A 61,334-nucleotide genomic window follows, 5' to 3' on the forward strand; every position below is an offset into this window, starting at 1 on the left:
TATATTTTATTGATTTTTGACAGAGAGGAAGAGAGAGGGATAGAGAGTTAGAAACATCGATGAGAGAGAATCATCGATCAGCTGCCTCCTGCACACCCCCTACTGGGGATGTGCCCGCAACCAAGGTACATGCCCTTGACCAGAATCGAACCTGGGACCTTTCAGTCCGCAGGCCGACGCTCTATCCATTGAGCCAAACCGGTTTCAGCCTGTGTCATACTTAAAATCGACATTTCCTCTTTGTTTTATTTTGTCTGTTATCTTCTGTACTCTAAAGGTCAAAGTCACGGCTACCAATAGAGGCGGTAAAGCAGAGAGAGCGAGGCCCTGGGGCCCTGGAACTACATTAGTCAGTAGATCTGCGACTATTCTTGACCTCCCAAAAGGGTGATGTCTTAGAGTTCACCATGATATTATAATTATCATCGTTTGGTGACCAGTTATTGAGTGCTGATTATGAAACAACTTTAATGGGCCCTAAATGACCAAGCTGGGATGCCCGTGCCCCTGCTGAAAAGCTGGGTGCCATGTCGCCTCTCTCCTATTTTGATTGACCCCTCCTCATCATCTGGCCTCCAGGTAGTAAAGCTAAAGATAGAAACTTTCCCTACTTTTCAGACTTCATGGTGCCCACTCAGAATACGTGAGAAAATGCAGCCAGCATCTCCTGGAAGATTAGGAGGGCAGTAAGATTCCGTAGCCACCTTCCGGCTGACATCTGAGCCCTGCTTTCAGCACGGTCAAGCCTTTCGGAGGCAGCCAGCGTATGGCTTGTATCAAACTCTATATTTAGGAAGAACAACTGTGAGCTATGACAGGAATTCTCTTTAACACTTAGCCTTAAACCGAGTTCCCCTCCAGCCCGGAGCCGGGAGCAGCTCTCAATCCCGGGTGAGGCACCGAGCACTTGAGCTATTTCAGCCACATGCAAAGCGTCGGAATTGAGATCGCAGCTCAGAGGACACCAGGCATCCCTTTCGCCTTCTAAGGAGCCTTGTGTTCTTGCACCGGGCTGCCTGGGACTCTCCTCAGGCAGGCGACAGACACGTAAAGCAGGTAAGCAGAAGGATGAAGCTTGGGCAACCTTGCTTTCTGACGGAAATTGCTTTGCTATCTGACTTGGAGTGACTACTTTACTTATAACTTTGTAGGCTTGGAACCAGTGGGTGTGTAGCTTCTTTGTAAATTCACTGGTCAAGGGTGATAGTGCTGCTTCTGTTTTATAAAGTGTGTGTGTGTGTGTGTGTGTGTGTGTGTGTGTGTGTGAGAGAGAGAGAGAGAGAGAGAGGTTGATATAATATCGAACTAAAAGTAGTTTGTATTGATAGTGACGTTAAGAAACTTTCCAGGGTCCAGGCTTGATGCCTGTGACCCTGCATATTATGTCATTCTGATTCTTACGGCCGGGGCTACAGTCGGTCAGCTGCAGGCTGATTTGGGCTGTAAGCCTAGAAATGATCAGAATTCGGGGCAGAGGAAAGCCAGCTCCTTGGTTTACCTAAATGCAAATGATTGCCAGTTGTTACACAGTTCAAGTTGAAAATGCTTTTCTCATCTCCCTAAGCGCCAGGCTTGGCCTCAATGACGGAACTGTATCAACGTATAGATCGAAAAATACTCCGGACCCACCTTTTGAAAGTCCCACGTTAGTCACAGTGTTCTCTGTACCGGGCAGGGGAGAGGTCAACACTCCTGTGCCTTTGTGGGCACCGGGTTCTGAAATGTGGGAACACGGAGTGCCTCTTCCCTCTCAAGATATTTCAGGCCAAGGGACTAAGGAGCTAGTTCAGACAGCTGACCATCTTCCTACCCCCTTCCCCGAATTATTTTTAGCTGAGAGACAGAAGACAATTCCCTCTGGGATTTCGCTTTAGCCATCTAATTGACCAGTTAAAAGAACAAACAAAAATCCGTGCTTTGCAAATATTGATTTACTTGCCTCGGAATCCACTCTTATTAAATTAGTGATATGAATGTGGACAACATTTTAGGAAGCGAGAGCCTTGCTTAGAAGTCAGATATCAGATGCCGCCCAATGAAAATCCAGCAGGGGGGCTGTGCAGGACTCGGTACGCAGACCATTAAAGGTTCCTCAATGCTTTGCAGAACTGCCAGGAAAACTCCACCGTGCTAAGCTGGCAAGCGTTCCCATGATAGTACATAGGCTTTGCAAGAGACAATACACGCCTTGTCAAACTTTCCGTGTTTCCAAGTTGTAGCCAGAACCGGGAGATACGATATCAAGCGTGCTATAAAGAGTACCTCTTTGTAGGAAAAGCAGTGGCCCTCGTGTGAGTGGAGTTGTGCATCTAAGGGAGAGCTTTCGTGTTTTTTGTTTTTTGGTCCCGGACAAGGCACACAGCTAAAGAAGGAAGGTGCATTCTCCATTCTGCATCCCTGACGGAGGTGAGTGCAGGGCCAGGGAAGCAGCCGGGGAACGCTGTCTATTTTTATTCATCCGTGTGCTTTGCCCTGATTTCTCCGCGAATAATGAGGACAGCAAGAACGGCTGCAGAAGCGATTTACACAACTGTGATCTAGCCTGTTTGTGAGGAGCGAGAGCTGGGATCTGACCAACTTTTCAGAGCCGTCTCTATCGCAGGCATATATGTTAAGAAGAAATGTGCATGCAGATGAGATGATACCAAAGTTATGTAGGCACTAAGGTGCAAGGGATAGCCATCTGTTAAACATAGAGGTCCACAAAATCCAAATAAATACAGTTCAGTGAAAATAAAAACAAAACCAGCTTAATTTTTAAAAAACCCAATGCAGTATGAAATAGCATTCATTATCTGATTTTTTTTTTGTTTACATTTCAACCTGTTAGTGTAATCACATAAAGAAATTCCCAATTGCCACAGTTCAAATCAAGACATTTTTTTAAAGTTCCCGTGATATCGGTTAACATTTAGTTGTATATGCATAGAGTATACTATCTGCTGAGATACTAAAGTCCTGTGCAAATTATTGCTTTGCACGACTTCTAATGGCTTTTTGAAGAATAGAAACATTGAGAATGAAACTACCACGCTTTTCCTTTTGAAATTGAGCTGTGTGTCCTAAATCCAAAAAGTAAAAACCCTTCATTGAGTCTTTGATATTGCAGGAAAGCAGCCGGCAACCAATCTGAAGCATATAATAGAGCCAAATGCATTCCTGATTGTTCCGTTAGTTGCTGCTTTAGAATTTTTCAAGCAAATTGAAAACAATTCTACCTAGACCCTCATGCCTGCAGGCTATTTCTCTAAATGACCAAGACATTCAGGTGAAACTTTAAAAAATAAATCTCATTGTTTTCATGTGTGTGGCTCCAAAGACTATATAGTTGGATATACAAATTATAGATTGAAAAATTATGTGATTATGTCACTTCCTATAATAGAGACTAAGACTTTGAAGATCTTAAAACATGTAAGTGTTCCTAGAATTCTCGGATCTTTTATCTCTAAAGCAGGGGTGGGGAATGTCTGGCCCACAGGCCATATAAGGCTGGCAAAACCATTTGGTCTGGCCCTGACAAGGCAACCGCAGGTGGGACTCGAAATTCAATAAATCCAGGATTTTTTTCATAGCAACATGCATTTATATCAAATGAATTACATTAGGCAAAGGATGTTATACATATCCAAAATGGCCCGTGGCAGAAAGGTTCCTCACCCCTGCTCTCAAGCATTGAGGGGCATTAAGACATCCATTCTGACACTGTGCCTACAGCTGTAGATTAGTATACGGTAGTCCTAAAATGTCACGAGCTATAGGCAATGACAATAAAATAATAAATGTTGGAAGTCAGATATTAGATGCTGACTTTATAGTTCCCCAAGGCATTTTCAGGAACATCATGTCATTTTGTTTGTTGCCACAACCTGTGAAGCAGGTACAATGGAAGGAAGTGGCAATGGACCCAGAGATTTTTGAGGGACGTAGCCCAGCTTACCACAGGACATGTGGCCAATGGCACCACTGCTCTCTGGGTGCGTTTCCTCGCCAGTTAGCACACACACTTACACCAGTCAACAGAGGGAAGGCAGTCAACCCATTATATAATTTCCATTCTAAAAGCAGCATGCTTTGAATGCACTGAGTTTTTTGCTTTTTCACTCGGTTCTGTTGACATTGAATAGACCAAGTGACAACAACACCAGGTCAGGGCTGGGCTGTTCCCTGTCCCCTCTGTCCCCACCCCTCCACCCCCCCAAACCATAGTGACCACAGGACCTTAGTCAGGTCTCAGGAGCTGAAAGAAAACAAAAATCCTTTGGGAAGGAAGCACTACTACATCTTGGGGATCTGACACAGTCATGTAAGTTCTATTTGCTTTCTGGGCTGTTGTTAGAAGAGGTGACACCGAAACCGGTTTGGATAGAGCGTCGGCCTGCGGACTGAAGGGTCTTGGGTTTGATTCCGGTCAAGGACATGTACCTTGGTTGTGGGCACATCCCCAGTAGGGGGTGTGCAGGAGGCAGCTGATTGATGATTCTCTCTCATCGGTGTTTCTAGCTCTCTATGCCTCTCCCTTCCTCTCTGTAAAAAATCAATAAAATATGTTAAAAAAATAAAAATTAAAAAGAGAAGAGGTGAGGCTGGCTCTGTACACACAGGGGGGATGCGGCCTACTTTCTGGGCTCACTGGGCCGAACAGACACGTGCAGAGGGAGCATCGCAGTAGGAAGAAGAAGCACAGGCCATTTCTTTTTGGATGCTCCACAGAGAGGAGGCGCTCTCATCTGACTGACGGCATAGCCCGGGCAACCACTCATTCAGATCAAAAGTTCAGTTTCAAGCAGAAAGCTCCTGGGTCCCCAAACAAAGGTGTTTTATTCCCACAGCCTCTTTGCTTTGCTGCTCTGGGCAAGGGGGGAGGAGGGGTAGGAGGGCAGGGAAGGAGATGATAGCGCCTTTCAAGTTTCGATAGCCTATCATTAGCATCAGGGGCGAGGCTCTCAGGGTTTCTGCTCCTGAATGATTTATCCGGGGCTCTCGGGTTCCCTGAGGCTCTAGGAGGGAGAGTCACTGAGTAACTTGGGAACCCGAGCCTGAAAGAATATATGGCCAGGGAAAGGGGTGACTGCCCAGCTGAATAATGAGTTACGTTCTAATTTATCAAGCCCGAGGATCTGAATGCTGCCACCTCTAACAGTTTCATGCTTGTTTTTTTAGGGATAAGACTGCGTGAATATGTCGAAACAGCCAGTTTCCAATGTCAGAGCCATCCAGGTAAGTAGGCAGATTTGTGTGTTAGCAGCAGTTCTGTGACTTCTGTGTGCTTAATAAGCCAGACTTTTTGCAGTTGCTTGAACCTGAGGATTGCTTTCAAGAAGAAAAGAAAGACTCATTGAAGGTACACTTGAGAAAGGCTGTAAGGTACAATGAAAGAGGAAGAAGCTATTTTGTTTAATTGTGCTGAATGATAAGACAAAGTTTATGAGTGAGAATGAACTGTTCTACAAAAAATGTAATATATATATATAATGATATCACATAATTGTCCTCATCCCCCCATTCCCATCCCTAACCCCTCCCCACATACGCCCCCACCCCCCTGTTGTCCATGGCCACTGGCTAGGCCCATATGCATGCACACAAGTCCTTTGGCTGATCTCTTCCCCTTACCCCCACCTTCCCCTACTTTCCCTCTTAGGTTTGAAAGTCTGATCGCTGCTTCTCTGTCTCTGGGTCTGTTTTTGTTCATCAGTTTATGTTGTTCGTTATTTCCTCTAGATGTGTGAATGTAGTGTGTATATTTTTTGACGTGTCAGTTTTTGACAGGCTCATTGATAGAAATTAAGAAATCCAATTTCCATTTTAATATCCAATTGAGTTTGTTGAGCCATCCGTTAGAAATACATCTTCCTGTAAATAATACACCTTTCTTGTCAAGTGTTCTTCCCAAGGCTTGGGTGTTTATCTTTTAAAGTACATATGCTAGAATGTCTCAACAAGCCCTCCCAGCAAATGAATTCTTTGGTTGTTTCAACTGACGTGTCACGCTCACAAAAAGGGGAGAGGGAAGCAGGCATGTGGGAACACAGATACAATTATGGAGATAACGTTCAATATTAGTTTTTGCCAACTTGTTACTTCTCTTAAGGGCTCTGTGTTCAACTCTCAGATGGCTACCCCGTTAGGATGTTGGCCACACGCTTTATTGTAAAATCATATCTTTCCATCAGCATGGAAACATCTGTGCTTTCAGACTTTTTCCCTGGACTTTTAAAAAATCACATCTTTTTTATAAGTATATTTTGATTTCAGAGAGGAAGGGAGAGAGATATAAACATCAATGATGAGAGAGAATCAATGATCGGCTGCCTCCTGCATGGCCCCTACTGGGGATCGAGCCCGCAACCTGGGCATGGGCCCTTGACTGGAATCAAACCTGGGACCCTTCAGTCCTCAGACTGACGTTCTAGCCACTGAGCCAACCCAGTAAGAGCTTTTCTGAATACTGCAGAACATGTGGCACTTCCTGAATATTTTGGGTCTGACGCACCATCCCGGCATAAGCATACTCATAAGCGAGTGGTGGTATTTTGGAGGGGTGTGCGTGTGGCCAGGTTGTGGGGTAGAAAATCCTGGTGCACACTGGGGGTAGAGAAGGGACAAATATTTACCTGTGGTGATCAATGCACAGCCTTACATGGATGGACTTCTTAAGTGGCAACATCTACAACAACCTCTGGAAACGTGTCCTAGAACAAACCACCAAGGAAGAGCCTATTGGCCAGGAAGGAGCCAACTTCACATGGCCACACTTGGCCATCTGGTGTCTGCCTAATGAGTCTGGGGTATAGCCTGACATTGGCAGTGCAACTTATTTTACGTCCCAGATCTGTGGCCTCCTTGGGCCTTTGAGCCTTTGAGCCTATTTGTGTGGATTGAATTTACCAGTGTGCATGGCTGTGAATGGCATGGGCTCTGAAGCCAGATTACTGGGGTTTGAATCCTCAGTCCATTTCGTATGGGTGTGGGATCATGGGAAAACAACTTTACCTCGGTGCCTCTATTTCCTCATCTGTAAAATGGGAGTAATAACGGTACTCACCTCCGAGGGCTATTCATCCAAGATGCTCAAAACAGCAACATAAGCCCTCATTCAGTGTCAACCGTTATTACAATGATTATTATTTAGGAACGCTCTATGTGAAAGTGGTGAGAGTCATGCAATTTGATTGCTGCACTTGAAGCTCCCAAGGCACTAAACACAAATTTCCTTTTTATTTTGCAGGACACAAAAACATAGTCCTCTCAGGCTGCCTTTGCTTCTCTCCCTTTTAAAGCTGAAAGCGTGTTGATTTTTCTTCTTTAGTGCTTCCCTCAAATCGACACTGAAAATTCACCACTGTTTTATCTAATAATTTTGACCTTGATATATTTTTAGCTTTGTAACATTACAAAGTTGCTATTGACTGTTCTCAATAGCTGTTATTATTCCGCATTTAAAAAAATCCATCCACTCTACCCAGAGTGGTTCCTTACGGATGTGGTATGGCCTCTCTGGATATATTTGATGCCACACAAAAAAACCCCTAATTTAATGCACCTTCCAATGAACTATTATTTCTTGTGGTTAAAGAGGATCTGCACTATCTGATATTTTCCTATTATTTCTGCATTAACCTAAAGTAGGGTCCATTAAATAAAATGGGAAAATGGTTACGCTAGACAAATGGCTTATAGTAGGGATATTATCTAGGGTCTGGTGTTGTCTGGGACAAAGAGAAGCACCAGTGGACGAGGGAGTGTCCTGGTTGTATAAATACCATTTAAAGATCTTAAATGTTCTACACTCTCCTTTTTATTAAGAGCTTATCTCAAAGTCAGGACAACTGTCATTTCCTGGGTGCATGCTTTGTGCCAGGCACCATACTAGGTGGAGGCTATGCAAAGATGAATTGATAGCTGATCGCCGTGTTCAAGGAGCTTACAGTTTCCACAAGTTACTAGCTGTGTGCTTCTGGGAAAGTTGTTTCTTCTCTTTGTGCCTCGGCTTCATCATTCGTCAAGTGGGAGGAAAATACCAGTACTGATCTCATAGGTGTGCTGCGAGTGTGAAATGAATTAATACACATAGATGCTTAGGCAGTGCCTGGTTCCTTGTAACTGATCAATAACTATTACCCATTGTTATGAGTCATCTAGTTCAACAGTTCCAAACGTGTGTTTCTTGGAATTCTAGTTTTATGGGATGTTGTTACTTAGAGGGTTCCATGATAAAGTGTTTGGGAAACATTATGTTGAGCAGAGTTGAATGGGATCTTGACTGTGGAATTTTTCAGAGTGCACTACTTGCTAATGTTTTTGTAGGTTCCCAAGAAGATGGTAACATGTATAATGTTTTTTAAATATATGGAACCATTTTCATGAGTACTTTCAGATTAGTGTTTAGCAGGGCAAACTTCTGGAAATGATGACTTGGATCTTTCTTTTGTCTGGATTGAACGAATCTTAGCCACTGCCAACCATACTTTTAACAGTCAGGCATTTAGGTAGCTGAATGACTTACTGCAACTATGTGTATCAGACAACATGGAGCCCAACGGTTACAAATCTCTGCCTGGCCACTCCCTCACTCTGTGAACTTAGTTTACCCTTTGGTAAAATGGAACAATCACTATTTAATAAAATTATTGTAATAGATAAACAAAATAATGTATGGTTTATGGCACACAAATTCCTTAAGAGATGGGTTTTGTAACTATCCAAACAATGCAAGAATGGCCTTGCTTTCTCTTCAACTGGTTCCATCTGCCCCATGCTCTAGAATAAGAGGGAGGCCAGAACTAGACCCACACTGAGAGATGTTCAGTTGTCTTTCACCTACATACTGAAGAAGAGGTGGCCTTGGAATTGTAAGAGGATTCTATGGAAGCCTACATTTCTCCTCAGTTGTATTCATGAAATGTCATTTCTGCCAAGGATATCCCCAGTTGATCTTTTCATAGCCTAGAGAGGGCCTTTGTCTCCAAAGCGGCTGATAAAAACCTATTCCAGATGTGGGTGAATCTTTTCTCAAAAAGAAAAAAAAAATCCCCCCCAAAACAGAAAGTAAATATTTTGGGATTTGTAGATCATCGGGTCTCTGTTTCAACTACTCAACTCTGCCATTATAGCACAAAAGCAGCCATAGGGAACACATAAATGAATGAGTGTGGCTGTGTGCCAATGAAACTTTATTTACAAAAACAGGTGGCAGGCTGGATTTGGCCCATGGGCTGTAGTTTGCTGACCCTGGTTCTCTCCAGGGTGACTGTTAAACTCCATTGTTGATGGGGATGGATTTGCAACCAAGGTAACACCAGCACACTAGGCACCGTGGATCTGATCCCTGCAGATGAAAGAATTTGATGTGACAGGTGGTGGGGAAAGCTAGAGCTGCTGGGAAATCTAATGCCATCAGCGATCTGCTTGGTGAATTTTCCTAATGAGAACAAGTGACACTGGCCTGTCTTCCCCCTTCCTCTGGAACATACTTCATTTGAAAACCACCATGGGCCTTCCCAGGGCCTCAGGCCGCCCAGAGCCAATGTTCTCTTGGTCGTCACTTGTGCTTTCTCACCACCATTGATCAAAGCAAGCTGAGTATTATTTGTCCTCTCCCAGGAGTTCTGAGAGCTTCATGGTTAAAAGGAAAGGAGTCCTGTACCCTCGTCTTAGCTCTGCTCCGTAACTTCACTCCCTGGGTCCTCAGAGTCTGAAAAGGGAGGGCATTTAATTAAATGACCTCTAAGCCTCTGCCCAGCTTCTAATACTTGATGAACTTCTTGAGAATAACTTCCAAGGTTTATTATTAGAATGATAATAATAGTAACAGGTCCTTCAGGGTTTACTATGTACTTGGCACGGCGCAAATGGGATTTCTAAGGATTATAATGAAAGGTTTAGAGAAGTGCAAGAACTCACAGGATCAACAGCTTGTAAGTAGGACAGTCAGGACCCAAACTCAAATATTTTTCATCTTAAAAGGATCAACCCTGCAACACCGTTTAGCCTCATTACTTACCATCCCTGCCTTGGCATGGAGAGTGAGGATAGAGGAGCCGGTGCAGACCATCTAGGATCATCATGAGTACTAAGGCTATTTGAAAGACAATGACCTCTGAGGTTTGAGAGTCTGATCGCTGCTTCTCTTTCTCTGGGTCTGTTTTTGTTCATCAGTTTATGTTGTTCGTTATTTCCTCTAGATGTGCGAGATCATGTGATCCAAGAAATACCCCTGTAAGAACCTATACTGTGACAAGTGGGGGTAAGGGGAAGAGATCAACCAAAGGACTTGTGTGCATGCATATGGGCCTAGCCAGTGGCCATGGACAACAGGGGGGTGGGGCATATGTAGGGAGGGATTTGGGATGGGAATGGGGGGATGAGGACAATTATGTGATAACAAAATCAATAAAAAGAAAAAAAATACAAAAAAAAAAAAGAAAGACAATGACCATCTTATGGATGCTGGGTCCTCCCTTTAAAAGAGGTCAACCACCATTCAGAGAGTGTCAGCATTTCAGTGAAGAAGCTAATAGCCTACACTCATTAAAGTAATCTTAAACGTAAACCGGCTAGGAGTGACAAGTACAAAGTAAAGTGACAAAGTGACAACCGCAGTCTCAAAATAGAAACGACCCTGGCCACAAGATTCCCACCTCTCTGCTTAAGTGACTTAGTCAAGCTGCTTGTAAAACTAAATCTGACTCTTTTATCAGACCTTTTAAAGGAATGATTATTGAGTCCTGCGTCATTAGTGAGTGCGTAGCTTCTTACTATGGGAAATTTTCCATTGTTACTCAATCCACATGGAGAACAGAATATCTTGATGTCCCAACTGTTAGTACGCTTTCTCTTCTCCACCTGTTATCATTGTTCTTCTACTCTCCACTGCTCAGGCATAAAGATTTCGTGGAAAAATAAAACAGCCCTACCCACCAAAAAATTTACATATAGGGACTCTATAGTTTCTGGTCTAGGATTTCCAGTGTAAAAGGGTCTTAGGGTCGAAACCAGTTTGGCTCAGTGGATAGAGCGTCAGCCTGCGGACTGAAAGGTCCCAGGTTCGATTCTGGTCAAGGACATGTATACCTTGGTTGCGGGCACATCCCCAGTAGGGGGTGTGCAAGAGGCAGCTGATCGATGATTCTCTCTCATTGATATTTCTAACTCTCTATCTCTCTCCCTTCCTCTCTGTAAAAAAATCAATAAAACATATTTTTAAAAAAAGGGTCTTAGGGATATGACAATCCTTAGTACAAAGGAATAGACTACCACCACCCATGGTTGGTCAGTTAAACCAACACATTGATTAAACTAAAAAGGATAATAATACATACATACCTTCCTTTAATATTTTATTGAAATTTAAACATAAAAAAATAAACTTTCCTTTGCCACTTGTTTTAATGTAGAGGTAAGGCCCTTTCTTTGACTGTACCTACTGTTTTGTGTTTTTTTTCCCCCCCTTAGGCAAATTACTATAATGCATTGTTTATGATTTCTAATGCTGGACTCTAAGTGTAGCCAGAACTTGAATGTAGCAGTCTGATTCTAGGGGTTCAGTGCTACTTCCAGTCAGTAATCTTTGCTGCTCTAACCAGGGCACTATATTGGTGGCACGAGGCAAGCAGTCATATTCTGGTTAAGAGATGCCATTTTTGAGGTTGACATTCACACAAACTTCAGAATTATCACCTGCCTCCAACCAATAGTGCACATTATCTTAATAGCTATAGAGCACATTCTTGAAGTTTGCTTTTCCCTGGATGAGAAGACTACAGTTGAGTCATTCAGGAAATTGTTGATGAGAGCAAAAAGTGTTGAGAACAGAGAAAAAAAGAAAGAAAAGCTTTTAGTAAGAAACATCATGGGTGAAGAACAGTGTCTGAGTGGGAGTTTCTCAAGTTGAGTCAGAAAGTTTGGTATATTCGGAATCCATTCCACACGTCACGAATCCCTGAAGATGAAGGAGTTGTGCATTCTACTAATATAGACTTTTAGTTTAAAATAGGCTGCATTATATTTCAGTGGTATGTATGTATGTCTCTCTTAATGTAGGCTAATATACCAAATAGGAATCTCATTTTCTTATCAATTATTGAGGAAACACACCTTTTTTTTTTCTGAGTTTTCAGTGAAAGATGCTAGAAATCTCAAAAGGCCACTTCCTGCTCGATTCAAAGCACTGTGACTGTAAGACTAGGAAAGCACAGAAAGAAATACGAAATGCAAGCCTATAGTTTCCTCTGCCCACTCATCGGAGAATGACAGGGGGCGGGGTATAGATTCTGGCAGGAGCTGCTGGGGACCTTTGAAAACTAAAGATATAATCAGTTGGGGGTGGGGAGGGTCATCTGAAACAAGTGTTCGAAGGGAGGAAACTCCAAAACCCTCAGCACTAAAAGGATAGACAGAGTCAGGACCAAGAGGGAGGGGGAGATCAGAGAACAATGATCATGGCAAGAAAAGTGGGTTGGGATGGCCAGTGCCCAGTGGTTGGCGGCTATCAGAAGCCAGCCCACTGGGGAAAGATGTTCCATTGTAAGTCACACAGGAGTGGCTGTGGAGAGCATATTGTTTCCAGAATCCTTGGGCTCGAAGCCTGAGCCAAGCAGGAGGACAATACAAATAATTAAGGGAGTAGTGGAGTTAACTTACAGGGAATTCTTTCTGCTTTTCTTCACCTGGGCAGATCAAGTGTGGTATTCATTTCACATCAGATAGGTCTATTATCAGGGAACTGTATCCTGTTCTGGCAAAAGATGATCTAGTAGATGTTTTTCCATTCCCAACTTCGAGGATGTAACAAATTATGTATAGCTTGGGAACGCGATGCACTGGGTCTCTGCATCAGAGGCATATTTAAAAATAAGATGCACAAACCTCAAGGAGGGAAAAGAAATCCAAGGAGATGTGTTACAAAAACAAATTGAAACAAACAAACAAAAAACAACAACAACAACCTGCCTCCTTTACATTTATACAGACTCTATATAGAGAAGGAAGTCCAACATTACAGCAACTCCAGGTCATCAATGTTAGACTTTTTCTGTGTTTGTTTATTCTTTCATAGAAAGTAACTCATGTCCAAAACTCATTTTGATAGTAGATATCATACCCAATTTAGAGACAGAAAAATGGAATCATTGAGAAGGTATTTTATTTGGCAACAGTAGTCAGTGAAAGAGACAAGATATAACACAATTGTCTAGCTAGTGGAATAAAAACAGAGAGCTAAAGGTCTATGTATTTCTATCAAATTCAAGTTAGAAGGAATTTTTCTTATGGCTATAATTTAGTCTATAACTTGTCCCTCAAATATCATCGCCCTACAATTATATTAATAAGTAATCTCTAACCCTTTACAAGCTCTCTGACACTCCCTTTCGTTGTACATTAATTATTGGGTACTTGACACATTCTTAGTATGCTTTGGATCCTGTCAATTTTGCAGTCAAAAAACCCATTTAGGTTCTTGGTTTCTTAAGTGATGTCTAAAAGATGAAAAAGCATCAAGTCAGCGAGTTCAAAGTTCATTTTTCAATGTGCCTTTTCATTGATAACTATGCTGGAATTATCCATTTGTGTGCCCCTTTCTAAGGCCATTTTCAAAGTGTAAGCGTGCAATGTTGGAACAAGTTTAGAGAATTTTAGAGTGGTTAGAGCTTTGGTCAAGTGAAAAGAGCTCTTTAGAAAAGGGTGTGATGGAGTCAAAAGCCCGCCCCTTTTGTTTAGAATCCTGGATTTTCCTCGAACTGTTTGCGTGACCTTGAGCAAATCATCTCATCTCTTAGAGGCTCCGTTTCTTCTTCATCAGTAAAATGAAGACCATCCAAACATCAGAAGTTTATTGGGAAGATGGAGGTGTTGTGATGACCAGGCTCAATATTGCAGCTTGGGGGTGAATGAGGTAGTTTGTGGTAGATGGGTGTCGGGGGATTAGTTATGGTCCCGTAACCTTACCACCTGATTAAGATGAAAGCTAGTCTCAAACCCCACTCTGCCACAACACAGACCTTTGTTAAAGACACAGCATTCATTAGCTGTGCATACAGTCTGGCTGAGAGCTGGATGGAGCCTCAGCCCTTGTACCTTTAAGTGCTCCAGATGATTGCCACCTTGCAGAAAAGGATCACGTGAGGCCGGTGGGGATTCTGTTGCCCTTACTTGGCAGCAGCCAGTTGGAAATCCTCCTTATCAATGGCTGGACACAAGCCTATTTGGGGGATTAGTCTGCCTCTGCCGATGTAAGCTACAGGCTTCAGATTCTTACACTCTGTTCAGCAGGGTGGGGATTGCTTCCAAAATAGTTTAGCCAATCTTCGTATCTTAACCTCTAATTTCATAAATAAAATCAATTTCTAATGCTCACTCTATTATTTCACCTGTCTTTTTACATTCCCCCCCGCCACCCCAAGCAATGAGGCCTCGGGTAGTGGTGAAGATATGGCTAACAGAATACTTGACGGAGCAATCCTGGGAATGTGGTCTTGGTGATATTTTACCACCTAACCACCCCAGAAGGATGAACTCCCAATTAGAGAAATAGGTATTCCTAGTGTTGCAGTTTAAACCAAAGTGCACACATAAAGGGTGTCCCCCCAAATGTATACACATACTTTGGTTAATTATAAGGCAGTATTTTTAAAAATATATTTCACTTTCAAAATGGAGCTATCAGCTGTTAAAGTGTGTATACATTTTTGGGATACCATGTATAAAATAGCATACTCTCTATAATAAAGTAGTTTAAAATAAATTCCAGACAACTTAACAATAGGCAGAGCAAATATTTTAAGTATATATTAATACTCACCCACTTAGAGATGATCTATTTCAGTGGTCAGGAAACTCAGTCAACAGAGCCAAATATCAACAGTATAACAATTGAAATTTCTTTTGAGAGCCAAATTCTTATTTAAAAAAAAAAGTATTTTATTGATTTTTTACAGAGAGGAAGGGAGAGAGATAGAGTTAGAAACATTGATGAGAGTCATCGATCAGCTGCCTCTTGCACGCCCCCTACTGGGGATGTGCCTGCAACCAAGGTACTTGCCCTTGACCGGAATGGAACCCGGGACCCTTCAGTCCGCAGGCGGATGCTCTATCTACTGAGCCAGACCAGTTTTGGCGAGAGTCAAATTTTTAAAACTTAAACTTCTTCTAACGCCACTTCTTCAAAATAGACTGGCCCAGGCCATGGCATTTTGTGGAAGAGCCACACTCAAGGGGCCAAAGAGCCGCATGTGGCTTGCGAGTCCAGGTTTGCCAATCACTGATCTATTTCAGTGGCGGTTAGATTGGCTCCACAAGTTCTGAGGAACTGCTCATGGCCCCAAGCTGGGGGGAAGCAGATGGGTTCTGGGCTCCCTACCACCTCAGTCACAGCAGTTCCACCTCCACCTAGTTTGCATTTTAGATGTTTTCACAACACTTTACTTAAGGAAGGGTTCCATGCCAAAGGTTTGAAAACCACTGATGAAGCCTAACATTCATATTACAAATGGGGAAGAGAAGTACCAGAGCAGTTGTCACTTTTTCAAGTACAGATTACCTGTAGCAACTCTTAGCATTGGGCTCTTTTCACCACCATAAGCCACCCATGTACTGCCAGGGCTGACTAGCAGACCCTGAGCAACGGATCAATCCATTATTCTGACACAGGTTTCTGTGAAAGAGAGGCTAAGGGGCTTGTTTGGCTTTAGAAACCAAAAACAGCCCTAATTGCCTGCCTTCTTTGGCTTTTATTGTAACAACAGCTTGAACTAAAATTATCTATTAGATACAATCAGCAGGGTAAGCATCCTTGAGAAAGCAAATGCTTCTACAAGGTCAGGTTTTAAAGACTCAACATAGAGATCCTAGCAAAACACCCTGGGGATCAGAGTTGTTTGGAAAAGCCAAGGTAGGGGCTGCCATCTTCGGCAAGGTCCCCTAAAAGGCCCCCGATCCTTAGGAGAATCCTCCTTACAGACTTTCCAACCAAGTTCCGTGCTTCCCCACAATGCACCAGGGAGAGTTTACGCGCATGGCTAAAATTAATCTGTGCGCAAGTAAAGGTGGTATTCCCAGAGCATGTCCTTTACTGATACACTATCTTGGATGACTTTTACATGTTCCTTTACTAAAAACTGCAACCTACTATAGAACATACACACATGATTAAACGGGTTAGTTCAGCAATCAAACCCTTCAGAAACAGTGTTAACTTGAATTCATCATTGGGAAGATGTCCTTTGGAGAAACTTAATAAATGGGTCATGGTAGTAATGATCTAATCCGTTAAGCTTCCAAATAGTTCCTATCTGGACTTGACCTCTTTCACCCAAACTGACTATAATAATGGAAATAGTTTTTGCTTCAATAGAGATCATCTTCCTGGGTCTTATACATTGTTTTGATCTTATTTCAGGACCCTAATGATATATTATCCAATCTGTGACATGCAATTATAAAATACTATTATTTTATGTCTTGCTAAGAAATAAAACATGTCAATTAAAATTTTACGATACCATTGCTGCAAAGACACATTCTGATTTCAGAGATATTAAAGGAGGTGCATCTCGCCCTCATAAGGCAACAAGTGCTTTATCTTAAGTGGAAAAAATATGTTCTACCTTCAGAAAAGCTCTAATGCTTCTTTTATGTGAGTGACAGTCCTGGTTGAAGTGGTTTGCATTAAACATTCTTGCCTTTTGATATCAGATGAAAAAGGGACAAAATTCAAATTTACATATTCTCTTCACCAAGTTCAAATTACTTTGTCAGTATATTCCTAGCATAATGTTCAGCATAACTCATGTTTACTAAAATGTATTTTTTGTTAACTGCAGATGGAGATTAGTACGTTATTTTTAAAAATATATATATTTTATTGATTTTTTTACAGAGAGGAAGAGAGAGGCATAGAGAGTTAGAAACATCAGTGAGAGAGAATCATCAATCAGCTGCCTCTTGCACACCCCCTACTGGGGATGTGCCCGCAACCAAGGTACATGCCCTTGACGGGAATCGAACCTGGGACCTTTCAGTCCACAGGCTGACGCTCTATCCACTGAGCCAAACCGGTTTCAGCTAGTATGTTATTTTAATGAAGGACAAGACTCTGTGAACTGTGAGCCAATAAATGTGACTTCCTAGCACTTTTTATACAATGGTGTGTTGGGAAGAAGGTAAAAAAAATGCCAATTATAGAAACTTAAAAATGTGCTGGGCCCAGCCAGTGTCGCTCAGTGGTCGAGCATCGACCTATGAAACAGGAGGTCATGGCTTGATTCCCAGTCAGGGCACAGACCTGGGTGGTGGGCTCAATCCCCAGTGTAGTGCATGCAGAAGGTGGCCAATCACTGACTCTTTCACATCATTGATGCTTCTATCTCCCTCTCCTTTCTTCTCTGAAATCAATAATAATATATATTTTTAAAAAGTGCTGGAACAGCCCTAGGACATTATGGAAAGGAGGAGGCAGTTGAAGAGGTGCGATTGTCCCCCTCCCATGTTAAATCTGAAGGACACTAAAGGAGGGCGAAGGTGTGGGATGGTTTCTGTGGATGTTATTTCCTCCTTTCCTATCATTATGTCCTCCTTCCTTATCCCTGAGAGAGAAAAATATTAAGCACCACAGGAGGGCAACAGCCGGAACAAACTGTCTTCAAATTCTCCTATTGAATTGGACTGAAGGATGAATACCAGAAATTTGTGATAAATAGAAGTCAAATTTGCCTTTGCATATTTCTGTGCTGTCATTACCACAATTTTCTTGAGGTAAAAAGCTTTAAAGATGCACTTTGCAGATGGATTTTTTTTCTCTCACAAACAATTACTGTCTCAGAGTATCATTACCATTTCTTACTTTTCTGGAGCTAAATCTTCCCTATTTTCTCTTTCAGGCAAATATCAATATCCCAATGGGAGCCTTTCGGCCGGGAGCTGGGCAACCTCCTAGAAGAAAAGAAAGTTCTCCGGAAACAGAGGAGGTGAGGAAAACTTGTCTTTCTCCTCCAAAATCCCAACTAGCGCGGGGCAGAGGCACGTTGGGGGCAGCTTTTCTAGGGCAATGGAGGGAAGGAAGGGAAGTACCGTATTTTCCGGCGTATAAGACGACCCCCTAATTTTACAGTTAAAACATAGGTTTAGGCCTATATTCGCTGTATAAGACTACCCCCCACTTCAAAGAAAAGACTTACTTTGCCATCAAGATCTGCAGGTAAGTTTTGTGCAATTTTGGTCTTTTGCCCCCGATTTTCGGTTGACTTTTTTTCTGTTTCAAAAGTCGTCTTATACGCCGGAAAATGCAGATAGGTCAATGAGTCATCACAAAGTGTATACATTCCTTTTAAAAAATATATATATTTTATTGATTTTTTACAGAGAGGAAGGGAGAGGGATAGTTAGAGACATTTATCAGCTGCCTCCTGCACACACACATCCCCCCCACTGGGGATGTGCCCACAACCAAGGTACATGCCCTTGTCTGGTATTGAACCTGGGACCTTTCAGTCCACAGGCCGACGCTCTATCCACTGAGCCAAACCGGTTTCAGCTATATACATTCCTTTGATGTCTTGCTCAATTAGCCATGAAACACACTGGCCCTTGTTTCCCTTCAGCTAAATTAAAAAATATATATATATTTAATTGATTTTTTACAGAGAGAAAGGGAGAGGGATAGTTAGAAACATCGATGAGAGAGAAACATCAATCAGCTGCCTCCTGCACACCCCCTACTGGGGATGTGCCCACAACCAAAGTACATGCCCTTGACCGGAATCAAACCTGGGACCTTTCAGTCCACAGGCCGACGCTCCATCCACTGAGCCAAACCGGTTTTGGCCCTTCAGCTGAATTTAAGTGCTTGGCACAGTTACTTGAAGATGATGAGTTTAACATGAAGCCTGCTGATTGATTGTGTATGTTTGTGTGTGTGTGTGTGTGTGTGTGTGTGTGTGTGTGTGTGTGTGGCGGGGAGCGGGGGGGGCGGGGGGAGAGAGCACAGCCTCTCAGATGCTCTTGGTCCACAACAGTCACAAGCTTGGCAAGTTTTCATTCTGAGCTTTTACCAAACTAAACATGATGCATTTAGTACGGATTCTGATGAGTGATGAACCCAGAGGGAGCACAGATAATAAACACATTACGTTTCTGGTGGATTCAAACAAAAAGCTCCAATTTCTGGGTATTTACTTTGACAGGAAGACTTTGCAGGGAGTCTATAAATTTCTGTATTTTCCCTCCAATTCTTTTGCTCTCCTCCCAATGCAAATACCTCATCTTCTAAATGGAGGCTAAAATTAATAATGAGTACAATAAATACAGGAAAGTTCCTTCCCCAATTGTTGATATTTCATCCCCAATTGTGTTGAAGGCTTTGTTCTGAAAAAAACAGAACAAAACAAAACAAAACAAAACAAAAACCAATTAAGGTTTTGGAGCATGTCATTAGCACAAGACAAGAAAAATGTCATTAAATAAAGTTGTATGGCATATAAAACAGTATTTTCTCTTTTTAAAAAGGTGAAAAGGCTGTCTTAACTTTTGTAGGAGACATTTTTGGTAACTGCCCCAAAAGAACACTTATCATCATTTCCAAGTTTCCTAATAAAACTGGTTGTCCCTCTTCTAATCTTCCGCCCCATAAATAATTCCTGACATAGTCCCGAATTAGCGGTTCCAGCCTCTAATCAATAGATAATTTTTGAAAGGAGGAGATGGAGTATTTGAGTAATATCACCAAGTTCTGGGATTTCAGCCATTAAATCACCTTTCATGAGTAAATATTTTAAACATGCAAGTTGAAAGGTCCCAACCTGACCTTTTCTTATGGTACATAATCTCTAGTTCTAATGCTGCTAACTTGGCCATCCAGTTAACTAATGATCATGAGCTCTCTCTCTCTCTCTCTCTCTCTCTCTCTCTCTCTCTCTCTCTCTCTCTCTCTCTTTCTCTCTCTCTCTCTCAGATTTTGGTCATGTATTTCTGAGTCTATGTCTGCAAAATAAGATCCACTCCATTCCTCATAGGGTCACTGTGAGGAAAGAGTTGGCAATATAACAGACATGGCATAGCCTGGCAGGTAGTCAATAGATAATTGTTCAATTGATCTGTGTATCTAACATTCACGAAGGACTCCTGGGTCTATTATTTTGCATGTTGTAAGAAAAAGGCATGGGGAGGTAGTAGGGTGCGCACTGTAATTCTTCCTACACCTCCATTTGCCTGTATTTAGATTTCCTTCCTGTGCTGCCTTTTAAGCTGTGTCTGTCACTACCATGGCAATCAGTTGGAAGACAGCTTGACCCTCTTTTCTCACTAAATTGTGACTGCTGTAAACAGTTCTTTTGGAGGCTTATATTTCAGTTTCCGTCTGTGGTACAGATGGCCCTCTCCTCCAGGTGTCCCAGTTAGAAGGTTGGGGGAGCACTGTGCTCTCACTCCTGCCTTGTCCCAATCTGATGGTTCCAGCACATTCTAAAATAGCCAAGAACTGATAGAACCCGGTGGGTGAATGCTTTATGACCAGCCACGTATGCAAATGGCCAACCAATACTTTTCGCAGGATGGAGAGGACTAAGGTATCCACAGAGGTCCCAGAAGTTTCTTGAACCGGGCAACACCTTTCCCGCTGTGGCTCATCGATCAGGAGGGTGTAATTAGGCGTTGTTCTGTCTTATTGTAAGAGCAAAAATGGTTTCTCAAGATTTGGGGGGTCTTAGGGAAGCTTGGGATCTAATGGCTCACGTTCTGGGCTGGATCTTAGAGTACTCTGCCTCCCATATCTCTTTTGACTGAAATCCCCTCATTTTTAAGCCACAAATTAGCATGCTGGGATTTTCTGTTTATTATTTCCCTCTCCATCTGGTTCCTTTACAAGATGAAAACACACTATGTGATTCTGGTCCCACCACATCCTAGCTGTGTGACCAGTGTACCTCAGTTTCCTCAAAAACAATAGCAGCATATTTATAGGTTGATGTAAAGATTAAATATGTTAGTATGTGTAGCTTATATCAGCCATTCCTGAAACGAAATGGTCTGGGGCTGATAAGCCTTCTCTCTAGCTATTTTTAGCTAAATCAAATAATGTCTTCCATATCCCTTTTCAATTCAAATGTCTACTTGCAAAAAAAAGTACTTATTAGTCCAATGGAGCCAACTGGAGTCCTGTTTGTTCATGCCTTAATTTATTATAATTCTTAACAAATTCAGATTGCCATTATTTTTGAAAGATGAAAGAAGATTCAGTTAAGAATCTTCACCACCACTAACCCCCTTCCTGAGTTAATATCATAATATCTACTTATTAAATATATCCACTTATAATTCTCCATTACACATGCCCTTACCAAATCAAGTACTAAAAGTCTCAACTTGATAATAAAAAGCACATTGCACTGAGGTTTTTTAATAACTTGAGAGGAAAGTGACTACTATTAAATATTATCATCCTATCTCTGTGTATATCACATAATAAACTTGTACAGAGACACATAACTACACACACTGGCTTTGGGTGTCAAATGTGTCAATACAGCACATTTTGATATTACAAAGACAGTGAATTACCTGAGAATTTAACAGAAGGAATAAAAATATTTTTCTTCTTCATGCTTCTTTTTTTAAAAAAATATATTTTTATTGATTTTGTACAGAGAGGAAGGAAGAGGGATAGAGAGTTAGAAACATCGATCCGCTGCCTCCTGCACACCCTCTACTGGGGATGTGCCCGCAACCAAGGTACATGCCCTTGACTGGAATCGAACTTGGGACCCCTGAGTCCTCAGGCTGACACTATCCACTGAGCCAAACTGGTTAGGGCCTTCCTGCTTCTTTATTAAGATCTACCTACCTAACAATCATGGGAACATTTATAAGTAAGGAAACGTTGTTTATCTCACTGCTACAGATATTTAAAAAAAAAAAAAAACTCCAAACACTTTATAGCCTTGTTTAAAATTTCTTTCAAAAAACCTAGCAAAGAACATTCTAGAATACCTGGTCCTCCAAATGCAGGCTTCGCGATGTCCATTATTGCTTCTAAACCTGCATTTATAAATGATGAATGTATGTGCACACAAGGAAGCCAATCCTATGGCTCCGTACACCGATCTGGGGAAACATTTTCCAGATATTTACAGCAGCCAGGCCACACTGAATTACTTTATCAACTTGTGTGGCTGACAGGTTAGCTAGTTCGTTAGCACCGTGCCAGCGTCAAAGGAAATGACTAGGAAAAGCAATTAGCGCTTCCCAGAAAAACAGCACCTCACTATTTTAGATCTCTACTTACCCACTCAAGTAAACAATTTAAAAATGTCATGTCAAACGACATGTCAGCCAAGTAATTGGTTAGAGTTTGGGAAGGTTGAACACTTTCTTCCCCTTTCCTTTAGGGTTTTTGAGAACAATTTGAGAACTAGATGTAGGAGCCAGAAGGGAGGAACAGCATCAGCCTAAACCTGTTAACCGGGGAGTTCCCTTTTTAATTATACAACGTATAACGGGCGCATATCTTTCACTAGGACGTGTCAGTAAGTCACGCCCAGTGGACGTCATTTTATATTATTATTATTTTTATTTATACTTAATTAAAATAAATGAAATATATATTTTTTCATTTATTTATATATAAAGCACAAAGGAAAATACAAAATTACAAACAAATAGAAAAGAATACCAACAAAAAATGGAAACGTCGAATTAAAAAATTATAAATTTTACAAACAATTATAAAGATTACAAAAAATATATACCGTCCCTCTCAGGGTGCAACATATATTTCAAGGATGTATTCATACGTCCTACCCGTTCCCAATATTGTTTACGTTTGACGTATTTATAGGTCCCGCTCGGTTAACAGGTTAAAGACTCAGGTTTCAGGGATGCCTAGTTAGGCTGGCAACAAGCTTGTGGATTCTTATTACTTTCCCCCAGAACCGGACTGGTTCACTCAGTGGTTGGGCGAGCAGATGGAGCTCTGCCAGCCTCACTCTGGGATGGTTAGCTTGGGCCTTCCGAGAAGCAGACCCAAAGATGGGATGAGACAGGCAAAATATTTCCCGGAGAAAATGCTTGTAAGGAAAACGGGAGGGCTGTCAGACAGTGATGCGAGTGAAGGATAGTGGGACGGGGGGTTTGGCAGAAGCATCTTATTTTTAAAAATATATATTTTATTGATTTTCTACAGAGAGGAAGAGAGAGGGATAGAGAGTTAGAAACATCCATGAGAATCATCGACCAGCTGCCTCTTGCACACCCCCCACTGGGGATGTGCCTGCAACCAAGGCACATGCCCTTGACCGGAATCGAACCCGGGACCTTTCAGTCCACGGACCGACGCTCTATCCACTGAGCCAAACCGGTTTCAGCATGGCAGAAGCATCTTAGACCTCAGTGCTGTTCTAAGGACATTTCTTGAGCCGGAGTCCCTTCCAGAGGAGGTGAAGTCTCCCAGAAACCGCCACTTTAGGGTCCTGTGGCGCACAGTCATTGGCCAAGAGCTGCCGTGGGAAGCATGACCTCAGTGTGCTGATGGGAGTGTTTCAGGACAAAGCAGCTGGGCAGTCTTTCAGTTCCCCTCCCTGCAGGAAACTGATCCGAGAGGCCTGTTCTCCTGGCTGCCACGGTGATCAAATGTTCCTCCAGCACCTTCCTTCAAGGGCTGCAGAGAAAATGCCCCTGACCTGTAGTTAACTGGAGGAATGAGCGAACAAGTAACTTCTGTAGTAATGAGTTGGAGTTCTGGAAGCCACACACAGCAAATGATTTATTGTTTTATGTCACTGTTAATATGTGTGTTTGGGGTACACACATACAGGCATAGATTTGCCACTGTGGTATATTTTCAGGGTTAATCAGCTAAATAATAATCACCAAGTATGCGTGTGCACTTCTGTACCAAGTGTTGGAGGACCCACAGGGAAATATAGAATGTGGTCCTGCCGTGAAGTTGTAACAAAATGAAAACATAATATGGTAGGAAATTTAAAATACTTTCTGAAGCGGGAAGGGAGAGCCGGGCCTCCTCTTTTGCTCTATCTTAGCCCACTCATATTCAAAGAGGTTTTGCTTACATCAGTTTCAGTTTGTTTATGCTTTGCAGAGATTCACTGGAACCAAGGCTGGCAGCCACTGTACCCCAAGCAAAACATTTTGAAAACTCCTAGACTAAGTCATTGCTAGAGCCAGCTGTGCACTAACATTTTGCACATCTCTGCTGTTCAGGCATATTATAATCACACTACAGGCCTGGTGCACAGACTTGTGCACCAGTGGGGTCCTTTGGTCTGGCCTACGAGGATTTGGCCAAAACCGGCTCTCGGACATCCCCTGAGGGGTCCCAGATTGCAAGAGGGTGGTTCTCAGGTGACGCTCCCCAGAATCGGGCTCCCTCCTCTCTGGTTCTGGGTATGTCACCCGAGAACCGCAGCTGCCAAGTTACGGCAGCTTGGCGGCTCCTGTGTTGAGTGTCTGCCCCCTGGTGGTCAGTGTGCATCATAGCTAATGATTGGAGCGTCTGCCCCTTGTGGTCATTATGTGTCATAGCTACCGGCCAGTCAGCCAGTCACTTAGGCTTTTATATACACTGAATGGCCAGATTACGTATTATGATCTCTGAACATATAATAATCTGGCCACTCAATATATATATATATATATATATATATATATATATATATATATATATATATATATATATATATATATATATATATATATATATCAGAGGCCTGGTGCATGAGTTTGTGCATGGGTTGGGTCCGGCCAGCCTGGCCAGGGTAAGGGGACATGGGCAGTTGGCAGGCTTGCCTGCTGGTCGAACACCTGGTCAAGGAGACAATTTGCATATTAGCCTTTAATTATATAGGATATATACTGAGTGACCAGATTATTATGCATTCAGAGATCATAATAATCTTGCCACTCAGTGTATATAGATGATACCAAATTTAATTTGATATTATGAGATGCTTGCCTTGGAAAGATGAATATTTCCAACTAGTGCTCATTCTTATTAATAATCAGACACTAAACAGTACTCTAGTTTTTCTAAGTCATGTGGAAATTACTTGTTTCTTCTTCCAACTTTATTCCATATTCCGCTACAAACTTCAGGAGATTTTCTTGAAACTTTGAGGATGTCTCAGTAGCACAAGACAAAGTCAATCTGCTACAATTGCACTCTGGCATTATTCTTGCTTTAATTTTTTTCATTCCAGAGAGACTAAATATATTTTTCAGTAAGCTGAATCTCTTTTTTTGCTTTGCTTCCTCTTCAGAGTGCTCCCCCCACCTCGGATGAGGAAAAGAAGCCAATTCCAGGAGCAAAGAAACTTCCAGGACCTGCAGTCAACCTATCGGAGATCCAGAACATTAAAAGTGAACTGAAATATGTTCCCAAAGCTGAACAGTAGTTGGAGGAAAAAGGTAAGTGGAAAGCTATTTCCTTTGTCTAAAAAACATCACTATACAATGGTTTAAGGAAACCTTCCACAGAAGGAGTCTGAAATTCCAGAAGAATTTAAGTATCAGGGCCTTCAACTGAGATCAGTACTTCTGGTGCAAAGGTTTTCTGGCATGTAAAGCTGAGCTTTTTATTTTATATTATTATTATTATTATTATTATTATTATTTATATTTTTATTGATTTTGTACAGAGAGGAAGGGAGAGAGATACAAAGTTAGAAACATCGATGAGAGAGAGAGTCCTCGATCAGCTGCCTCTTGCACACCACCTACTGGGGATATGCCTGCAACAAAGGTACATGCCCTTGACCAGAATCGAACCCGGGACCCTTCAGTCCCCAAGCCGACGCTCTATCCATTGAGCTAAACCGGTTTCATTAAAGCTGAGCTTTTTGGGTCTTACTCTGTAACCAGTCAGAGAACCATTGAGGATGTTTGCCTGCCATCTCCTCTCTGGTCAACTTCTTAGTTGGGGAAAGATAGGGTTGGGAGAGGAAAGACGCTGAGGAGGAAGTCTTGAAGAGCTTTTGATCTTGGGGTCCCGGGGTTCTTCCCTTATTTCATGTCTCAGTTTCCTCACCTAGATGCCACTAAAAGCAATGAGCTATTTCTGAGTAGAAGATCAGAGGAGCAAGGAGCTGAGGAGGTTTAGAAGTGTAGAGTGTAGAGACCAGGCATTCAGGCCTTGAAACCAGTAACCCTTATGTGTATAAGGCAGACCAAGCAGACCTGGTAATGATTCTGGACATGGATAAGGAAGGGTAAACTCAAAACTAGATCTGCTGCCCAGTGAGGCACTGTAAGCAGGGCCTGCGACTTTATTTTCATTTTATCTGGAACCAGTCAGTAACGATCTCCTAGTGAGGATTCAACCTCGTCCTCCACCTGCAGACCTGATACCTGCAGACTGGTTTGGGAATTCTGCCAGCAGGGGGCATGTGGAATTGGCCCAGGTCATTGCTCTTTCTCCTATGAGACAATGACAGCAAATCTTAATTTATCCAACATTATTGGATCCCATCATGCACAAGAAGTTTAAGTTTGGAGGAGAGGAATATATACTGGGCACATAAAACAGGTATTTACCTGGCTGATTATCCATTCATTCATTGGTTTGTTCATCCACTCACTAATTCAACCAATATTTACTGATCATCTACTATGTGCTGAACAAAAGAAACATTTATTAATCGTTTACCATATGCCAGATACTATATGAAGAGCATTGTATCCATTGTTTATTAAGCTTCATGATACCCAGTTTATTACTCCCATTCTTGAGATGAGTCTTATAGATTGATTTTCACCATCTATCATGCATCCTAAAAAGGGGGTCTGATTTCAAAGTTAGTGATGTCACCTACTTGTTATACTGTGTACCCCTTCCCTCCCACTGCACCCTCCAGGACACTGCACTCCCTGTGGGTATTAGGGTGACATATTCTGACCATGTGGATGGTGAAAGCAAGCATAGCAATGGGGCCCTATTATGTCTTCTCCTGTAGACATAATGAAGAACAGACTATTCTATGGGACAACCCCATAAATAATGGCAATGTTATCTGTGCCATGCTTACACAGACTTACTAGGCTATTGAAAGTTAGTTCTACTGAAAGGATTTCTTTACAGTGTAGAGAAAGAGAGGAGCCATTTTGAGTTAAATTAAGAAAACAGTATCTAATATTTTCAACATAGCTGCATAAAAGAATAAAGGGTAAGAATAAAACACAGTGGATTTTATGACCATGAAATTAACCCCAGGAAAAGGACAAAGGAACATCAGTAGGAAAGGACCTGAAGCATGGCTATACACACTTGTATTTATTTATGACAAAATGCAATCAATTGATGACTTAGTATCATTATACTCAGTCCTGCTTGTTGCCAAGCTGAGCTGAAATATTCCAATATGCTTGAGGTGAAGCTGCAGAACTTTCTTCTGAGAAAGGCTGGAGAAGGGAAATTAACTTTTTGTGATATTTATTATCATCACCCAACCAAGGCTGTTCAGCTAGACACATGAATTTTTAATGCAAACTTTAAAGGATTTTGCTTTTATGAAATCCATGTTGACCTAAATTTAACTCCAGTTCTAGTTTCAGAAGAACTTGGTTTTAAAGATTCTAAGGAATGCTGTTTTAAAATTAGCTCCAAGATGATCTTGTAGTGTTACCCAGGGGTGAGGTTGATTTCATAGCCTTGGATCTATGATTACAGTAACAGGGAATAATATCAACTCAATGAAATATCAAAAATGTACCAGAGTTACCAGAAACAATTTTTTATTACTAGACATTCTCAGAGGAACTTAATGATTCTTTTCTCTTGAACAGATTCTAATAATGTAAAAACTCTGATAGAGGCCAATTTGTTCTTATTCTACAGGAATATGAAAACCTAAATTGTCAAGGTAATTGATCTGAATGCAAAATGAGTACAGCATTGTTTTAAGCCAAGGAATTATTTTTATTTCTTGTAGGAGAAGTTTTAAGGTGGTTTGACTTTGACTCATCAAATCTTTTCCAGCAAATTAGTCAGATTTTAATTTTTCCATGGTCATGGTTTGTGGTCAGAAAGGGAGAGGATTTCTTAATGTTGATTGATTCAGTGGGCTCATAAGCAATGTATACCCTGAACCAGACATCATTTAGCCCTTCACTGGTTAGATTATTTCCCCCTCCTTGGGCCACCACTTTGTCACTTATCTTCACCATGTATTGCTCAATGATTTGATCCAACAGACTGTTCATTGTTTGAAGACTGAGTGAACAACTCCACAGTGCCAAACACTGTAAAAACCACAAGACTCAAAGTCCAGATTATAACTATTATAGTACTGTAGACATGTAAGATTGACCAGCATCTCCTTCCAGGGAGAAATAGTTCAAAAATAGTAGCAGGAGACTTCAGTATCCCACTTTCAACAATGGATAGAACAACTACACAGAAGATCAACAAGGACATTTTCTTAGTCGGTTTGGGATGCTATAAGAGAATACCTTTTCCTGGGTTCCTTATAAAGAACAGAAATTTATTTCTCACAGTTTAAGAGGCTGGGAAGTCCAAGATCAAGGCTCTGGCAGATTCAGCATCTGGTGAGAACCTGCTTCCTAGTTCATAGATGGCTACTTTCTCATTGTGTCCTCACATGCTGGAAGGGGCAAAGGAGCTTTCTGGGGTCTCATTTATAAAGGTACCTCATGACCTAAATAACTCCTGAAGGCCCCAACTCCAAGTACCATCCCATTGGGGGTTAGGTTTCAAGATATGAATTTTGGGGTGGGGGAATAAACATTCAAAACAGAAGAGATGATCAACTATCCAACAACAGTGAAGTAAACATTCTTCTCAAGTGCACACGGCACATTGTCCAAGACAGGCCATATGTTAGGCAATAATGCAAGTCTCAATAAACTTAAAAGGATTGAAATAATATAAAGTATGTTCTTGGACTATAATGGAATAAAATTACAAGTCAATAGCAGAAGGAAGTTTGAGAGATTCACAAGTTTTGGAATTTAACATACTCCTGGGTAACCAATTAGAGAAAAAAATCACAAGGGTATTAGAAAATACTTTGAGATAAAAGTAAATGAAAATACAACATACCAAAATTTGTGGGATGCAGCAAAAGCAGTACTTAGAGGCAAATTTATAGTTTTTAAAAATATATATATTTTATTGATTTTTTACAGAAAGGGAGAAGGATAGAGAGCTAGAAACATTGATGAGAGAGAAACATCGATCAGCTGCCTCCTGCACACTCCCCACTGGGCATGTGCCCACAACCAAGACACATGCCCCTGACCAGAATCAAACCCGGAACCCCTGAGTCCGCAGGCCAATGCTCTGGCTACTGAGCCAAACAGGTCAGAGCCAAATTTATAGTTTTAAATGCATTTTCTGAAAAATCTCAAATCAATAACCAATTAATCAAATTAATATGAGCAACTCCATATTGGGGAAACATGCCTTTGATCATCCTAGAGTAAATTACCCATATCTACATAAATGGCAGATGACTAAACTGATATATGAATAAAAATATCATCCCTTTCAAATGGTAGAATACAATAAGTTTAAAAATATACTCATATAAACATTATATCAGTATATAAGAAGATAGGAAATTAAGTAATCACCCATAAGATCACAATTTTAGCATAATACTTCGATAGCTTCTCTCTAGTCTTTTCCTTTGGGTTTATATATGGGATGCAATAAAACAAAATTGCTAACAATATGATATTTGGGATCATTACTTTGTACCTTTGTAATATTCAGCTCCACATCTCTATTTCCTCGTTTCACTGAAAGTAAAAAACAGCATTTCCCTCAGGGGTCTTCAAACTACGGCCCGCGGGCCACATGCGGCCCGCAGAGGAGTCTGATCTGGCCCGCCAGGTTTTTTGGGCAGTGAGCGCAGCCGAGGTGTTACAGTAGGAATTAGTAGTTCATATAGTCCGGCCCTCCAGCTCTCTGAGGGACCGTGATCTGCCCCCCCCACTTTAAAAAGTTTGAGGACCCCTGCCTCATAGGGTACTGGTGAAAGATTAGGAAGATGTGTTTTAAAAATTATATCCAGGCACAGCTCCTGGGATGGGGTAAATTTAGGTACTCAGTAAATGGGAATTGGTTTTCCTTTTACTGTTTTCTTACATTCATAGCACTTACATGACTTTCTATCTTTTCCACTATCTATTTGCTATAGCAGCATTTTTTTTATGTGGCTTTGCAGCCTTCAGAGTGAAGATGATTTATTCTCTTAGGCTCTGACTTCTCATGATTTCATAACCGTTTCCTTCTGCCAGAAGACAGAGGACATATTTCTTGTTTTCCATAGAGCTACACTTAAAAACCCCCACAAACCTCTGACGTCTCCAAATGTCTTCACTGTGGTTTGCTGGAAATTATTTTGTCCTCAATTTTGAAATATTCCCAGTTTTGACCCAATTACAGAAGCTCTATTCACTTTCTCCAAAGGAAATGTTTTTGTGCTGAGATTTTTTTTTTCACTCTCGAATGAAGTCAAAATTCATTTGATTTATGGTGCTCCTTTTTTTTTTTCTTTTTTTTTTTTTCCCCTCTTCTGCTCCCCACTTAGAATAAAGATGGGTTCCGTAGTAGTTCTGAACTGCATCAAGGTTTTCATTCATTTTCCTGCCTGGCAAGTTGTTGTTCTATGCCCTGGTTACAGCGTGTGTGGGCATACAGTACTCTTGAGGGTGATGGTAAGGAGCCTTTAGGCTGATATTGATAGTTGTTTTAAGAGTCTATCCACAGAAAAACACACAGAAGCTATCTGGATGGATTGGAATTGGTGGGAGAGTTTCCAGGAAGTACACAGGGGACCAGAGAAGTACATCTGCTCCAGCCAGCCTGGTAGAAGGCTGAGGTGACTCAGGGTCCAATTCTGTAGAACCTCATACACTGGCACATAGATTCCCACGGGCTAAAGGACACCGCTGGCTGGCACTTGCCCTGCTCCCAATGCAGTGGAATTCACGACCCTATTTCAGTGGTTGGCGGGACACAGAGGAAGACAATTTGATGTTTGAATAGTCACAACTAGGAGGAGGGATGGGATGCTACTGTCATCTAGTGGGGAGACACAAGGAGTGCTAGGAAATGACCCACAATGCCCAGAACAGCCTTCCCCCAACAAAGAATTACCCAGTCTCAAATGTTAGTGGTGCTGAGAGTAAGTAACCCTGATGTGCCTACTTGAACAGCCGATGTCAGGACCAACTTGTAAACTTTCCTCTCCAAGCAATCAGTGCATTGCATTTTTACAGAAAAGAAAACATTAATAAAAGAGAAAGGAATTAATTGTCCAATATCTATCATCTCTTCACAGTAATCAGAAACTTAAGGATAAAGCACTCTTAAATATGATGCTTTTGTCAATTGGAACCTTGGCTCTCAAACCTAACTGGTTCCAGAAGGCTGTTTGAGAAGCCATTTGCTTGAAAACAGAATCATGTTTTCCCATTAGAAATAGTGTAAGTTGAATTCATTTATTCTAGACCCCCAAGTAATTCCCTGTTTTAACCTTTCTTATATACATTACATGTCTAATGCACTGTTACATCTATAAACAGACATTTCTTTTTGGGTATTTATCGAACCACCTAGCCTGAAACGGATCATTTTCAGCACTGGTCTTTCAGGAAGTCAGTGTGAATCTTTGCTTTTTCACATAGTATTGCCTCTGAAATGCTGTCACTGGCTAACTGCGTTTCATGTCTCCAAATCAGCAACAGTTCTTCTACCTCTCTAATTGCTCATGATCATCGTTTCTTCCACACATTAAAAAATTAGCATTTCTTTTTGAAAAAAAATATTTTAAAAATATATTTTATTGATTTTTTTACAGAGAGGAAGGTAGAGGGATAGAGAGTTAGAAACACGACGAGAGAGAGACATCGATCAGCTGCCTCCTGCACACCCCCTACCGGGGATGTGCCCACAACCAAGGTACATGCCTTTGACCAGAATCAAACCCGGGACCCTTCAGTCCGTAGGCCTATGCTCTATCCACTGAGCCAAACCGGTTTTGACAACATTAGCATTCTTCTTCTTCTTCTTTTTTTTTTTTTTAAAATATATTTTATTGACTTTGTACAGAGAGGAAGAGAGAGAGATAGTCAGAAACATCAATGAGAGAGAGTCATTGATCAGCTGCCTCTTGCACACCCCCCACTGGGGATATGCCCGCAACCAAGGTACATGCCCTTGACCGGAATCGAACCGGGACCCCTCAGTCCCCAAGCCGATGCTCTATCCATTGAGCCAAACTGGTTTTGGCAACATTAGCATTCTTGATGGCCCGTTTTTGTTTTAAAATTGTGCTAATTGTCCATTTCACCAGTAACAAAAGCAAAAATAAAAGCACATAAATATGCATAGCACAATTTCCTTAGATATTAACAAGGTGAGGTTTAGGGGTAAACTGCCTCATCTTGGTGTACTTTTTCTCCTTTGTGGCCTGAGTGATGCTTTTTGTCATGCTGATGGATCAGCGTGAACAGGTTGTGAGGTTGACTATAGAGACATTTTTTTCCTTGAACAACTTGGTTGAGAACCAATTGTTTGATATGGGAGATGTTTGAGAACTGAGGTTTAACCATATATTTATGGTTAAATATACATATAGTACATATGAAATAATCCTGGGCCTATAGTATGAGGCCTTAAACACAGTTATTTTTTTGTAGCTTACTTTTTCCACCTCAAATGTTTCAGAAATCAGGCTATCTCAGCAATTCATCATGTCTTTAAAAATACTAATATTAAGCATTAGTAATCATCAGCATCAACGACATCATATTTATCATCATCATTATTAGCATTACCATTAATATATGCTCATTATATGCCTGCCATCTTGTGCTGTGCTTTCACATACATTATTTCATTTGCTCCTCATGCTGAATGCATGGGGTTGATGCTATGAGGTCTATTTCATTTATGGGGGAAAAAAGGACTGAGAGTTTATGTCACTTGGCCAAGGCCACCCAGCTTGTAAGTCACGGAGGTGATATGCAAACCATCATCTGTCATACCCCACAGCCAGTTCTTTCAATCACTATCACCCATTGCATTCTTAAAAACTGTTCTTTTAGTTGTAGTCTTCCAGGCTTTGCAAATACTTCACTGTGTTAGGTCAAAGTAAAATAAGCAAAGGCTAAAGAGACAGCAAAATTGTCACTTTCACAACTCTGACATGTTGGTTTATTCGTTCATTCATTCATTCATTCATTCACGTATGCATGTATAGATGCATCACTCCATTCAATGAACATTTAAGCGTAAAGCATGCACCAGGTGCTGAAGATACCAGTTTTGGGAATGCACATATGATTTAGACATAGTGTCTACAAGGGTACATTTAAATAGCCAGCACATAGCATGGAAGCTCTTTATAAGGGTCCTGAGAAAAAGGCAGGGTTATTGTCTGTGAAGGTCAGAGAAATCATGAGAGAGAGACTGAGAGAAAGGCAAAGGAAGAAAAGGAAAGAAAGGAAAGGGGGATTGAAGAGTGGGGCAGACAGAACAGCAGTGATTGAGGCAGTGCTGGGTGACAGGGACCTGGCCCAGTCCTGACAAAACTGCAGCAGAGGCCTCTGTAGAGTCTACCTTTGCTCTCAGGATGAGCAGGTTGAGTGAGGGCTTAGCAGGTGGCTCTCTGTCATCCTGAGACAGCCATCCCCTACCCATGAGGCCCTTTCTCTCCTTCCTGCTCATGCTGTGTGCAGCCCACGCAGCAAAACAGAGAAGCAAATTCCAGGCTGTCTAATCAGGCTTCACCGCATTGTGACAGCGCTGTTTTTTGAACTCTGTCCACACATGGCATTTGAGAAGAAGGAATCAGGAGGAGCAAATAGAGACTTACACATTTCAATTGTACTCTCTTGCCGCAGCTCCCTGCCTGTGAACTACATCCTACAACCTTTGGTTTAGGGCTTTATGCAGATGGCGTGGTGGTGGCTGCTTTATCCCAGGCAGGGTTGGTCAATTGGCTTCTCACCGAGGAAAATTTCTATTAAGCGGTCGACAGATTGGAGTCGCTTTTATCCACGCAGGTGGCATAAAGGCTGTTCAGAACCGTGCATCTTGAATGCAGAAAAAAAAAAAAAACCAACAAAAAAACAACACAGCAGAACACAAGCTGTCCTACTGGCCAAATGTCATTGGATGACTTCTGTAGAAAGGACCATGTCACTTCCTTCCAGCCCAGGGGGCCTCCCCTGACATGTATGTAGCAGGCACAGCCAAATCCTTAACAAGGAATACACATTTGACTGACTAGCTCTTGCCTGATTTGCAATTTTGGATACAAATGATAGCAATCATGGCTGCCCTTTACTTCTAGAGGCAACAATTAATTCCTGAAAACTTACCAAATGGATTTATTAAATTCTGAGCGTTCAAACATACATTTATGCAGCCTCAATTAATTTTCATTTCCTAATCATTTTGTATGCCAGCTGCTTGGAATTTACCTTGGCTGAATTAACCTTTTTCTTCAGAAGGCAAGTTCACAGCATGAACTTGATTTGAATGGGAAGGATTAATGCACTGGCATGAATTCACTCATTTAATAAGTGAACATCTGTGTACCCACTGCAAGCTAAGCCCTACAACAGTAGAGGTAGGTGATACAAGGCAACCCCCTTCAAGAACCTCACAGTCTAGCTGAGTGAGGATATGAGAGGGGGACATTAGCACCTAATGGCTGCAGCAGGAATGAAGAAGAAATAAGACACAACCTTTGAATATAGGCGATGAAGATTCTATATAGGATGCTGGAAAATAGATCTACTGAAGAGCATACATGTTAGAGGTGATTTAGGCACAGGTTCATGTTCTGGCTTTGCCATTCCCTTGGTCTGTAATATGGCATAATTGCTCTGATTCTTTTTCTGAAAAAAAAATGATAAAAAGTACCCCTCGTTTGTCCCTACCCTAAGGGACATTTAGTCAAGTTTTGAGACATTTGGTTGTCACACCTTAGAGTGGGTACTATTGGTATCTAGTGGGTAGAGGCCAGGGAAGCCACTGAACATGCCACAATGCACAGGACAGCACCCACAAGGAGTGCAGACAGTGCTGACAGAGAAACACCAAATTACATAGTGTGTATAAAGTGCTTTGCACGGCGGCAGCTATTATTGTTACTAATGAGAGTATGCAACCATCGGAAGGAACTTAATTTATGACAAGGGCAGTGGATGTGCTGGATAGAGTGGGACACACCTATGCTCTGCTTCCAGCTATGTCTCTGACATTGGATGAGTTCCTGATCACGCTGAGCCACACCTATATATATATAAAAGCCCAGCGACCGAATGGCACAATGAACAGAATGACTAGAACAACCAGTCGCTATGATGCTCACTGACCACCAGGGGGTAGACGCTCCATGCAAGAGCTGCCCCCTGGTGGTCAGTGTGCTCCCACAGGGGGAGCGCTGCTTGGCTGACCGGGATGAGTGGTGCTTCCACAGTGGGAGCAGCCACTCAGTGGGCGGGTCCACAGCTGCTCGGTTGACTGCTGACTGGGATGAGCGGCTGCTCCTGCAGCTGGCTCATCCCTGCAGGCCACGCCCCCAACCAGTGCATGAATCCGTACACCGGGCCTCTCGTTTATAAATAAGAACGATAATACTAATCTTGATAGGGGACCATAAAGAGAGTGAATTGACTCAGATGGGTCACCCGGCATGAACTGGTGTCCAGAAAGTGTTCATTCCCTTTGTTGTCTCCACAACTGCTGATGCCCTTTGCCCACTTTTTTCCAAGGGTAGGAGTTGGTTGGTTGTTTTTTGAAGGAAATACTCTCTAAAGCAGGGGTCTTCAAACTACGGCCCGCGGGCCACATGCGGCCCGCAGAGGAGTCTGATCCGGCCCGCCAGGTTTTTTGGGCAGTGAGCGCAGCCGAGGTGTTACAGTAGGAATTAGTAGTTCATATAGTCCGGCCCTCCAGCTCTCTGAGGGACCGTGATCTGGCCCCCACTTTAAAAAGTTTGAGGACCCCTGCTCTAAAGAGTAGCTCTGCCTATTTCCCGAGGGAATATGAAAAAGCTTACTGAAAATGAAAACCCATTAGCTGTGACTCATATGAGCTCACTGAAGTATCTGTAAGCATCCAGGAGGATCTTTTTCTCTGCCACCACCTACCACGGATCCTTTGAGCTTAAGCCAGTTTGTGAGATGATTTCTAACCTACAAGTATCCTCTTTGTCCTGGAGGAGGCACTGCAGTCCCATTTTTCAAAACCTGCAGCAGACACGATTTCCAAAGAAAATCAGTTTAAGAAATATTTGGAGAATCAACCTGCGATTCTCTTCCTGTCAAGGAAAAGTGAAACAAGGCATTTCAGACACCATTTTACTGAAGGGGCTCAATGTCTGAAAAGAGGCATCCCATTTTTTAAGCAATTGTTTGTACACAGACTATATACTATTTTAGAGTCTGGTTCAGAAACTAAAACAAGATCCATGTTGATCAAAACACCCAAAAGTGCTCTAGAGGTCTTCTCTATGACATCCTGCCTTGGCTTATGCCCCATTCACACCCAATTCTCACCTATTATTATTCTCAAGAAGTATTTTCTCCCTAACTCCTGATGTTACTTGATTTGATAAGTAATGTCTACTTATAATAGTGAAATAGGTAGGTGAAAATAAATAATAGGTAGGTCAGTAATAAATAGGGGTGCCAAAGAAGATGGAAGCATGGAGACTCTGTGAAATGGAATCATGAGCTAGGCAATGAGGAAACAGAAGTTTGTTTGGAGTTTTGTGGCAAAAACTAAATCACATCCTCTAATTAGAGGCTAATGTGGCAATAATATTAACTAGCCCTCACAATTGATTTTTAAGAATTCCAAAGTACTTTTGTGCTCACTCTCTTTTTCGAGGTTCACAACAGTTGTCCGAGAAAGGTAGGGCAAGAATTGAATTTGTAGTTCATTCTTTTTTTTTTTTTTGGTTCTCTTTTAAAAAACAAATCTTTATTGTTCAGATTATTACAGTTGTTCCTCTTCCCCCCCCCCCAATGCTCCCCTTCATCCACACCCTGAGCATGTGTAATAACAGGGAATCGAACTTGTAACCTTTTTGGTGCACAGGAAGATGCTCCAACCAACCGAACCACCCGGCCGGGGCTAGAGTAGTCATTCTTGAACTTTCTTGTGCATCAGCATCATCTAGAGCAGTGGTTCTCAACCTTCCTAATGCAGTGACACTGTAATGCAGCGGTTCTCAACCTGTGGGTCATGACCCCTTTCACAGGGGTCACCTAAGACGATCAGAAAACACAGATATTTACATTACAATTCATAACAGTAGCAAAATTACAGTTATGAAGTAGCAACAAAAATAGTTTTATGGTTGGGGGTCACCACAACATGAGGAACTATATTAAAGGGTCTTGGCATTAGGAAGGTTGAGAATCACTGGTCTAGAGGGTTTCCTGAAATTGATAATGCTGGGCCCTACCTCCAGAATCAGAGTTTCTGATTCAGTAGGTCTGGGGTGTGGCTGAGAATTTGCATTTCCAATAAGTTCCCAAGGGGTTTCTGCTGCTGTTTTGGGGGCCACACTTAGAGACCCACTGACTTAGAGCCATCAATCTAGGGTTGGCAAACCAGGGCCCACAGACCAAAAGCAGCCCATCATCTGGTTTTCTTTTTAGTTAAACTTTTTATTTTGAAGTAACTCCAGATTCACATGCAGTTGTAATAAATAACACAGAGATATCCATGGATGCAATGATTGGGAAGAAAGAATAGGAATCTCCATGAAAATATTTCTAAGGAAAAACTTGCCAAGTTTCCAATATATGCAGAGACCAAAAAGCCAGGATTGATAATCTTCATTCAAGCATACTGTGATGGATGTCCAGGTAGAGGAAGCAAAACACAAAAGGGGTTCTAAATTTCAACTGTGTCCCATACAAGACAGGACCAGGATCCCAAGTACTTGGCTGATTGATAGGCATTTGCATAGCTCTTCTCAAAAAGTAATTATGACATAAAAAGTGAAGCCAGTTTCCGAATAACTGAGTTGTTCAGCCCTGGACTTTGGGTTAGAAGGACCTATTCTAGTTAACTTTGTCCTAGGTGAGGCAGCAAGTTTCTGGATATAGTTAGACCCATGGTCCTCACCACTAACTGCACACTAGGGTCACCTGGACTTGCTTGAACCCCCTTTGACCAATTAATTCTTTGAGGGAGGGGTATATTTCATGAGACCCCCTGGTGAGTCTAAGGCAGGGGTCTTCAAACTGCAGCCCGCGGGCCACATGCGGCCCGCAGAGGAGTCTGATCCGGCCCGCCAGGTTATTTGGGCAGTGAGCGCAGCCGAGGTGTTACAGTAAGAATTAGTAGTTCATATAGTCCGGCCCTCCAGCTCTCTGAGGGACCGTGATCTGGCCCCCACTTTAAAAAGTTTGAGGACCCCTGGTCTAAGGACTTGGGTCAGAAGGACTGAGAAAGAGGATGTTTCACAGATCCTCCCTGGACAGACCAGAGTGAAATCTTTCTTGCTTGGAAAAGTAATTCTTGGGTTGAATGTCAAAGTTGTTGGGATGAAAGTTTCTAAATGAGGAAAACAGCCTAGCATTCTTAGGGAAGTCATGCAGCATAGATGTACACTTATTCAGAGGATGATCTAGTGGTGAGCCACAGCCTCTGTTTGGGATAGAACACGGGGAAGAGATGCTAAGTTATTCAGACTGCCACATGAGTCAAGAGCAATAGCCATATTGGGCTGAGAAGAAGCTGAGTACGCTCTGGTCCCCACTAGTGAGTATGCTGTGCCTTGTCATTGTGATATGTGACTAGCCACCAATATGTAGAGTCATATTCTCATAGATCAGAGAGGATCATCAATGTCATTTAGTTCAACCAAGACCCCACAGCCTGGTAGGTCCTTTCTATACCCCCTGCTTTGTATTATAGATATGACCCCTATTCTGGAGAGTCACTTGGGTTTAACCATGAACTGAGCAACTTTTAACCCTTATCCCAATCCTGTCTCTAAAAGCTGCCAGGGATGTGTTCCCTCCAAATAATCCCAGTTGCATTCTTTGGAGTGACTCAGTAAGTAGAGAGTCCAAGGAAGTCCCCATTCTATTGGAGTTTCTTTTAACAAGTTCAGTCTCTGGTTGTAAACATAATATAAGTGGATTATGTTTTCAGTGTGATGTGCTAGGGCAGTGGTTGGCAAACTCATTAGTCAACAGAGCCAAATAGCAAGAGTACAATGATTGAAATTTCTTTGAGAGCCAAATTTTTAAAGCCTGAACCTCTTCTAATGCCACCTCTTCAAAACAGACTCGCGCAGGTCGTGGTATTTTTGTGGAGGAGCCACACTCAAGGGGCCAAAGAGCCGCATGTGGCTTGAGAGCCACAGTTTGCCGACCATGGTGCTAGGGAGTAACTGATGGGTCATCCAGCTATGTTGGCTTGTTCCCACAAAGCTGAAACAATGAGTTCTCAGAACGCCAGCTTTCTAGAGTCTGGACACTCACTATTTCAGAAATACCCAAAGCAACATGGTCTTACCCTGAAGCTAAGATCTGGTTTTGGAGGAAGTGCCAACTTTTTATGATTCTTACCAATAGTAACTATTCATTAACATAATATAAGACTGGACTTGGCGTAAGCTAACTGTATTAGTTATATATTGCTGTGTAACAAATTACCCCAAACATAGCAGCTTAAAACAATAATAAAAATTATCTCAGTGTTTTTGTGGATCAGGAATTCAGAAGTGTCTGAGCTGGGTGGTTCTGGCCTACAGTCCCTCATGAAGTTGCAGTCAAGATGTTGGCTAGGACTGCAGTCATCTAAAGTCTTGACTAAAACTGGAAGGTCTGCTTTCAAGATGGTGCACTCATGCTACTGGCTAGTTGGCAATGACAGTATCAAGGAGGACTTTGTGCCTTCCCTGGTGAACTTGGCCATTAGGATGTTTGGGAGCCATCAACATGGCAGCTGGCTTCCCCCAGAGCCAGTGATTTAAGAGACAGCAAGGCAGAAGTCTCAATGGCTTTTATAACCTAGCTTTGAAAGTCACTGTCCACCATTTCCGTGATATGCTATTGTTTACACAAGTTGGCCCTACTCAATGTTGAAGGGAACGACACAGAGTATAAATACTAGGAGGCAAGACTCAGTGGGGTCCGTGAGAGGATGCCTACAACTGCAGCCTACCCCTCTTTTAAAAAAAATTGTTGAGTACACTGAGGTTCAGAGAAGTGAGGTTTGCCCAGTCAGAATGTTAACATTTCAGTTTTTGATTTTCTTTCAATCCCACTAATCCTTTTAAACTGTCATTTTGTTTTTTAAATATATTTTTATTGACTTTAGGGAGGAAGGGAGAGAGAGAGAGAGATAGAAACATCAATGATGAGAGAGAATCATTGATCAGCTGCCTCCTGCACGCCCCCTACTGGGGATCGAGCCCGCAACCCAGCATGTGCCCTTGACCAGAATCAAACCTGGGACCCTTCCTTCAGCCCACAGGCTGATGCGCTATCCACTGAGCCAAACTGGCTAGGGCTCAACCCCACCAATCACCATCCACAGTTTCTTGTATTTATTTAAACACCAAGTGTTGTTTATCTTTGAGGAGATTAGATAGATTATTTCCAAATGTAAAGCCAGTTTCCCTCGTGTTTTTAACACAGGAAGCCTTCATAAACCAGACAATCTATAAGCAAAGTGTATACCCCAAACACTTGGGAAATGTTTTTCTTCACTTCCTTGCCTCATTAGGGATGAAATGCTCCAGATGGAGAAAAAAAAGAAAGCAGAACCTCTTAGGGAAGGCAAATCCAGTGCTTAAAGGATCAATTTTAGCCTTTGCACACTGTTCCCTCTCCTTGGCTTATTCTGAGGGTGAAAGCAAGAACCATCAGAACAAAGAAAACAAGAAACATGAAAAAGCAGAGAATATCATAAAAAGTCAAACCAATGCAAGGGCCATGCTCCTCGGGACTGGCTGTCTCATTAATCCCAAATGAAAGACAGCGATCCAGCCACATGCACTCCCCATGAGAAGCCGAGTTGTTTTCTTTCCCTTCTTTTTTTCCGAAAACACAGAAAAATACATGCGCAGACACCCACGCACGGATTTGGAAGCACAAAACTCAAAACTGTGATAAATATGATCAGAATTCTTTTCTTTTCAGGATCCTCTCTGAAACAGCCATCTTCTAAGAAAGGCAACAACCAGAAAGAAACTTCTTGTATATTCTCCTTCTCCATTAAATCGGCTAAAAAACAACCCAGGCCTGTCATCTCTCATCAATGTAACCAGTCAGGAGACATGATGATTTTCTCCCTGCCTGACCTATTTTGTCTAATGGGGCCCACTCCTTTGCCCTCTGACAAGCTACCTTCTCTCCCGAGTTCCATTTATAGCAGGGCTTTGTTCACGGTTAAATCCTTAGGAACGGATCCATCTCTCTCCCATGGTTTACTTCCCTTGTTCAAGAAACGACGCAATGCGATCAGACTGCCCACTTCTGCTTTATTTAAACTCATATTCTTCCCAGCCCACAAAATACTGCAAATTGACAGGTGAGAACAGTATGAGCCCCCATTGTCCACCCAGCAGTCTGTGGTCACTTGCAATTTGTCTTGTATTTAGTTCTCCAAGTAATGCCTCTATGACCTGTGGGAATTTTCCCAAGTCCCTCATAGCACTTTGAGATCCGGAGCTAAAAAGCTTCAGTGAGGAGCCCTGGGCCTTTGCTAATGGTGAAGGGCCTCCTCTCTGAATCCTCAGGCAAGAGCCCTTGGTCAAGAGCTATGAGTTTCTGATGTCTGACCCTCTCTTCATCTCGAAAGAAGGTTTACAAACTCCATTTATCCACTGTTCTTGTTTCTGTCACACAGGTGACCTCTCTGAACAACTGGAGCATTAATGGCCCAAAGCTGTCAAAATGACCTGTGCACTTCACTACTCAAAACCTCTTCTCTCTTGTTTTTCTTTTAGTTGCCAGAGCCCTGCAGTCAACATATCTTTCAAAAAAAAAAAAAAGAAAGAAAAAGAAAAAGAAAAACACACAGAAGTGATAATGTCACTGCCCTGCTGAGCATCCTTCACTGGCTCCCCATGACCCTCAGGGACTGCACTAACTGACTCAGACTCACCAGTTTCCCCCCATCTTACATTTCTGCCCATGCAGGGGATTCCTTGCTCCAACCCTAGTGAACTTCTCCCAGTTCATGGAGGTGCCACGCTGACTCTAGGCTTTTACACATGCTCAGAATATTCTTTTCCAACCTCTCCTCCTCCTCTCCTACCCATCATTCAGGGCTCAGTTTTTTTTTTTTTTTTTAATAAATCTTTATTGTTCAGATTATTACAAATGTTCCTCTTTCCCCCCCTCCATTGTTTCCCTCCACCAGGTTCCAACCCCACCCTCTGCCCTTTCTCCACCCCCCATTGTCCTCATCCATAGGTGCACAGTTTTTGTTCAGTCTCTTCCCGCACACCCCACTCCCCGTTTCCTTGAGAATCGTCAGTCCACTCCCCTTCCATACCTCTGATTCTATTATATTCACCAGTTAATATTGTTCATCAGATTTTTTAATTCCCCTGGCTTTTAGTTTCACTTGTTGATAGTTACGTATTTGTTGTTCATAATTTTTATCTTCTTCCTCTTTCTAAAGAACCTCCTTCAGCAATTCATATAATTCTGGTTTGGCGGTGATGAACTCCTTTAGCTTTTTTTTTTTTTTTTGTGAAGCTCTTTATCTAGCCTTCGAGTCTGAGTGATAGCTTTGCTGGGTAGAGTATTTTTGGCTATAGGTTCTTGCTATTCATCACCTTGAATATTTCTTGCCATTCCCGTCTGGCCTGCATGGTTTCTGTTGAGAAATCAGCTGACAATCGTATGGATGCTCCTTTATAGGTAACTACCTGCTTTTCTCTTGCTGGTTTTACTATTCTCTCTTTGTCTTTTGGTCTTGGAATTTTAACTATGATGTGTTTTGGTGTGGTACTCTTTGGATTCCTTTTGTTTGGGTTCTGTGTGCTTCCTGGACTTGTAAGTCTATTTCTTTCCCCAGGTGGGGGAAGTTTTCTGTCACTATTTCTTCCAATATTCTTTCGGTATCTTGCTCTCTCTCTTCCAAGGCTCAGTTTTAATACTATTTCTGAAAAGCCTTTTCATAAAGTTCTTTAAAGTGGATAAAGCATTCAGTTTCCTACGTTTGACCCGTCACAGCAGAGCCCATCACCAGGAAGTAGTGGATTACCATCACTTATCTTATTGTCTGCCTTTCCTAGAATCTAGATGTTCAGTCTCCTGAAGGGAGGTAACTTGTCCACTGGTATATCTACAGAACCTAAAACATTGTCTGGCATATAAAGCAACTAAAATAATACTAGGCATCTGGTTCCACTGTTAAGACAATTTAAGCACAGAGCCTCACCTAAAAGAAGCAGACTCCTGGATAAAGACAGAGAACAGACTGACAGCTCTCAGGTGGGAGGAGAATGGGGGCTGAGTGAGATGGGTGAAGGGATTAAGCAAAGAAAAGAAGAAAAACTCTGCCCTAACCAGTTTTGCTCAGTGGATAGAGCGTCGGCCTGCAGCATGAAAGGTCCCAGGTTCGATTCCGGTCAAGGGCATGTACCTTGGTTGTGGGAACAACCCCAGTGGGAGGTGTGCAGGAGGCAGCTGATCGATGCTTCTCTCTCATTGATGTTTCTAGCTCTCTATCCATCTCCCTTCCTCTTTGTAAAAAATCAATAAAATATATTTTTTTAAAAGGAAGAAAAACTCATAGAAACAGAAAACAGTATGGTGATTGCCAGAGGGAAGGAGGGTGGGGGGAAGTAGAAGTCAGTATAGGAGGGATAAATGGTGATAGAAGGAAACTTGACATTGGGTGATAAATATGTAATACAATATACAGATGCTGCATTATAGAATTATATACCTGAAACCTATGTAATTTTATTAATCAATGTTACCCCAATAAATTCAATTAAAAAAGAAAACTTTCTAATCTTAGAAAAAAGAAACAAATTGACAGCCAAAAATGGGCTCAAAAAAGAATGCAAATCTTCATCTAAGAGACATTTACATTGTAAAGCACACAGTTAAACTACCTAAAAATTACCTTGTCAGCCCAAAGATTCCTTCATCCTAAAGACTTCTTAGCCCAAATTTCTCTTCATTATTTTCCCCATATCCAGTTTTCCAGTGATTGTCCCAGTCCTTTTTTTTTCTGTAATTTTTACTCTAGTCACACACACACACACACACACACACACACACACACACACAATATATATATATATATATATATATATATATATATATATATATATATATATATCCTCATCCAAGGATATTTTTTATTGATTTTTTAGAGAGAGAGGAAGGGAGAAAGAGAGAAACATCAATGTGAGAGAGAAACATTGATCGTTTGTCTCCCGTATGTAGACCAACTGGGGATTGAATTTGAAACCTGGTTATGCGCCCTGACTGGGAATGGAACCCACAACCCTTCAGTGCATGGGTCGACACTCCAACCAATTGAGTCACACCAACCAGGGCTTATTCACTCATTGTAATTCTCCTCTGCACCCATTTAGAGCTCCGCCAACCACCAGCTTGAGGTGAAGATGACAATGACTGAATCTTGCTTGGAAGGCAGAGGGGGATGAAGGGATGTTCTCACTTATAATCTCTTTGTGGGTCTTTATCTCCAAATAAATAGTAATAATAAATGCACATTTATTGAGTATTTACTATGTGGGAGGCGTCTTGCTAAATGCTTTAATATGCTATCCTCACAATAATCCCGTGAGCTTGATACTATAATTTTCCTATACTTCGGAAGAACACTTGCCCCAGGTGGCACAGCTGAGAAGCAGGAGAGCTGGGATCTGAAGGCAGGACCTGCACAAAAATGTGTCCACAGCAGGCACTCAGTCAACTTTTGTTGCATGTATACGCAGGATCCACCCAGGAAGCAGCCTGGAGACAGGCAAGGCAGGAGGCATTATAGCAATTCCTCTGATTGTTGCAAGCATATGTCAAAGCTTTATTTCAAAGTTGCTTCAGGAGTCTTCAGAAAACCAGCTCAAAAACTTAGAATAGGAAGAAAATGCAGTTAGATAATACTGTTAGGCCAGGTACAAGTGGTCATTAAACAATGTGACAAGGCTTATTGAGTGAGGCGAGCAAACCTAATTTCCCAGAAGGGGCTCTGCATCTCATAGTTCATCAGAAAATCCCTCATATATTTTACCAAAAATGCTTTCCAGAAGGGGCCACTCATCGCCCCAGAGCACAAAGCTGTCGCGGTACCTCAGGACCGTAGCCATTTGGGCGGATAACTCTTTGAGGTGGGGCGATTCTGGGTACCACTGTAGGATGCTTAGAGCAACACTGCCCCCTATGCACAAGATGCTAGTGGCACCACCTCCTCCTGGTTATAGTAACCAAAACCATCTCCATGTATGGCCAAATGTCCAGCAGGGGGAAGATGTGGCCTACTGCCCTCCATTGAAAACCACTGCTTTAGACCCTTGATCCTCAGTGTGGTCTATAGACAAACAATAGCATCCTTTTGGGGGTTTGCTAGAAATGCACAGCCCAGGTCCACTCCAGACCTCCTGAATCAGAATCTGCAATTTAACAAGACATCGGACAAGTGCTTGCTTCTATGTTCTCCACTGTGGCTGTACATCAAAGGCTTAGGGAGTTTAAAAAAAATACTGATTCCAGTCCCAGGGATTCTCATGTCATTGGTATGGGGCATCCTTTGCTTTGGGAGTTTTCAAAACTCCCTAGGTGATTCTAATGTGCAGTCAATTTGAGCTCCTGTTCTGTGTGGTTAAAAAAAAAACAAAACCTCACAACTGTGGGAGTGATTTATAATAGTCTATAAAAAAGACCCCACACTTCCAAAGTTGCTAACCAATTTTTAAAATACTTGTGGGGATGATTTAGGGGGAAAATGAAGTCATTGATTAAGCTTCCCCAGACAGCATTTTAAAGAAGGCAGAGCTATCAAAATCATCCCACAAAACCTTGCCGATTAAAAAAAATTCTGTACTTGAAAAAAATTAAATAGAACACTCAATCAAGGAAATTGCTTTGCATGAAATATACAATTATGTAAAGAGCCCATGCAAGTTGGGAAGCAAAATGCTAACACCTTAATATATAAACAGAAAACGGAAATGAGCTCACAATTCTCAAAAGTGGTTGTGTAATTAGTAGAGATGCATGAGAAAATGTACAGCCACACTAGTAATCAAAGAGATGCTCAAAAAAATATAGTTATCAATTTTCCTCTAATAAAATTCACAGAGAAGAGTGGAAAAATGATAATGAAATAGACACTTGTTAATTCTTTCAATGGATGTTGAGTGTCCACTGTATAGCAGGCACTATACTGGCATGGATGATGAGGATATGGGTCTTTGTAAACAGAGAGAGGCCCAAACCAGTTTGGTCTAGATCAGAGGTTGGCAAACTCAAATACCAACAGTACAACAATTGAAATTTCTCTTGAGTTAAACTTCTTCTAATGCCACTTCTTCAAAATAGACTCACCCAGGCTGTGGTATTTTGTGGAAGAGCCACATTCAAGAGGCCAAAGAGCCACATGTAGCTCGCGAGCCTCAGTTTGCCAACCACTAGTGAAGGGGAAAGAGGTTCAGACAGGCTTTTAATTCTGGACCAACCATTAACTAGCTGTGTGACCTTGGACAAGTGACTCAATCCTCTGAATTTTAATTTCCAAATTTCTAAAATGAGAAATACTGAAACTCTAGTTCCATTTACTTTTGAAAGTAGTTTTACTATTTTAGAAGATTATGAAATGTTAGAGTTATATCTGCCTGACGGTACATCAAAGGTCAGGTTTTTATTGGGTTCTGAATCTTTGGGTCACTCATTACCACCATCTCTCTATATAAAAGGCTAATATGCTAAGTGTCCCTCCTACCCTCCAACTGGTTGTTATGACATGCAATGACCACCAGGGGGCAGATGCTCAACGCAGGAGCTGCGGAGCTGCAATGACTTGGCAGTGGCGGTTCTCAGGTGATGCACCCTGAAACAAGAGAGGAGGGAGCCCAATCCCTTACCGGGCCTGATTCCACCTTTGGCTGTGGGTTATGTTGTTGCTGGGGCACTTTCGGCCTCGAATCTGTTTACTGAACACTTACATTTGTATTCCAAACCTTGTACGACAGCAACTTTGTAGAGTGCCCTCTCACACTCTGGGACCCTTCAGGGGATGTTGGAGAGCCGGTTTCAGCTGATCCCCACAGGCCAGGCTAAGGGACCCCACCTGTCGAAGGGACCCCACAGACACCCTTTGAGCCATGGCACCACCCCAGGTGTGGCCAGCTGGGGAGGGAGAACAGGAGGTTGGCTCCAGGCATGTCCAGCCCTCTCACCCAGTCCCGTCCTGCTGGCCACCTTCTAATTAATTTCATTTCAATGTGCACAAATCTGTGCAGTGGGTCACTAGTTATTACTATAAAAACACAACTGAGCAAAGTCTATCTGTTGTAAGGTGATCACCATGACAATGTGCTTTCCTGAATGCCTTCCTGGAAAGAGGTAGGGAGGCCTACATTAGTTTCATAGGTTCTGTTAGCTTCATTTTAAGGAACTGGTTTTCTATTTGGATGTTCCAGAATCCCTGGCTGCTACAGACTGTTTCTAGACAGTTCTAAGAGGATGCTGGGTATTTCTCATGTAAGCACCATTGTCTTTAGACCTCAATACCTCGGGCCTGACAAACAAAGAAGGGTTTCACTATCTTCAGAAACTCTGAGAACCTCAGTTAAGATAGCAATCACCTTGACTTATTTATTACTTTGGGGTCCCCTGGGCATTATTGAGCTATGTTTCACTAGTGAAATCTTGGGTCAGCGTTTCCCAAGTGAAGTCAATGGCCCTTTTATAAATAGGAAGTTGTGCTCTGAAGGATGGTGAGAAATTGACCACAAAACCAGGATCCGCCAGTGGTCTTGATTATGCCCCATTTTCCACCAAGATCTCCCCAAATCCAATGTTATCACAGCTTTTAGCCCCCAGCTCTGACTTGATATTTGATATAACAAATTCTCAATACAATAGGATTTAAAAAACCCCAAAATCTTTTGAACTTACTTTAACCTGGACCTGCAACTTGCCTTTGCCTTAAGGTGACTTCTAGTCTCCACCTCCAGTACATAACACTACTCGAATCTTGATTTCAGGAGCAGAATATGCCCCCTCAAAAAAGCCCCACTCTGTGTGACTCACGCCTTTCATGCTTTTATTAGGTATTGGTGGAGACATTTTAATTTTTATGTTAGCCACACAAGGCTTTATGCACAAAAGCCAAAAGCCAATTTTGGTGGATGCTTCATAGTCTAAGACAAATTTTGGAAGTTCTTACTTCGAGTGTTCTTTCTTTTATTTTCTGAGTGGCTGTTTGGGATACCAGAAAGAACTCTGAGTCTGGAGTTGCCTGGGTGCAATTCCAGGCTGTGCACTCTCTGTCTTCTGATTTTGATGGGTGAGGTTCTCAGGAGCCTTAGTTGTAGCTTGCACTGCTTTCCTCTTCACACGGTCATGACGTGCATGGGACAATGTGTGTGAATGTGCTTGATAAACCAGAAGGCCCCACCAATGCCTTCTAACAAGCTCCAAAGCATCAACCAGTTTGCTCTGGGGGCAGGGCTGGCTGTTGCATATGCAACTGGACAGAACATGGGCATGGCCTTTCTCTTGACTACTTACTTGAGTGTCACTGTGTTTATGGTTCTATGATTTAGCACCACGTAGGAGGAAATACTCATTGTACTGCCCCTGAGTGCGTGTTGAAAGGACAAAATGCAGACAAGTGTTGAATGGAGTCTATTTCGTAAGTGATGTACGTGGGGCCATGGCGACCATGTAAGTAACACAGCTATAAATGGGTCATAGCAAAGCGTAAACATCACATGCTCCTCAGCCTGGACATAGGGTGATACAGGGAGATAGTGGGCATATCACCTCTTCACCAGCCAAGGTGAGCCTTTCCTAAACTAGAAGTGAGGCTTCTGTGTCTTTTGGTTTTGGGTGCAAAAGGTGGCTGGGGTATCTGGAGAGTGACTTTTTAGCAGGGTGCCTCGCATTCCTCTTTGCTCTCACAAATGTCTCCCATGGGAGAACAGGACACAGGAGAAGAGCTGACAGCTGGTGCCTAGGCAGCATAGCAGCGTGGCCCGGGATACCACCCAACACACTTGCATTCCAACAACCTGACAAACAAGTGAGCTTTCCAGCCTGGGCTATTTTAGCTCTGGATCCCTTCCCATTGTTCCAAGTTCTAAATTCGAGCACTGACCCAGGTCCCTGGATTCTTGGATTCTTGTATTTCAGTAACACATAGCCAATCGGAGTACACACTGAGTCCCCCAAGGCCAAGGACAGAAATGCTAGTCCTCTGGGGGCTTTGAACTTCTGGAAGGTCCTTGTGTGACCTTATCCATCATCAGTGTCCTGGGTGGCTGGGCCCTCTGGGATTCTACTGGGACCTGGGAGAGGGGAGCTGGCAAACGTGTGCAGGGTGGTCTGCAGAAAGCCAACTGCAATGACTGCTTCATTCCCTCTACTGCCTCCTGCTTTGCTCTTTCTATAAGGAAGAATGGGGTTCACTTTGTAGATTGAATGAGGTAATGGTGTAAAGCCAGTGGTGGCATGCCTGGCACAGAGTAGATATTCAAAACCGGCAACATCACCATCAGCTACTTGCTCCTTCACCTCCACATAGAGTACAGGCTGACGGCACTGGTCCAGTTCCCCCCTCTTCAGCCAGGTTCCCAGGCTTCCCTTAGGTCACAGACATACTGGGCAAAGGGGAAGAACACTGTTCCCTTGGGCCAGTGTGACATAAAGAGTCCCAAGCTTTTGCTTTTTTAAATAATATAGCCACCTTGGTGATCCAGGCAAAGTGAATAAAGGTTTGTCTTATGTTTTCAAAACTGTCTCAATGTCAGAGAGATCCATAAGCTGAACCAGTCGGGAGGGGCACCTTAAGGCTTTTATTTTTAATTTTTAAATATATTTTATTGATTATTTTACAGAGAAGAAGGGAGAAGGATAGTTAGAAACATCGATGAGAGAGAAACATCGATCAGCTGCCTCCTGCACATCCCCCACTAGGGATGTGTCCGCAACCAAGGTACATGCCCTTGACTGGAATCGAACCTGGGACCCTTCAGTCCGCAGGCTGATGCTCTATCCACTGAGCCAAACTGGTTAGGGCACCTTAGGGCTTTTATACAGTCACTGTAGAGTTGTTGCAAATGGCTCATCCTAAATTTCATAGGATAGCCATAAATTCACTACCTGGGATAGACAGGTGGTGGTCAAAATCCATTATCAAGCCTGTTACGGAAATGGTTCCCACTTCTGGGTTGCAGATGGTGCTTCACAGTCTGGCCACTTCTCAGAGAGAAATCACACCTCATAGAACATGCTTCAGTGACAATGTGCAATGAATCATCATCACCCCTTTGGTGCCGCTCAGAGAAGTCGAAGGAATGTCTCGGCTTCAGGGCAGCTCGTCATGGCCTCTCGCTTAGCCAGACACTGGCCATATGTCACCCAGGACAGCGACTACAGCAGGAAAATGACTTGAGCACACACAAGCCGTCACGGGGCTATGGCAGATCCATAACACCATGAGGGACTAGCACATCACGTCAACACTCCTGATTTACTGCATCTGTTGCCCCTTGCCCATCCCTGCTGCTTAACATTGGAGAATGTGGGTTTGGCTGTAACTCCAACTTCAGTTCTTATCCTCTTCTCACTGCTCCAGTGGTCCAACTCATCAGCCCCCAGCCCCTGCTATGTGTCAGGTGCTGTGATAGGCAATGTGATGTCAAAAAGAGTAGGTCATGTTCACACCCTTCAGAAGGTCACAGCTTAGAGGCAGTATAGCTATGACAGGAGAGCTATGAGAGAAGATTATGCTTATTGTAAAATGATTACAATGCAGCATGCTACAGGAAGAGACATGGAGGAGATTTTAGTAAAAAGTTATAAGCAAAGGGGGAGAGGCCTGAAGGCTCTTGTTATGTTACAGAAACAGTAAGTGACCAGCAAACTCAGTGTACGGTGTATGAGTTAAAGGGGTCAGAGACAGGCCCACATGTTGGGCCAGATGAGGCTGTAGAGTTGCTGGTCAACAACATGCATTTCACCTGGAAATCCTGGACTGGGGAGGAGGTGGTATCTTGCTTCCTTGGGGACTGGCATGGACTAAAAATTGAGTTTCTAAAAAATGCTAGAGTCCAGCAGGCTTGGCTCAGTGGTTGAGCATCGACCTATGAACCAGGAGATCACAGTTCGATTCCCAGTCAGGGAACATGCCTGGATTGATATTTCTATCTCTCTCCCTCTCCATTCCTCCTTGAGATAAATAAAAACATACATATTTAAAAAATATATTTTATTGATTTTTACAGAGAGGAAGGGAGGGAGATAGAGAGTTAGAAATATCGATGAGAGAGAAACATCGATCAGCTGCGTCCTGCACACCCCCTACCGCAACCAAGGTACATACCCTTGACCGGAATTGAACCTGGGACCCTTCAGTCTGCAGGCCGACATTCTATCCACTGCGCCAAACCAGTTTCAGCTAAAAACATATTTTTTAAAAATGCTAGAGAAATAGAAGAGCCCGTGCTGACTGCTGGTGATAATGGTTTTCAGTTCTGAAATGAAAAATACCTTCTACCTTTCCCACTGGTTCGAGAACAATCCAAACCTTCCCTGTTAGTGGAGTGGACGGAGCTCAAGTTTGGGTACTTAAGTTCAAATCCTAGCTTTTCTATTTACTGGGAAGGAGACGTTGAGATACTCTGCTAAATGACACAACAGGCTTTGTAATCTCTAGAGAAATACACAGCACAGCAAAGCTTTTGAAAAGACCTCTACTATAGAATTCTCCTCAGGCCTCAGCAGCCAAAACTGGGGCCCATGCCACCCTAGTGGTAAGAGAGCCTGACAAGTGTAGTATTTGATGAGTGCAATAAAGAACAAGGGTGAAAGTGGCTGTGGGTGGATATGGAGAGAGCCACGCCACAGTGTCTGCCACAGCGGGGAGGGGGGGACGACTTGTCTGTGGAGTTTTCTTTCTTCAGCCATTTGTAATAGGAAAAAATGTGAACATTCCATCTCCCTCCCTCCCTTCTTTCCTCCCTCCTTTCCTTCTTCCTTTCCTCCCTCCTTCTCTCTCTCTCTCTCTCTCTCTCTCTCTCTCTCTCTCTCTCTCTCTCTCTCTCTCTCTCTCCCTCTCCCTCTTTCTTCTTGTTAATCCTCACCTGAGGATATTTTTTCCATTGATTTTTAGGGAGAGTGGAAGAAAGAGGGAAAGACAGAGAGAAATATCGATGTGAGAGAAACACATCTATTGGTTGCCTCCTGCAGGAGCCCCGACCTGGGCCTGGGCCGGGGAGAAGCCTGTAACTAAGGTACATGCCCTTGACCAGAATCGAACCCAGGATCCTTTCATCTGCAGGACAACACTTTATCAAACCGTCCAGGGCTGAGCATTCCATTTATTAGAAAAGGTTCAACCCATTCACATAAGGGAAGACACACAATTAATGACGGTAAAGAAAAATGAAAAACAAATGTGTAAATAATGTCCCATGATGCCTGGTTACGTTACAAGAGATTTCAAAAGAGAAATAGCTCCCTATCAATGAGCTTTTGCTGCATAACTAACCACCCCCAAATCCAATGGCTTAGGACAAAATCATTCTTATTCCGCCCCATATGTTTGGGGCCCAGCTGGTCTAAACTGGAATCACTTATGCGTCTGTGGCAGCTGGGGACTCTGGGATAGATAGGGTTTGGTTGGGACACATTAGCTGGGGTGGCTCAGCTCCACATGTTTCTTGTCCTTCTGGGATCATCAGGTTAGCTTGGGCATACCCTGCTCCTGGTAATGGCAGAAGCACAACAGAATAAACAAAAACATGTGATACCGCTTGAGGCTTAGGCTCAGAACTGGCACACCATCACTCCGGCCTTATTCTGTTGGCTGAAACAGGCCAAACTCAGATATGAGAAATGATTCCTCAGCCACAATAGCAGAATACTAAAAGGTGCCATGGACATGGAGCTGGGTATAGGGAGGGGAGGAGCACGGGAGCCATGATTGCAAATTGACCACAGGCATGGAAGGTCTTACAAGTCATAAACATACTCTAATTCTTCAGAGGGAAGCTGTCCTAATATAGTTTGAATTGAAATCAATAGAGCCAAAGTTTATGATTATACTTTCTACTCACAGTTCACTTTATTTATTTTAAAATATATTTTTTACAGAGAGGAAGAGAGAGGGATAAAAAGTTAGAAACATCAATGAGAGAGAATCATCAATCAGCTGCCTCTTGCACAGCCCCTACTGGGGATGTGCCCACAACCAAGGTACATGCCCTTGCCTGGAATCGAACTTGGGACCTTTCAGTCCGCAGGCCAACAGTCTATCCACTGAGCCAAACCGGTTTTGGCTCACAGTTCACTTTATATTCATTGAATCGAGAGATGAAGTGTTCAAGTTCGACTTTGACTTGTACCTATCATACCGATTTACAATCTGCCCCTAAAAATATCTCATGAAAACTAAACTAATGCTTTCTTTGGTTTCTCTTTTGCAGGCATGATGTGAAGAACTGAAGAGTGAGAGAATAGGTTAAAATGAAAATAGCTCACTAAAAATTTTATATATTTGTATGAAGATTATGAACCTCCTGAATGCCTGAGACTAGCAGAAACGTCCTGTTTGTACATTTATATCTCTTCCTTCTAGCTGGCTGCACTTCATACTTCAATTTGTTTTCATGTTTGGCACCTTATAGAACACATAGTTCAAGAATCCACCTCCTGGAAGGTGTAGTTTTGAGGAAGAATATAATTTTACAGAGAGGGATATGGTCATATGCATAACAGTGATTGTGATTGGAAGCTCTATAAGCTACTTCCCACACTATTTTGGTCATTATTTGAAATGTATTTTAGTTCTTCACCTTCTAAATTATGTCAATAAAGTTTTTATGAGTTCAATAAATACGCAAGTAAATGTAAAATATGAATCAAGACTAATTAATTTTCAAAACTTTAGAGAGCTACATATTCCCCCACATGGACAGAAATTCTATATAATAAAAGCCTAATATGCTAAGTGTCCTACCATTCGTTCGACCTTTAGACCAGACACTATGATGCACACTGACCACCAGGGGGCAGATGCTCCGACTGGTAGGTTAGTTTGCTGCTGGGGTCTGGCCGATGTGGACTGGGTGAGATGGGTCAGACACACCCTGGAGCCCTCGTAGGGTCCCGCCCCGCCCCGATTGTGCATCTGTGCAGTCCCTCAGCCTGGCCTATGGACATCCCCCAAGGGGTTCCAGATTTCGAGAGGGCAGAGGCTAGGCCGAAAAACTCTATGCACCAAGCCTCTAGTGAGATATAAGAGCCAGTCAAACCCCATGTTGCCTAACTGGGGGCTGGTCATTCTGAATTATTTGGTACGGTGGGTAAAACTATAGCTGACTGATCAGTGCAAATGAAGTTAAGTATTGCCTAAGGAATTGGTCATCACTGATATTCTTCCTGCAAGGAAAACCTTATAGTGAGTGCATTTTACTTCCATAGAGGCTCAGAAATTCTCTTTGCCCAGATGGGGATAGAGTTCATTACAAGGTACTACGAAATAAATCTGAGTGATTAGAACAAAAGAGAGGGACAGATCATAACTTAGTTGTCCTAAGAAAGATGAACCGTATCACCTGCTGTTAAGATAGAGATTCTCTATGAAACTTAAATCAATGGCCAACATGATCATAAACAAGAAGGAATCATCCCTGCCCCTCTAGAGTTTTCTGATCTTCCTAAGATCACCAGGCAACTTTATATTATGAAGATTTGAAGGACCAGGTTCTCAGGACCACACTGTTTTAAAGGCAAGTGTGTCAGCTACCTCGTATATAGAGATGCCAACACCATGGCTTTTATCCTTTTCTCAGTGCCCGCCATTAAAAAATCAGATGTATTCTAAGCATCTTAGGCAAAACTGAGACTTTAGCTCTTCAGTTTTCTAGAGATCAGCTTCCCAAAGCAGGACTATCACTGTGCACATGTGACTGGCTGCAATTTCAGTGGGGTCTGAGGGGTTCTGGTTTTTCTGAGCAAGTGCCCACCTGATCATGAGTTTCAGATATCTCACTGGAATGTGGCTTATCCTGGTGAGCTCAATCTAATATAGATGTACAGGGAATATCAATGAGAACCAAATATGCCAGCTTGATCACGTGAGCAGAGCAGGTTCTAAATATTAGAGCATTGTGTTGCCGTAGGCCATGCCATGCCTTCCTAATGAGGCGAGTTAGACAGGGTTACAAGATTTACCTCAGTGTTCCCTTTGTTTATGTAAACTAATAAAAGAGAAAAATGCTAATTGACCGCACAATCACTACGCCCACAGCCAATCAGAGCGAATACGCAAATTAATCCAACAAAGATGGAAGTTAATTTGCATATGTTGAGGGAGGGAGGAGTGAAGACTGATGACAGTATAGAAGGAAAAGGGAGGGAAAAGGGAAAGCAAGACTGCTGCCAGAGGGAAAGCATGGGCAGGGTAGGCGGCCGTGGAGACTGCTTGCAGGAATCTTCCTGCAACAGGCACCTAGTATATAAATAAATCCATATTCAGTTTCAATTCTGGCTTAATGTTATAAAAACTGTCCTCATATTTTCATGCAGTTTTCCAAGTCAAATTTGCAGCATAATACCAGAGTCATTAGACAAAGTCAATGGATTTTTTTTGAGGGTTTTCTGTTTAATATATATTTCTCCTTGTTGTTAAGGCTCAAAATCACTGTATGTGGGATTTAGCAAGTTTTATATCCCATCATTTGTTGAACAAGACATATAACATATGAAAAGAGAAAGTTGGTGTTCAATTAAGTCATAATTATAAAAAATTCACATTTCACACTAAATGGTTCTTTAAAAACCCACCCATCATGTTGAAACAGCCTTGTTTTTTATATGGGTTTGTCAACTAATTATTACACATATTTCCCATTAAGGAAAACAAGGTACAACTAGTTGAAAGTACATTAGGAGAGAGAGAAAATTATAAACAATGCTGGCTTGAGTATTTAAAGTAAAGTATACAACAGCCAGTATACACTGAGTGGCCAAATTATGATGATCTCTGAACGCATGATAATCTGTCCACTCAGTATAGACTGACCAGGGTTGGGATTTTAAAATAATATTTTCCATGAATAAGTCTGCATTGTGGGTAGTTAGAAAGAAGCAGAGGACTTACTAGCCAGAGGCTGGGGGCCACGATCTCAGGGTCCCTTGACATATCAAGATTTGCAAGCTTACATGGAGTGGCCGGGTTATTATGCGTTCAGAGATCATCATAATCAGGCCATTCAGCATATAGTGCACATGCTGTAACCCAAGCATGTCAAACTCTCCGTCTGTGGGCCACATGCCTCGCTGGTACCAACTATAAGATACTAGGCTGACATAAGATACTAGGCCAACTATAAGATACTAGACTGACAGGCAATGATTCTGAGTACAGTAGTCACTCTGTCCACAATGACTGGCTGCTATCTCTATTGCGGGCTCTGTACTAAGTGCTGGGAGGAACACACACATCCAGCCAGCCAATCACCTACCTTCAAACACGTCCCCCTCGTGTTGTGCTTGAGGCACCAATGAGAGAAGGCCCCACAGGATTTGGAATTGTGTGGGACACTTGAAAAGCTTCTCCTTTTGGAGAAGAGGGCCATCTGGAACAAGCAAGGCTTTCAAGAATCTTCGAAACCACTCATTTTGTGATCTTTACATTTCAAGAGCACAGATGGGAAGGTTTAGCTTCTCTTCCTGAGTAGGTGAGTGACACAGCAGAGTTTTAAAAGTTAGGCCCAGGGCATGGGGAATGATATTTTGCCAAATGCATCCCTCATTTTTCTTTTCTTTTAAAAAAATATATTTTATTGATTTTTTACAGAGAGGAAGGGAGAGGGATAGAGAGTTAGAAACATCGATGAGAGAGAAACATTGATCAGCTGCCTCCTACACACCCCCTACTGGGGATGTGCCCGTAACCAAGGTACATGCCCTTGACTGGAATCGAACCTGGGACCTTTCAGTCCACAGGCCGATGCTATATCCACTGAGCCAAACTGGTTTCAGCCACCCCTCATTATTCACTACAGCAGTCAGAGGATTTACAAAAGGCCTCCCATTGTGATTGGGTCCATATCAGGATCACTACTAATTGGAATGTATCATCCTGTGAAACCTCCTCTCCTCCATTCTTGGGATGATGTAGAATTAGAGTCCTCCCTCTGAAACAAAACGTGGAAAAAATCCCATGATTCTTTAAGGGAGCAGGACTTATTGGATTTAAGGACTACAGGTTGATCAATTAATACTACCCTGTTTCCCTGAAAATAAGACAGTGTCTTATGTTAATTTTTGCTCCCAAAGATGCGCTAGGTCTTATTTTCAGGGGATGTCTTATTTTTCCATGAAGAAGAATATGGTACACATTTATTGTTAAATGAAAATAAAGGAAATTTATTACCTGTATACGGTACAGTAGTACCGTAGTTGTCAACACAAACCAGACAAACTGAATCCTACAGTATCAAGAATTTACTCATTTATTTAATGACAATCATGCCATCATCTTCTGGAACATCATCATAACAATCCAATTCCTCAATTTCCTGGTGAATTTCTTGTGACTCCATTTCTTTCAGAATCAGTGGGCCAAATCTCTCATGTTTAGCCTAGGGGGGGCCTTATTTTTGGGGAATGCCTTATATTTCACTCAGAAGGAAACCTGTAAGTAGGTCTTATTTTCGGAGGATGTCTTATTTTCAGGGAAACACAGTAGTTCCCTTTGAAGATGTGTGGCTTTATCTCATTGCTTTACAACAGAGCTTGAAACAGAAACTGCCTTTATCTTGGTAATGAATGCTCCCTTGGGATTTTTAACCTGATGCTGGATATTTGCATCCGTGTGACCCACAGATAGTTCTTTGCCTCGCAGACCATTAATGAAAAGTCTGCTTCTCCTAAGAGGATTTATCATGACATTCAGACACGATTGTGTATTAAGTCAACAAGCCATGCTCAGAGCAACCACTACAGGATAATGCAACTCACCAGCACGTCTGTCGCTAGGCAAAGAAAGCCCTTAGCGTTCATACACCGAGTTCCCTAAGCAAATGGCCAGACCTGCTTAGATCCCTCATTGAAGGCAAATCACACTGTCAAAAAAGATGCTGGTTATAAAAGAGGGGATTCAGCTATAACGTTAAGTCTTAAGAATACAGTCTTGAAGGTGTTGTTCAGAGAAAGAAAAACAAACTCAATGAAACAATCGTTTTCAGATTTTTGGCCTCATATCCTTCAGCCCTATGATTGTTTATTATAGGACACTTGAAAAGCTTCTCCTAACATTGGACTTCTCTGTAAAATAATTCAGTGCCACCCCCCACTGGGAGAGACTGTGCTATCAGATAACAAGGGTATTACAGGAGCAACCCTTCTCGGGTTCACTGAGGATATATTCAAGATGCAGATTCCAGAGGAAAAGGGCATTCTCTCATTGGGCTTCAGAGGCCCGCAGAGGAGCTGCAAAGCAAAAGCAGTTCTGCACTCGACCGCAATTTTCAAACGTGATCGCAAGTTGGGCAGATGGATGGGGAGGAGGTGCGGGCATGGTTTTACCCTGGTGTGCGGGTTGCTTCCGGTCCCTGGACACAAAGAAGGAGGGCTCTAGGCTTCTCTGGAAACTATTCCTGCTCCTTGATATTGCTCACGCATCTATGGCACACTAGATAAGAGCGGGTCCTGGAGGAATTTCTGTTCAGAAGCATTTTGGAACAGATCAACGTTCAATCCAATCACCCACACAAGTCACACTGCCTTACAGCTAATGGCAGGCTTCAGGGGAAAAAAGAAAAAGAAAAAAAGAAAACCTGGGGAAGGTTTTATGCTATATTTTTCTAATTTTTTTTTTTTTGCTTCATTTTATACTTTGTCTTCTGGCTCTGGCCACACATAGTAAGGTCTTGGGCTCAGACCATCCTCACCCTCCTCACCCAGCCAGAGCTGAGTTTTTCTTTTTAAAAAAAAAATATTTTATTGATTTTTTACAAAGAGGAAGGGAGAGGATAGAGAGTTAGAAACATCGACGAGAGAGAAACATCAACCAGCTGCCTCCTGCACACCCACTTCTGAGGATGTGCCCGCAACCAAGGTACATGCCCTTGACCAGAATGGAACCTGGGACCCTTCAGTCTGCATGCCGACGCTCTATCCACTGAGCCAAACCAGTTAGGGCCAGAGCTGAGTTTTTCTGTATTCAGTGGGAGGAGATGAATATTTGAAGGAGCCAGGGGACACATCTCAACGTCTAGGGGGCTGGACACCCAGCATGATGTGGACGTTTCTATTGGAAATCTGGCCTTGGCTACTGAGAGTCTGGGTGAATCCAAATGCATTGTAATTTCTTTAAAATAGCATGTTGCATTTATTTAAGTTTGCAGGTAAGGAAATGGGCATAGATCTTTCTAGTGATTAAATAATAACTGTATATACCAAGATGCCTTAAACCTTAAACAAACCAACAAACAAAAACACCATAAAAAACACCCCAAACTTGCCAAAACCAGTTTGGCTCAGTGGATAGAGCGTTGGCCTGCGGACTGAAAGGCCCCAGGTTTGATTCCGGTCAAGGGCATGTAGCTTGGTTGCAGGCACATCCCCAGTAGGGGGTGTGAAAGAGGCAGCTGATCGATGATTTCTCTCTATCACTCTTTCTTCCTCTCTGTAAAAAATCAATTTAAAAAAAACAATTAAAAAATCAATTTTATTTAAAAAAAAACCAAAACACCCAAACTTATTTTTTCCAAATCTTGACGTCATTGCCAGGTTATGACTATGATGGCCAAGGAAGGGGAGGGTGGGAGCTCCGTTTGGAGCCCAGGTAAACCATACACACGTAGTGTGGGGAATTTGGAAAGAGGAAATACCCATGAGAGATGTCCCTAATGAGAGACCTACTAGGTTCCAAACTCTGTGCTTAGATCCTGGTTGACTGCTGGGACCCTAACACATAGGCTCAACATTTTGGCCCTCCTTACCAATCGCTTACTTCCCTAGACTTTCCCCAGCACGTTTTCTCTACCAGCTTGGGAAAGGACACCCCCTCCTACCCACGTTGCCCTGGAACTGTCCTGTCTGGATAACTGGGCTCTGGCTGTAGATATACCAGATTGAATGTGCCCTTAATTTCCTTGGAGAACATTCTTTCACTGGGGGCTTTACCAATATCTGCTCCCATGGAGTCACTCATTCCATTTGGCCCTGGATATAAATTAGAATGCCTAGTGCTTGCTGGAGAATAAACCGTGGGAATTGGCCTGTTTTTCAACGAGAGGTCATAGAGAACAGCGCTGGCAACCGCCTATGGTATCACCCCCCAGAACTTTCATTTAAAGGCCAAACAGAGACAATGATCTCTAGCAGATGCACCATTAGGCAAGACCTACATCTGAAAGCTTTGTTGATTCAGACGCTCAGTAATTAAGTCGCGGGCCAGTGAGCACATTATCTGTAATCAAACATGTCCCCGATCAGTGATTAGACAGGCAAACATGTGACCTCACCGAAGGATAGTTATGTAACGATCCCTCAGCCTTGGACATCGTGGTGATGTGCCAACTTTTCATCCCAGCAAATATTTAGGCTGAAATCGCTTTCTGTGCTTCTGGGAATCAGATTTTTAGGACAAGTGACTCTTCCTTGGGAGACCAGACGCATGTGACCTGATTATTGACGCACTGTGAACGCTCCAGAGACCCGGAAACAAGGGGGATGGGTCCAAGAGAGGTAGGCGCCGCACAAAATGTCTGAGGAGCAGCTCTGCGCTACATTCATTTACCCAAACAGAGACATGTCAAAGGATGTCTGTTTTTGAAACGTCAGAGCTTTCTTGCTGCATAAAAGATAGTAAAGAGAAAGGTGTGTAGGAGGGAAGAAGGGAGGGAGGGGGAGAGAGAGAGACAATGACAGAAAATAAGAGGAGAGAGGGGAAGGCAGAGAATGAGAGAAAGTGCTTTTGTTCCTGGAGTCCACGGGGTCACTGCAGACGATTCTGTGGCTTCTCTGTGGTCTGGCTGAGCGGGGCAAGCCCCATCTGTTCCAAGCTTAATCAAATACTCATCATCTATTTTCTTCTAAAGGGTAAGAAGGATGCATGAGAGCTTCCAAGTGTCTGTGGCCAGGCC

General features: G+C 42.5%; 1 protein-coding gene across 4 annotated transcripts; it reads left to right on the forward strand.

Annotated features, from left to right (window-relative positions):
• The first annotated feature begins 312 nt into the window (after window positions 1–312).
• Window positions 313–54,089, forward strand: SMPX (small muscle protein X-linked). Of its 4 annotated transcripts, none has more exons than XM_084869801.1 (5): window positions 313–1,056; window positions 5,164–5,220; window positions 17,880–17,966; window positions 25,266–25,413; window positions 53,661–54,089. In XM_084869801.1, the coding sequence occupies exons 2-4, from the start codon at window positions 5,182–5,184 to the stop codon at window positions 25,398–25,400; spliced, it is 261 nt and encodes an 86-aa protein (XP_084725927.1). In that variant the 5' UTR covers window positions 313–1,056; window positions 5,164–5,181; the 3' UTR covers window positions 25,401–25,413; window positions 53,661–54,089. The 4 variants fall into 4 exon arrangements, with proteins under 4 accessions (XP_084725927.1, XP_084725928.1, XP_084725929.1 ...); XM_084869802.1 differs by lacking the exon at window positions 53,661–54,089 and adding an exon at window positions 44,583–46,217 and having other exon boundaries at window positions 819–1,056; XM_084869803.1 differs by lacking the exon at window positions 313–1,056 and adding an exon at window positions 1,792–2,406.
• Window positions 54,090–61,334: the final 7,245 nt, after the last annotated feature.

The sequence above is a fragment of the Pipistrellus hanaki genome, assembly GCF_964339955.1.
Source record: "Pipistrellus hanaki genome assembly, chromosome: X".
In the NCBI taxonomy this organism is placed as follows: Eukaryota; Metazoa; Chordata; class Mammalia; order Chiroptera; family Vespertilionidae; genus Pipistrellus; species Pipistrellus hanaki.

Bases quoted from the DNA above. Each gene is read 5' to 3' on its own strand.
- SMPX (XM_084869801.1), top strand. From the start codon at position 5,182: ATGTCGAAACAGCCAGTTTCCAATGTCAGAGCCATCCAG. The intron at 5,221-17,879 runs GTAAGTAGGCAG...TTTCTCTTTCAG, and splicing joins CCAATGTCAGAGCCATCCAG to GCAAATATCAATATCCCAAT. The intron at 17,967-25,265 runs GTGAGGAAAACT...CTTCCTCTTCAG, and splicing joins GTTCTCCGGAAACAGAGGAG to AGTGCTCCCCCCACCTCGGA.